Consider the following 72,089-nt stretch of genomic DNA (forward strand, 5'->3'; position numbering starts at 1 on the left):
ATCAAATTAATAATCTGTGTTTGATATTAGGTAAGACAATCTCTATTTTTTCCATGTGGATATACAATTGCTATGCCACCATTATTAATAAGATTGTGCTTTTGCCATTGTGTTTTTATCACACACAGAGTAACTGTGTGTATGTAGGCATATTGTTGGACTCCATGGTTTATTTTGTTGGCTTATTTGCCTATCCTCAGGCCAGTGTCACTCTCTCCAAATCACTGCAGCTTTATGGCAAATCTTCAAATTTGACAGTGTGAACCTGTCAACTTTTGAGCTTTTTCTTGAAGATTGCCTTGGCTGTACTAGGCCATTTGTATTTCCATATGAATATTATAAATTAGTTAATTTCTACAAAAATATTAACTGGAATTTTGAGTGAGATTGCATTGACTCTATAGATCAGTTTGGGGATAATTGATAATTTAACAATATTGAATGGTCTAACCTAAAACAAGATTGCTGGATAATTCTATATAGAATTATCATCTATGAATAACAAGTGTTACATCTTCATTTCCAGCCTTTATATCTTTTAATTTTTTTCTTACTTAATCCACTTGCTAGATCCTTCAACATAAAGTTTACTAGAAGTGGTGATAGTGGACATTCTTGCCTTATTTCTGGCCTCAAGGGTAAGGAGTTCAGTATTTTATCATTTATTTTAATGTTCACTATAGATATTTCATAGGTATTTTTATAAGATTAAAGAGGTTCCCTCCTAACCCTAGTTTGATAACAGATTTTATCATGACTGATTGTTGAATTATGTACATGAATTTTTGCATGCACTGAGTTGATCCTATGATTTTTGTCCTTTATATGTTAATATGGTGAATTACATTGATTATTGGGTAGTAAACCACTTTTGTAACTTTATAAAACCTTAACTTTGTCATAATGTATAAAACTTCTTATTTGTCATTGGATCCAGTTTACTAATATTTTTTTTGCTTAAGATTTTAGAATCTATACTCTTAGACATAATGGCCTATAACATTTTTTTCTTAAAATATCCTCGGCAGTTTGGGTGTCAGGGTTATTCTGTCCTTATACAACTAGTGTAGAATGGTTTCTCCTTTTGTATTCCTTCTCCCTTGAATGTTCAAAGAAAATTTACCAACAAAGCCACCTGGGAGTGCAGGGGTAGATATATGCATATCTATATCTATATCAATATTGATATCAATATCTGTATTTTTTTGGCAGGGAGGAGGAGTTGGGGAGAAGGAGGTTTTCAATTACAGAGTCAGCTTCTCCAATCCATAATCAATGGAGAACTATTTTGTTTCCTATTTCTTTCATGTAAGTTTAAATATTTTGTGTTTCTCAAGGAATTTGTTCATTGCAACTATTCTGTGAATTTTTTAGCATGAAGTTGTTATATGGCCCTCTTAAATTAAAAACAATATATATATATATTTAGGCTCTATAGTTATGTCCTTTTTATTCCCCTAACATTGGTAATTTGTGCCATTTTTTCTCCTTGATCCTGTGCTTGGGGTTTATCAATTTTATTGATCTTTTCAATGAATCAATTTCTGATTTTATTTCTGTTTTGTTTCTACAACTGTTTTGATCATTTCTGCTCTTGTCTGTGTTTCCTGTTTTTTGTTTTTTGTTTTTTTGTCCTTCATTTGTTTTTCTTTTTCTGGCTTTTTGGGATGGAAGTTTTGATGAATAATTTTCAAAATTTCTTTGTTTTAAAGCTAAAAATTTCCCTTTAGGCACTGCTTTCCCACAATTTTTGATGTGTCATACTGTTACTTTTTATTTTTTTATTTTTAATAGATAACTCTAGCACATGGAAACACATGTACAATGTATGTGCAGTGAAAAGTAAGCCTCACATCTGATTTACAATGCCATAGGAAAGAAAAATTTCTCCAACTTAGATTCGGGGGTGTCCCACATTTTGGCATCTCTGGGCCACACTAGAAGAAGGAGAGTCATCTTTGGCCACACATTAAATACACAAACACAAATAAAAACAGATGAGCAAAAAATGGTTTTAAGTAAATTTATGATGCTGTGGTGGGCCACATTCATAGCCATCCTGGGCCACATGCAGTTAGTTCACAGGCTGTGAGTTGGACACCCCTGGTGCCACCTTAAGTGAAGATACTTTAATTAAAAAAATTATTACTGGAGTGTCAACAGGACTAGGGAATCAACAAAAGAATGTTAAATCACTATTGATTCATTATCAAGAGGACATCAGCATCACCTCTAGGCATGAAGGAGCAAAGTAAGGAAATAGTGTTGCTAGAAGCTGGTAAAAGCTAGAATGGTGGGGACAGGGCCCTTGGCAGGTGCCATGGTTGTGGAGGAGCAAAGATACTGCCAAACAACTTCACTGAGCAGGAAGGAATTGGGGCGAGAAATATCCTGGGCACTCTCCTGTGCTTCCTTTCATCTTCTTCTGCTGCTTCTTTTTAGCTGAATCCAAGCCAGTCTTTAGGTGGCATCCCCAGGACAGAGAATAGGTCAACAAAAAGGGGTGGAGAATGAGAGGATAGGGGAAACAATTAGTGGAACCATCAGGGGTGTTCAGGGGTTAAAGAATGAGGGTGAAACTGTAATATAGCTCTGCCCTGAATTGCTAGGCCTGTTGCAGGATGGAAGCTGTAAGGAAAGTCACTCTGGTCATGGGAAGACCAGGAGTCAAATGGCCCTTGACTCCACCGCAGAGAAAAGTAGGATCTGGAGGATCACAGAAGATGTAACCAGGACAGAGTATTGTCCTGCTAAACTGCCCCAGAGTGGAATGTGTGCCACAGCGGTACACACAGTTGTACAAGGACTAGGTTTTATAGAACACTGAATCACATGCTGAGAAATTTATTTCTTTTTAAATTATCCTTCAATCCATCTGATTAAATCAATAAGAAAGTTTCCCGACTGCCGTGGCATGGATCTTACCTGTGAGAAAATGTGCTTCGTAAAATTCCAATCATGTACGGTCAAAAACTGGCAGACCATGATTGAAGTTCAAATTGATGTCAAGACTTCTGGTGGTTATTCACTTCATCTGTTCTGTTGGTTTTACTAAAAAACACATCAGATTCGGAAGATTTCTTATGCTCAGCATCAACAGGTCCACCAAATCTGGAGGAAGATGATAGAAATCATGACCCAAGAGGTACAAATGACTTGAAAGAAGTAGTTGACAAAGTGATCCAGATAGCATTGGAAATGACATAGAAAAGGCTTGCCGATCTGATGATGTATTTGTTAGAAAAGTCATAATGCTGAAGAAGCCCAAGTTTGAACTGGGAACACTCTTCATGGTGAGGATCGCAGTTCAGGAAAAGTTACTGGGGGTGAGACAGGCAGTCAAGTTGAATGAACTGGTAGATATGAGCCCTTAATCCAAGAATCTGTTTGAAATTCAGACATTTAATGGTGACAAATAAAAAATCCTATTTGTGGTAAAAGAAGAGGAAGAATAAAGTTTTTACTTGAAAGTAAAACAACTCTAACAAAAACAGGCCCTGGTTCAGAGCTTTTGTTAAGCAACAGGATCAAGCTGAAGTTAATAACATTGTTTGGTTTTCATGGCACTTATTTTTGAAGTTACTTCCAGTTTATGGAAAATTATATGGGTTTTCCATTTATGGGAATAATATAAGGTTTCCTTTGAAAAACTCAAGTCAGTTGGAAGAAAATTTCTAGTAAGTAAGAGCACAGAAGGTAATCAGCTGTGGCAAACACAGTGAAAGGATATTTGAAAGACCAAGTTTGGGAAACACAGCTCAATATTACTGTGAGGTATTTGTCACCATCTACTCAAAGACTTCTGTTCCAGATCACAGTGCTCCAGAGCCCTCTCTGTCTTTGCTGCGGAAACCACTGGCCTCCCTGGGAGACAAACCTGTACTTGGTTTTAAGATCGTAGCTTTTCCTCATGCAGTTCTTTAGGTGTGCACACAGTTTAAATCAATATCCAGGGCTGTTTAAATATTTTGGTGGGGTTTTTTGTTTTGTGTTGTTTTGAGACTAACAGGCAAGTCTTTCTCTTTTCTTTTCCTTTCTTTGTTTATAAAAAGACACATCTTCCCTCTTTGTTCATATCAATTATGTTTGAAACAAAGACAAAATCCTCATGTTTCCTCCCTTTGTTTTCTTGCCTAAGTGAAACTCTGCATGGTTTATCTAGAATGGGCAACATGGACCATTAAAATATTACTGGTTTTACCAAATATATTTCTTCTGTATCTTTTTTAAGGAGTGAAAGGAGTAGGCACTTGGCAGAAGAAGTGGGGTTCTTGTGGTGTCTCAGGGAAAGCATTCCAGGAGACTCACAAGTGGGGATGAGGTTTGGCAAGATTTATTTGGGTGGAAGTAGAAGACTGCCCCTGTGTCCCATCTCCCTCCATCCCACCATGAAAAAGTCCAACCATGTCTTCTGCAAGGCCAAAACAAAGGTCATGTCCAGAGTCACTGCTTCATATTAAAGCTTGGTCCTTTGGAGCCTGCGGGCATCTGCCGAGTGGTCTCAGGCCCCATCCAGGTGGCAACACTCTAACATGCCCACAGGCAGTTAACTGAGGCCTGAAAGGCTTATGCCACAGAGAAATTGTGCCTTGTAGGTGGCCACCAGGACTGGACCAGTCTAGTGAATGATGTTGCTTTCCTTTCTTTCTTTTTTCTTCCACAACTATTATCCTTCTGTAAAAAACCTTAAGGTATCTTATCTTGGGTCCAGACCACTGGGTCAAAAGATTCATTCTCTTTTACCTAATAAGGAAACATGTCTTTGCTTCCTTAACTTAAATTCTCAGAGAACATTCAGAGTGGCAGAGAGCTTGGAGACCATCTAGGTTATTATCCAAATGTCATCAAACCAGATAGCTCCGGCACTGGGCTACTTCCACAGCACAGTCATTGCACACTTGGACGATGGAAAAGCGCTGATGTCATTTATGATGCTAGCAGTTGGCTGTCATGTGGTCATGATAAGGGTGTCAGGGGCAGGTTAACTGAAAGCATGGGGGAAGGTGGACAGGAGAGCACAATGTGACAAATGCAAGAGAGGTTTGGGGTAATGGAAACAGTGCTAGGCTGGTATTAGCTGTGTGGCCCTGGACAAGCCATTCATCTCCCCAAATTGTCCTTATCTGAAATAAATAATCAAAATAGTTAAAGCTTACAGGATTCTTAGTACTTTAAAGGAACTAGTCATGCCAAATCCTAACAACAATCCATAAGAAAGATCTTGCTATTTCCGCCACTTTACAGATGAGGAAACTGGGGTGCAGAGAAGGTTACTTGCCCAAGGCCACTCACTTGGACCCCGACAGTCTGACTCTCGAGTCTGTGCTCTGACAACTGAGGGGGTCAGATCAGATGGATGCTAAAGACCTTTGCCATCTCTGCTATTAATTTTCTTTCCTGCTACATTGGGATGATAGAGTTGGGAAGATTATGAGACAACACACACAAAGTGCTCAGCACAGTGCCCGAGTCAGAAGTGCTCAGTGAATGTCAACTGTTACTATTGTTCATACTTTACTATCACCATTGCCGTTTTGTGAAACAAATCACTTCTGTCGTCTCGCAACAGCTGCCTGAGTGCACAGTTAGCCCAACAGAACTGATTAATAAATTCAAACAATGGTCAATTCAGTCATAAAATCAAGAAAGCCTAAATTGATCTGCAGCGACTTGTCTAGTTAAATAGTCTTAAACAGCGCTGTCCAACAGAACTTGCTGTGGTGATGGATGTGCTCTACAGCTGTGCTGTCTGGTGTGGCAGCCACTATTGGCATGTGCCTGCTGAGCACTTCAACTGTGTCTAATGTGACTGAGGGACGGGATATTTCATTTATTTAATTTTACTCGCTTTAACCATTTTATCTCAATAGCCACATATGGTGAGGGGTCACCACATTGGGCACCTCAGAAGAAAGCCTATCCCTTGGTGAGAGGGCAGCCAAGAACCCTTGGTGAGAGGATACTAGAGTATCAGGCACGAGAAAGAAAGTCAAGACCCCATCTGGCCACAACTCCATTGTGTTACAGGTACTTTAGAGAATCATGGGTGTTAGAATGTTCAGGCTTCAGAGGGTCCTCTCTACCTGGAATGTGAAGTTATGTCTTTTAGGGGTGGTGAGCAGAGTAGTGGGAGAAAAGAAGATCATTCCACTTTCCTCACTGGGATGCCCCCAATTGATTCTTTGTGAAATTGAGTTCTTCATTGTTGATAAAAATTGTCTGGGACTGTGGACAGTTCACACCTGTGCTGTGACAGCACTGTGGCACTCCGTTTTTCAGTTGTTCTGCTTTACTTTGTACATGAACTAAAGAGTGACTTCAAGTCATGGCTTGAATATGTAATTAGGAAAAAGATGATCAAAATGGATGACTAAAGAATCATAGACTTAGAGAGGGACATCTCATAAACCTGTCCTTTACAAGCTGACATCTTAGAAAAACCACGCATCCATTTCCAGGACATGATGTGACATTGTGCCTTATTGTTTGGATTGACTGGCTTTGGATCGAGAGGAGAGGGGCAATCCGCCAGGTGGTGCTGGTGCCACCCTGATCCTCTGAGGATCCTGCCCATGGTTTTCATTGTTGTTGTTGTTGTTTTTAATGAGTTTCTTGATGATATGAGGATATTAGTGAACTCACTTCAGTAGAGGTGTGTAAGCATGTGACTGCCACCCTAGTATAAATTAGTAGGCCTTATATCATGTTCTGACTCTAAATAATTTGAGCAATAAAGAAGCCCCTCCCAAATAAGTATTGACTGGGTGAATAATTCAATGGCTGCCAAAATTTTCAGAAAATGAAACTGAAATCTAAGGAGGCTTGCTTGTGTTAAGCCAATTTTAAATGACAGTAATTAAGAGAGTTTTCATGTAGGAATGGCTTTGTGTCAATTGAAGTATTAAAAGCCACCAGCAGAGACACAACAGTCTTATGCATAAAGAATTCTTTTTTGCTGCCTGTAAATCATGCTGGCCAGTGTTTGAGCAGTGAATGCTAGCACGGCAGCCCGCCCTGGCATTTGCCCTTACTCCACCACTGTCCTGTTGAGTTCACCTCCAAGAGTGCCTTGCACCAGGGCTGCGGCTTCTCCGGCTGTCTGCAAACAGACACCAGGCCATCTGCCCTCTCGCCTTCCACCCAAACACAGCTGCTGGGCCCCATCCCAGCTCTAGCCATCTGGAGGAGGAACAAAGGCCCCCCTCTCCTCAACCTCCTCCTGGATGCTCAGGGAGATCGAGGAGTCTTGGCACTTTCTAGGCTTCTGCAAGGAAGGGAAAATAGAAGCAGCAGCCAGATCCTCTACTCGTGGCAGGCAGCTCCTCCCTTCTGATCGTCCCAGTCAGTGAAAACCTTCATTTACGCCTCAAACATGTCTTGAGCTTCAACAAGTGTCACATCCTGGACCAAGCTCTGGGGACTCAAAGATGAGACCCAGCACTGGCCTCTACGAGTTCAGGCTCTGGTGAGGATGATGGACATGTGCACAGCCAAGTTTACTGCTGGAAGAGTGAAGGGGTTGTAGGAACCCAGCAGAGGGATCCTTGACTCAGGTGGAGGGGATCAGAGAAGTCTTCCCCTGAGGGGTGACATCCATTCTGACATCTGGAAATGAGTCCACAGTGGGTGCCAGCAAATCCAAGTGGGAAAGGTTGGCCCCAGTGGGAAATCTGTACAGTCCTGCATGATGTGAGAAGGACTGTGAAGAAGAAGGTGATGAAGGGAGAGGCAGGACAGGGAGAGCCAGGTTCTGGAGGGCTTCCGTGCCCATCAGAGAACAAGGTGTAGGCAGCAAAGGGCTGTGAGTGTGGGAGGGTCACAGTCAGCTTTGGGATTTGGGAAGATTTTTCAGATGGTAGGGGAGAGCAGGGATTTGAGGCAAAAAGACAGAGGAATCAGAGTAATCTAGAGGAGAAATAATAGTGGCTGCATGAAGTGATAGTGGAAATGAAGAAATTTGAGGGAGAAATCCTTTCTAAAAATGTTAGCTCTAAACCCTCCAAACCAGTTCCCAAGTAATTCTTAAGTTCCTAGCAATCTCAGCAAAATAGAACTCAAAACTATTCTATCTGGACCTCTTCTCAGATAGGAAAGAACTTGACCTTACAGGGGCAGCTGTTGCCTAAATGGTCCTAACAACCACCCAGCAGCAATAAATGGTAGAAATGGCATTTCAGGCTACTCTCAAAAAGGATATTTACCAAGAGATACCTGACTTGCTGAAATGGCTGAAATCCCAACTACAGCATTTACCTATAAGTCCCATTCCATTAGATCCTCAAAGGCAGCCGGAGATACCTCCTTTCTGAAAGCAATGTGTTCAGCTGGCTGCAGTCAGCTCTAGCTGCCTTTGGCATGATAGGGAGCAAACCAGGGCAGTGGAGGACAAGCTCATGGAAGAATTGTATGTGGGCCCTGCCTCTTCTCCCTCCTGCCCTCTCCATAGGTGCAGATGCTGTACATCGGAGGCCAATAGGCTCTCAATTTTTTTTCTTCTCTTCTCTTCTTGTTTCCCTCTCTTTTTAATTAAAGGGAAGGAAGGCAAAGGCCCTTTCTGTTACAATGCCCTTCATTCCTGGCCTCCTTAAAATACACAGAGTAGAATTTTAAGAGCATGCACAGAGAATCAGAAATGAAAAAGAAAGGATTGAAATTGGCTGTGTTTAGAAAGGCAGGGACCAGACATTAGTGACAGTGTGAATTATGATAAAAAAGGAAAGACGAAGGCCCTGGCTCCATCCCTTAGACCTATGCGATGGACTCAGCACTGGCTCCAAGAGTGAGAACCTGAGGCCTGGCTCACTGCATAAAACCTCAGTTTCTAGCAATAAAAAATACTTCCAAACATTTTATTATTGGCAAATAACACCATTTTAAAAAATGTGAGGCATGGAGAATTATAGTAGGTCATCGATCTGGTAGCTCGAATAAAATTCTCTTTAAGAAAGTTAAATCTGTTTAAGTCACTGAAAGCTCACACCATCATTTTTCTTTCTCAGTGAGGAATCTTAATTTTCATTTTGAGGAGTTCTTTTTTACTTTTAACACATAAAAATTTTAAAATTGCAAATGCTAAAAATAACCATGGGTAGATTTTCTATTTCTCTTATTCAGTTTCTCAGCCCCTGTAACACTGCCACTTTGCTCTAAGGAGAGTTGTTTGGGTTTGCTTGGTAGGTTTTAAAAAATATTTTTTTCTTTTCTTTTAACTCTTGAATTTTAGGACATCTTTTGTTATAAATGTTACCTTAAATTAGACATTATATAAACAGTAGATAAGCTTGTTAGTTCAGCTGATTTATGATTTCTTATGTAAAAATCTTATCAGCAGTTTTAGAAGACATGATAAGTTAATATTATAACCTTCCAAACAGATTGCTGAAGGGCCCAAGAATTACTACCACTTAATACCTTAATTGGGAAACTTTTTTTTTCTGGTGTTATTCTCTTATTTTAAGGAAGCAAAGGACTATTTTTTGAATGTCAATCTTGTTTTTAAAATTCATGCTGTTTTCAACCTTCTATGTGTTGATTCCAAGAGCACTGATCTTTGTAAGGTCCCCTCACTTCCCTGGGTCTTAGTGTATGTATTGTGAGAGGAAGAAGTAAACAAGAAGTTCTCAAGAGTTTTAGCCCTATAGTTTCCTCAGTTAAGTGCTCCTTCCTCATTCTGGTTAAGAAAATCCATACTCTTTGCTCCAATGCAGTTTCGAAAGTCCCAATGCCTGTATTCCTTACATCTACCTCCCTCCTGCTGGGGGCTGACTGTAACTGCGGTCCTTGATCCACATTTCTTTAGCCAGAGAAACCTCCACACAATTTGCCCTCTGAGAACCCACATGCTTTTGTTGTCCCAGCAGTGCAAGTCACATGACTTCCCTCTGCTTATCTGGAAATTGCTCAGTCAAAAGATTTTTCAGCATTTCTTTCACTTCATTTATTCCAGATCCCTTAAATCCCACTTTGTTCTCATGCTCAGAAGCTCAGCAGATGGTTTTCTAAAAGGAAAAACATGTTGTGGTGTTCAGTTCCCCTTTCTTATATCCCTCACTTAACCTGTTCTTGAAGTCTGTTTACCTCCTACCCGCTTCTAAGCCTGTATATACATTTATTTTAAAGTAGTGACCCTCTCAGCCACAATTTCTTTTTCTTTTTTGCTTGAAATATAAACTCCCAAAACAAATTCTGCAGGCAACACAGTTCTGCACCTTCAGACAATGCTGAAGTTTTCATTATAATAGCCATACTTGCTTTCTATAAAAACCAAGAGAAAAAGAAAATGCTTTAGGAATCCCCAAATCCAGTTTTCTAGGAACAAAACATAGATGCACAAAATCAAGGTATTTTAGAGAAAGAAGAGTCCTTTGAGATGAAGTTTTGGAGTGTCCCCATTTTACAGATGAGAAACTGCCAGTCTGCAGCTGGGAGGCTGAAGATCCTGTTATCAGTTGTAGCAGTGTCAAAACCAGAGGCAGAGATGACAGCTGCCTCCCAGACCAGAGTCATCTCTACTTCAGTTTCTTCAGCTGCAAAGTGCAAAGTGTGACATGACTGTAAATGAAGTACTGGTATGCCAGAGGATGTTGAATGGTAAATGACTTAATATATGTAAGTACTTCAAACCGTGCCTAGCACAGAGTTAATGCCCCATAAATGTTCATCCTTATTAGCAGTATGAAAGATCGATGTTGTAGGGAAAGAATGCCCTATAGTCTCATTGTGTGAATTTTGTCAAAACCATTGCAATTTTTTTATCTTATGGAGATTCTATTAAAATAATGAAGGATAGGATTTGGCCCCAAATGATGATACTGATAAATAAATCCACCAACATAAAATAAAATAATGATAATTTAAAAAAAAATATCTAGTATTACAATGTGTTTTATAAGGTAGATGCCCTTACCAAGGGCATAAGGAAATCCTTCATAATCTGGTTTTTTAACATATTTATCAACTTTGGATTTTGTGGCAGTGTTTATATATATATACATATCTATATATCTATATATCTATCTTCCTCTACTAATATTCCTTAGTATTTTCCCCCTTTTTCTTTCCCATCTTGATTATTTTCTACTGAGAAACAAATCTAGTGACTTCTAGACTCACAAAATGTTCGTGTATTTGAAGTAGCAATCTGCCCTGTCTACAACCCAATAATGCTATCTGTTGATCAAACATGCAACTCTGCTTTTAGTTATATTATCTGCTCCCTTATCCCTCTGATATTTTTATTCTTAAGCAAGAGTAGATAGGATGATGGTGATAAATCTTCAAAGAGGAATGTCTTGAAATGAAAAGTTCTAAAATGTCAGTATGTCAATACACTTACAACATAACATTCATGGGATATAAATAGAAGGAGAGTAGAGAAATGAAAATAACTAAGTTATTTGCAAAGTGGTAGAAAACATAGTATACATTTAGAATTCCCTTTCAAATGTCAAGTTTGTAAGAATATGTTAAAATGTATGGTTATTTTACATATGCATAATAATTTATATAGGTCCTTAAGAACATCAGAATAATTCTGGGTGAGTTTGGCCATGATTAAAGTGCTGAACTGTGTATTTGTGTTTATTTTCCACTTGGTAAAATAACCCTGTTGTTTCTTCTGAATTAAAAAAAAATCCATATACACCCAAGGACACTCACATACAGCTTTTATTTTAGGTCTTATTCAAGACTGGGTTCTCTTTGAAACACTCTCTGAGATGAAGTTTAGTGTGCAAGATGTTTATTCAGTAATGCTCTTGGGATCAACATGTCTACAAAGGGAAAGAAAGCCTAGGAAGAAAGCAGGTCCACTGACTACGCGACAGCCTCAGCCAATGCTACGTGCAGCTCTGGAGCTAACATGGCCATTCAGCCGTGTCCCACGTGAAGTCACAGGGCTGGGCTTTTCTGCTTCCACCTTGATCAGTCAGTGGATATGGGCTGCCCCCAAAAGGGCCTGTTCCTGGGTGAGAATATTCTTTGATGCTGAGGGAATCCTAAAGAAGCTGACAGCTAAAGGCTCTTTGCCAAGCCAACTGCCCTCCTAGCAGCAAAGGCAAAGTAATCTTTCTGTTAGGAGACATCAGGAGGGCCCGTCACTGAGACCGCCATGGGTCTGGTCCTATCTAACTGCATGCACTTTGGGCAGGTCACTTTGCCTCTCTGGTTTTAACTTTGTCTCCTACAAAGGGCCTGGTTGGATTAGATAATCTCCAGGATTTTTTTTTAGGTATAAAATTCTAAATTTTAAATAATCAAAATATTCAATGCCTGTCTTCTGTCTTGTGTTTAGCAAATGTAGAAAAATAATCCTGTTACACACACACACACACACACACACACACACACAAGGTCTGTCCAGAAAGTATCTGGACAAGTAATATGAAAAATAGAGACATTTATTAAAGAAGATACAAGATACAAGAAACATGTATCGACAATGACAATGACTCCTCAGTCCTTTTCAAAGTAGGCACCTAGGGACCTCACACAGTCCTCCCAATCACCATCATCTGCCCCATTATATTTTCCTGAATCTCATTGAAGGTCTGAAATCTCTTACCTTTCAAAGGTGATTTTAGTTTTGGGAAAAGTCAGAAGTCATGGGATGCCAAAGCTGGGCTGTAGGGAGGCTGAGTCACCTGCACGATTTGATATGTTGCCAAAAAATTCTTTAGGAGACGCGATACATGAGTGGGCATGCTGTCATGATGAAGCTGCCAATCACCAGTTGTCCATAGCGGTGGCCTTCTGAATCATGCGAATAGTTTCTGCAGAGGAATGTTCAAGTTTAACGTCAAAGTTGACGCAGATTCATTGCTTTACTGGCTCAGTCATTTTGAATGCGATGGCCACACAGTACACATGCTCACTCAATGGTATCTACCACCCACTGACTAGTACAGAGAAGTCGTCATTGTTCATACATGCACATTCCAGTCTACTCTTGTTGGCTGCCAGGTTACATTGATGTTGCACGAACCATTCTTGTTATATTAACAAAGGTTGGCCTTTTTCCAGACAAATCTCATATACATATATAATAAAAAGATATTCATGTGCATACATATGTATGAAAAATCTTCTTGTTCCTTTAGTCACGACAAGAGTTTGGACAGAAAGTAAAAGCAAGAGGAAAAGTGGGAGTGATTAGAAAAAAACTCTATTCTTGGGCAACACTGAATAGCTATCAAGGTGGTCATATAATGTGTGTCTCAAATATAGAAAACAAAGATAAGGTTGTTTTCTTAAGGCTTTTGATCTCTCTACCTAACAGTGATGAGTTTCCTCTCTTTCTTTCAGATTATGGTGATTAGGCCCAATTGTAGGAACATTAAGGGGATAAGAAGTACCCTTCTTATTTCTTCCTTTATCAACCAGCCCACAGGATCTTCCACCTCCTCCCCAGCTAGATTTTTCAAGGCTCGTGTGGGCATCTGCAATGTGGAAACCAGATGGCAGTTTTCTTGAATCTGCGTGTTCTGTTTAAAAGCTTCTCTGTAAAAAGCTCCCCAAAGGAGTATGCTCCAGGTAGGGACAGCATGAGAAAACAGTGGATTCAGGTCATCTGAGAAGATGGGACCCCTAACTACCAGGTAGACGTGAAGACTGTTTAAAGACAAAACTCAGTGCGGAGACTTTCAAGGGTCTATCACTGGGTAAATCATGCAACATGGTGAAACACATCCAAGAAATAGATCTCTGGTTTTCTTCTTTGACTATAAAAAGATCACTCACTTGTAGATAGGGGCTGATTGGTAGGGGAAAGTTTTGATGTCTAGTAGAGCTTACCATTTCCTAGTCTTTGGGGCATATCTTTGTCTCATGCTGAGAATCTCAGGATAGATCAATTTGGTTGTTAATTTTTGGTTGCTAAGAGAAAATGGTTAGGGAAGCATGTATGGTAAAGGGAAGGGGAAATACTACAGGGTTCTGGGGTAAAGAAAGAGTGCTCTGTGGGTTTTCAAATGCTAGTCTGCAGTCTGGGATCAAGCTGGCTGCTTCAGAATCTCTTGGGGAGCTTGTTAAAAATAGAGATTTCTGAAATCCATTCTCAAAAATTTTGATATAGTAACATTCTGTTTGATTCTGATATGCAGTTAATTTTAGGAACTATAGGAGTATTTATAATGTAACAATCACATTAGTTATTGGAATTTGTCTATTATTCCTATATATGGTTGTTAAGCATCTTTCATGGAAAAGTTGCTCAGTTAAGTTCTGTGGGGTCTATAAACATGTATAAGACTGGCTGCCTCAAATATGGAATGAAAGCAGAGGACTAGCTAGGCAGGCAGGTAGGTGACAGTGTTGTTCTCAGACATCAACTTACAGTCCGGGAGGATGGAGGGAGTAGAATTGAACTCTGATGTTGGGGGCAAATAAGCTGATGTTTTAAACCAAGTAAGAGCCCTGGCTGGTATAGCTCAGTGGATTGAGCGTGGGCCTGAGAAGCAAAGGGTTGCCAGTTCCATTCCCAGTCAGGGCACGTGCCTCAATTGCAGGCCAGGTCCCCAGTAGGGGGTGCGGGAGAGATAACCACAGTGATGTTTCTCTTCCTCTCCTTCTCCTTCCCTTCCCCTCTCTGTAAAAATAAATAAATAAAATTAAAAAATAAATGAATAAATAAACCAAGTAAGGAAAGAAGAGTCAGCTTGAATTTCCCAAGAGTGGTCCCTAGTTCAGATGATCAAAGGTTAGAGAACACAAATATTAATATCAACTTCATAAGTCTGTAGAAAAATTCAATAAAAGCATGTATGTAGAACTTAGCACAGTATGTGGTTATTAATGAATGGAAGATATTTATTAATAATTGCAGAAGATTTAAAGGGCTATGGGCAAGCACCTTTTTTCAAAAATATCTCTCCCTCTCTGCTTGTCACAGTGTCTATACTTCTTTTACTGAGTTTATTGGGAAAGACTTTGATTAAAGAAATTATTTGAAAGTCTCATATTTTAAACTTTTAATAGTCTTGGAAAAAGAAGAAAAACAGGGGGCACATGAGAAGACAAAAGTCAGAAAGGAGTTGAGGTGATGTCAGAGGCAAAATTTCATATACTTAATGTTATTATTGTAGAAACTACCCTCCTGAAAGTGAATGAGCAGCCCAAGGCAGGTTGTATGCCCTTGTAATCATTCAGAGCCTGGGGCCCTCCACTTGATAGCTCGCTCTTTCTCTCAGCAGCTAGCAGTTAGGGGAAGAAACTATGGAGAAGATTCTTCTGTTTCTTGACTCCTTGAGTCTTTACAAAGGTCTTGTGCTTACATTCCTTTGGTGAGAATCTCCACTTGGCCCATCTAGACATAAGTGGGCTGGTGAATGGGGGAGGCTGAGAAATGTAGCCCCTGGCTGGGCACGGGGACTCAGGACTGAGTTCTGAGGGCTCCTGAGCATGTTACAACACATTCACGAAGAGGAGTCAAAAACAGAGACCCACAGACTTGACCAGCAAGAGAACAGCTAAAGTCAAAAAACAGGTCAATTTATAGATGCCTCTCAACTAAACAAACTTTTTCAGAGAGAAGAAAGCTGTTAAGCTATAGACAGAAGAGGAAAAGGGGAAGCATTTGGGGAGCTTATAAGGCATTGAAGGAGAGCAGAAACCTTGGTTGAACAGGTGAGAAATTATGCCAAAAGAAAGTAGGGAGGCCAAGTACAGAAGACAATATCCTAATGGAAATTTTATCCTCAGAGTTATGACAAACATGGCTAGTTGAGCACCAGAGATTCATTCTTCCCCTGGCTAGCCGAGGCCATATTTCACAGCCTCCACACCCCTTACATGCAAATGAGCTGTGCAATTGATTCTTACCAATAGAATCAATTCTATTTGGTGAACAGAAGACTTTTGTAAAATCTCTAGCGAGCCAAAGGGCCAAGAATCACATGTATCTCCACAGATTCTGGCTTACCAGCTGCCAGCTACTAAGAGGATAAAGCAGAAGAAGGAGCCACAGGGTGAAAGTGGTCTGGCCTCTGAATAGTCACATGGAAAGCCATACAACCGACAGTAAATCTCAATGTGGGTGGGAAAGAAATTTTGTTTTAAGTCTCAGATATTTCAAATTTCATCTGCATCAGCAACAGGCTTCATTTGACGCACAGTAAAGGTCAGAGCCAATTGAAGAATCAAGGTGATGAGACCTTGAATTTCTGTCTTCCACAAATAAAAGATTGAAGGCTGAAAAATACAGCTACTCCACATGACTCTTAGCAATCACTAAGACCAAGTAAAGGGAAACCCCCCTACTCTATACCCACCCCTGCAACTTCTACAATAGACTTCAGACTCTGCTTTGGGGGGATTTATTTCTCTTCCTTAAGATCTTCATCTGTCACCTTCTAAGCCACTTTCATTCTAGGAAAAAATGTTGTAGGATAGAAAGAGCACTGGATGTTTAGCCTCACTTTTGTGGGAGAGATGGGTGAAGTAACAGGGTCAAATAAACAGATGAAAATCTTAGTTGTAAAGAGGAAGGCGGTACTGGCTGGTGTGGCTCAGTGGACTGAGTGCCAGCCTGAGAACCAAAGGGTCATAAGTTCGATTCCCAGTCAGGGCACATGCCTGGGTTGTGAGCCAGGTCCCCAGATGGGGGTGTGCGAGAGACAACCACACATTGATGTTTCTCTCCCTCTCTTTCTCCTTCCCTTCCCCCTTTTCTAAAAGATAAATAAATAAGCTCTTTTTTAAAAAAATTTAAAAAAAGAAGGTACAGTATGACCATAATAGAATATTATTGTTATCTCTGATCTTTGGGTGTACTAAGGGAGGTGGTTCTTTAGTTGGACTAATTGTTGATGGGCTATAAGTGGGTAAAGCTGGGCTTAAAGTTCAATTTGGAAGGAGGAACTAGAGAAGAGTTAGGATGCTCTGCATGAAAGTGTGAGGAAGAGAGTTGACAAAAGAAAGAAAGGTGAAGAGGAATGACTGCAAAATTCTGAGATGCCAAAAAGGTTTGTGGATGGGAGTGTTAAGGATGTTTTCAGTTATGGGGAAGGAGATGCCATTGCTATATCCACAAAACACTATCATTCAATGTGACACTATCTAGTTTCTATGTAAGTTTGTTTTTCTCCCAAATCAGTAGTGAAGGCTTTCCCACCAAAGACAACTTCTGTGGGAGATCTTTCAGGGACACCCAAGGAGAGCTAGAGTCCAAAAGAAGTTAACAAATTATGGAACAGGGACAACATTGTGCAGGTGGAGAAGACCTAAAAACAAAACTAACATAGATGGCCCTTGAAATCAGAGGTGATCTTCCACTCCACAATTATTGAGCACCTAAGATATGCCAAGTACATATTCTAGGACATAAGGACAATGCCTTGAACAAAATGGACAAGGTCTCTGGGAACTCAACCTAAGGGAGTGAAAAACAATAAGTAACTGAACCGATAAATGAGAAAAAACAGGATATGGTGGTGAATGGAGGCTCCGGGTTTGAGAACAGGTGGTCACCTTGCAGAGGCAGTACTGAGGCTGAGACTGTTCCCATCAGGAATCTGTGAGTATCTCAGAGGGTGGAGGTCTACTGTCTCCCAGGAGCAAAGTGCCTGCAGCACATGCAGGTTACAGACCAACACTTTACTCATTGCCCTGCTAACTCTCTCCTTCTGCAATGATGTAATGTTATGTTTCAATGGACAATATACATGTTTCGAGCCCTTTTTTATATGCTATGGAGAAATATTTGCTACTCAGAAGGATAAAATCAAGGTTGTCGCTGAAGAAGGAGTTCATGGATTCTGCTTCCCTTAGGAAAAGGAAGTGAACTGCCGGATTTAAATTGTTTGATCTCACACTTGCCTAGAGGCAGAGAATAAAGCTGACTAGAAGACCCCTTAAGCTCCTTAGCTCTCTTGAAGGAAAAATGCACTCCAACCTCCCCCAGAGTGAAGACAACTGGGTTTTCTTCCCAGTGGGCAGGAGGTGACGTTTCTGTGAAGCTGGCAGTGCAGAGATTCTGAGAAACTGCTGAGCCCCGCTGGCTGCTGGCTGCTGGCTGCTGACTGGCTGCCTGGAGACTCGAGAGGGAAGGAAAAGAAGGAGCTCCATCTAGTGTTGTTATAAAATCAGACCTAAGAACAAACACACCTTACTCATAGATAACAGACAACAGAATAGTGGTTATCCAAGAGGAAGGGGTGGGGAGAGCAAAATGGGTAAAGGGAGATAACTATATTGGAAAAGAAGCAAACTAGACTTTTGATGGTGAGCACATAATAAAGTATATAAGCACTGAATGGCAGTGTTGTACATCTGAAATTTATATAATTTTACTAACCAGTGTTACTTCAAATATATATATATTTTATATATATATATATATATATATATATATATATATATATATATATATATATATATATATATATATATATATATATCACACACACACATACAAAGCCAGAGCTGCTGGGTTGTGGGAATTGAGCACAAAGTAAAAGATGGACTTCACATTTGGCTGGGAATGGACAGAGGAATGAAAAGACTAAGTTGTTTTAAATCTTGCTTATCAGTGACTACACAAAATGTTTCCTCCTAGAAGGGCAAACCCCACTACTACACACAGGCTCAGTTGTTGTGAAATCAGGATCTGAGGACTTCACAGCATCCAGAGAAGTTTCAGGAGACACATAAACTGGGCCCTGAACATATCTGATTTTGGAGCATTTGTACTTGATGGGTTATAGGTTTGCATATCTTCAACTTTAGTAAATAATGACAAACTATTTTCCAAAGTGGGATACAACAATTTACTATTTCACAACACATTTGAGGGTTCCTTTTGCTCCTATAGTCTCAAAATCTTGGCATTGTCAGCCATTTTCATTTTTGTCATTTAGATGGGTGCGGTTGTGATATCTTATAGTGTTTTAATTTATACTTTTCTTGTTAGTAGTGTGGAAGAAAAAGGGCCACACATTAACCTGATAAGCTCAGAGGAAGCCTGCATGGCAGTCTTACAAACTCAGAGACCTAAAGTAACCACAAAGGATGGTCTGAAACTAAAACTTACTAACTAAAAGCAGTTCCTAGCAGGTAGTCATGTCCTAGGCCAGTGTCTTTCCCTAACAAAGGTTGATCTTTACCATAACTGAGTCTGTCTGTAGTCTTTTTGCATCTGTGATAACATGCCTTTGGAATGTCAAAGTAACTTCCCTTTTTCCCCAGACCCCTTGGGCACGAACTGAGACCACAAATCCCCTCATTGTTATTATTATCATGATTGTATTGAGTGTTAACTATCCCTTACTCGCCAATGTAAAAGAAGTATGTGTCTATCACTTTACTTTTTTATCCAATCCCAGAGGTTTCACCCCACTTTGCTTTCTCCTGCCTCCCTAATCTCTCACCAATGGACTTCATGTAACCCCCTTATGGTTCTTCCTCTGATTCTGATGTATAAAATAAGATGCTAAACTGACATTCTCTGGAGATTTCTCAATCTGTGTAGATGTTGCTTCCCAGCAACTGTCATCAGTTTGGCTCAAAAAACTCACCAAAAATTCTCTATGGGTTTGAATGTTTCTTACGTTGATGTAAGAGGGTGCAACCAGGGGGCCCCCAAAAGAAGGATTTGTAATGGGGTCCAGAACTCAGGATGTCCAGGAAATATTAAAAATAAGGAATGTCCTCACCCCCACAAGTCTGAACTGGGGGATGAGACACATGGAGCAGGGCCATTGAGTTGTTTTGCTTAGCAACAGTTTTGCAGATAACCTCTAGTTTAACATATCTATAACCTTTAACTGGTTTCATGGATATGTTAAATAGCTGTGGCCAGGCTTTGAGCCAGGGGGATGGGAATGACTTCCACCCAGGATGTAAATGGGAGACAATGGCCCCTGGTCAAGAGCTTGCAGATGATTGGTTCCACACCACAGGGCCAAGCCTGCCCAGACTTACTATGGCAGCCCAGAAAAGCTGGAAAAATATGGGAATGCTGGCAGATGTAACTGATTGTGGGAGGAGTTGGAAATGGGGCTACAGAGGAAGATTGGCGCAGGCATTTAAACCCAGGTGTGGCAGCTATGACGAGATGAACCACGTGACTTTAGCAGAGAGAAACTGTGCAGCTTTTGTAGGGGAGAACCATGTGGCTTTTGGTCTCCCTTTGCCTCGAAGCTTAGGAAGCTGGAAAGCAAGATGTAGCAGCAATACAGAGCTCTCTTTTAGCAGTTCGGAAGAATGCAGGAGAGACACTACGGGAAGGAAACGGGTGAAAGGACTCTTGCTGGTGGGCCATGAGGAGGTGCCATGTGGTTTTGGATTAAGAACTGGAGATCCTGGTGACCCAGCTGGTGGTGCTGGGAACCGAGTGAGGCCTGCCAGCCGAGCATGGATTACTGGGAAGAGCTGGGGGGTACCTGAGCCATGGACTTCTATTTCTTTTCCTGAGATACGGTACCCTAGACTAGGCAATGGGGGGAAGGAAGGACTGTGTTTGTGGGTGTTTTAAGGTACTTTGGGATTTTAATGAAGACATTAAGTCATTAGTCTTAAGTCTGTGTAACTTTTGAATAAATAACTCCTTTTCAACAATCTCTGACATGGAGACCTATACAGGGGAACCTCAGAAGAAGGAGGGGTCCATTCAGGAACATTGTGTGACCCCTTCTCCAGTGGCCAATCAAGGAAAATCATGGGAGACCACATGTGCAGTAGCTTTAAAGCAAAACAACTATTGTACATGAGAAATAAAAGCTTGCCAAAACTAGCCAGGAAGGATCCACCGTATAAGAATAGAATCCCTCCCGCCCGAGAGGTCAATCTCTGCTTGGAGTTGACCTGCTCCATGTTCTCTGCTATAAACTCGGTGTTTGGTTCAATTCTTGTCCTGATCACCAAGAACCTGGTTGCCTGTGCCCACCTGTGACACTGACAGTTGTGAAGTCATGTACTTTCCCTGTATTATTTAGCTATTTGGATAGCCTCCTTTGTAAATTAATTGTTCAAAACTGTTGGCCATTTTTCCATGACATTTTTTTAATTATTTGTACTAGTTAGGAGGCCTTTATTATTTACATATGTTGAGATATATCTCCTTATCATGGCTTACTTTTTCATTCTCTTAATGGTATCTCTGGATTTATAGAGATTCTTAATTTTGATGGAATCCAATTTATTTTTTTTTATGATTTATGTTTGTCTTCCTTACTTTAAAAATACTTCCCTACCCTGCCTTGGCCAAGCAGCTCTTGGTTGGACCATTGTCCCACTCACCAAAAGGTTGTGGGTTCAATTCCCAGTCAGGGAACATACCTGGGTGTCAGGTTTGATTCCCGGTCAGGGCACATACAGGAGGCAACTAATTGATGTTTCTCTTTTGCATTGATGTTTCTCTCCTATCTCTTTCTCCCTCTCTCTCTCTTTTCCTCTCCCTCCCTCCCTTATGAAACCAGAAAAGCCAGGGTTCATGCTGCCTATCACCTACCAGACCCAATAAGCAAAGACAGGGATTGAATCTTTTGGGGTGCTTTATTCAGATGGCAGAGGATCTGAGAAGACTGTGGATTTGTACCCTAACAGACTATCTTAAATTCCATTTTATTTTTTCTTTTATTATTTTTTTAAGATTTTATTTCCAGAGAGAGGAGAAGGGAGGGAGAAAGAGAGTGAGAGAGAGAAACAGCAGTTCACTGCTCCGGCATGCCCCAACCAGGGACCTGGCCTGCAACCCAGGCAGGTGCCCTGACTGGGAATTCAACCAGTGACCTTACGGTTGATAGGTCAGTGCTCAATCCACTGAGCTACACCAGCCAGGGCCTTAAATTCCATTTGAAACTGAGCCTTTCTATAAGGAGAAGAAAAACGTCGTTAAGTGGTTTGGAATTCAGGGGAAAAGTTAATAAGATAAAAATCTGCAGCATTCTTTCATCCGAGGCCTGGGCAGTGGTCTTTATCTGCACTCTGGGCATTGGACGTCTCACACTGGAGTACAGTGGCTCAGATACCACTTTGATTGCTGGAGTCCTCCTGAGGCACAAAGTGGAACTGCTTATGATCTCCTGGAGTCAAGGGAGGTCACACCTTCTGTTCCTGAAACAATAGCTTTTTACATACATTGATTACTAAGCTTATTAGCTTTTACCTGAAAGTAAAAATTTTCCAACATTTGAATTCCCCATGACTTTGTCTAAAATCAATGACCCTATCCTCTGGTAAGAATAATAAAAAAAAAACTTTCCTATCCTGATGATAAGGAGATACTGTCCTATGTTATCTTTCAAAGCTTTACTGTTTTCTCTTTGCATTTAAGTCTGCTGTCGCCTGAACTGAAATTCTGTTGTTGGAGACAGCAGCCAGTTTTGTTTTCTTCCATGTAGATTTCTACTTGTTCCAGTTCTGTTTACTGGGAAGGACATCCCCTTCCCACTGTTCTGCGGTATCATCCTTGTCAAAAATCAAGTGTTATTTATGGATGTTTGGAATGACCGTTTTGTTCCATTGTTCTACCTTAGCTTAATACCAAACTGTCCTAACAATTAGAACTTTATATTTTTATATCCAGGAGAGCTGTCCTCTCACCTTGTTCTTCAGCTGTCTTGGCCACTGTTAAGCCTTTGTGTTTCCACATGAAATTTAGAACTATGGGATTACTTTAAATATATAGGGTACTGGTATGCAATCAATGAACATGGCTTATCTTTCTATTTATATAGGTTTTCTTTAATTTCTCTCAATAATATTTATATTTTTCCATAAGAGGCCTTAGACATATTTTGTTAGATTTACTTCTTATTTTTCTGATTCCTTATGCTTTTGTAAATGTTCTTTTTTAAAAAAAAGTTTTGATTGGTTATGCTATTAGTTTTCCCAATATTTCCCCCTCTATCCCCCCTCTGTCCTGCCCCCCAACCCTCCAGCATCCCCCCCCCAGTTCATGTCCCTGGGTTGTACATATAAGTTCTTTGAGTCCTCTGTTTCCCATACCATTTTTTATCTCTTCCCCATCTACCTTATGCCTACTAACCATGCTTCTTCTCTGTATGTTTTCCCCCATTATTCCTCCTTTCCCCCTCCCCATGGAACTCCCTCTGTGTGATGTCCATTTCTCTGATTCTGTTCCTGTTCTGGTTGTTTGCTTAGTTTTTGCTTCCATTTTTCTTTTCTTTTTTTAGGTTCATTTATTAATAGTTGTGAGTTTGTTGTCATTTTACTGTTTATAGTTTTTATCTTTTTCTTAGGTAAGTCCCTTTAACATTTTATATAATAATGGCTTGGTGATGATGAATTCCTTTAACTTGACCTTATCTGAGAAGCACTTTATCTGCCCTTCCATTCTAAATGACAGCTTTGCTGGATAGAGCAATCTGGTATGTAGGTCCTTGCCTTTCATGACTTGGAATACTTCTTTCCAGCTCCTTCTTGCCTTCAAGATTTCTTTTGAGTAATCAGCTGATAGTCTAATGGGAACTCCTTTGTAGGTAACTCTCTTCCTTTTCTCTTGCATCTTTTAGGATTCTCTCTTTATATTTAATCTTGGGTAGCTTAATGATGATGTGTCTTGGTGTGTTCCTCTTTGATTCTAGCTTCTTTGGGACTCTCTGGGCTTCCTGGATTTCCTGGAAGTCTATTTCCTTTGCCAGATTGGGGAAGTTTTCCTTCATTATTTATTCAAATAAGTTTTCAATTTCTTGCTCTTGTTCTTCTCCTTCTGGCATCCCTATAATTCGGATATTGGAACATTTCAGGTTGTCCCAATGGGTTTGTAAAAGTCTCTTCATTTTTTTCAATTCTTGTTTCTTCATTTTGTTCTGGATTGATGTTTATTTTCTCCTTTTGTTCCAAATAGTTGATTTGAGCCCTGGTTTCCTCCCTGTCACTGTTGGTTCCCTGAACATTCTGCTTTATTTCACTTCGGGTATCCTTCATTTGTTTTTTCATTTTTTGACCAAGGTCAATCAGATCTATGAGCATTTTGATTACCAGGGCTTTAAATTCTCCATCAGATAGGATGATGATCTCCTCCTTGCTTAGCTCTCTTTCTGGGACCTTACTCTGTTCTTTCATTTGGTCCATATTTCTTTGTCTTGGTGCAGCTGATAAGTTGTAAGAGGGCAGGGCCTTAGGTATTCACCAGGGCAAGGCAACCATCTTTGCTGCACTGTGGTGCTGCCTGTGGAGGAGGGGCCAGAGAGGGAACCGTGTGGCTTGCCTACTCATCTTTAACGACCCTTTCAACAGACTCTCATGTGAGACTGGGAGCTTCTCCCACTGCCACAACTGCCTTAGCCCACATCCACATCTGAGGCCCCTTAGGTCAGCCCCTCCCATGGAGCTAGGCAGCCAGCTCCGCCCCCAAGGTCTGCCACATCTCCACAGATTTTCTGAGTTGGCCCTTGAGGTCTGCCATCTTACCGGTCTGGTTGTTCTGGTTGATATTTTCTTAAATTCCTTGGTTGTCAGAGTTCCATGCAGTTTCATTTTCTGGTGTTTTTGGTTGTTTATTGATCTTAGACTGGTTGTTATCCACCTTTTGGTTGTGCAAGGAAGTGAAGGGTCTCTACCTATGCCTCCATCTCGGCCGGAACCTGTAAATGTTCTTTTTTTAAAAATGCACTTTTTGTTAGAGCAGTTTCCACTTCACAGCAAAATTGAGCAGAAGGTGCAGAGAGTTCTCATATACCCTCTCCCTACACACATGCATAGCCTCCCCCACCAGAAAATACATTGGTTATAATCATAAACACACATTGACACATCATTATTACCCAAAGTCCATAATTTACAGTACATTGGGTGCATTTTGACTAACCTATAATGACATGCATCTGTATCCACCATTGTAGCATTATACAGAGTAGTTTCACTGCCCTAAAAATCCTCTGTGTTCCACTCTAATCCCTGGCAACCACTAATCCTTTTTCTGTCTCTATGGTTTTCCCTTTTGCAGAATGCCATATAGTTTGAATCATGCAACAGGTAGCCTTTTCAGATTGGCATTTTTCAATCAACAGCATTCATTTAAAGTTGCTCTATATCTTTTATGTTTGATAGCTCATCTCCTTTTAGCTATGAATAATATTCCATTCTCTGAATATACCACATTCTACTTATCCACTGGCCTACTGAAGGACCTTTTGGTTGCTTCCAAGTTTTGGCAACTTTGCATAAAGCTGGTATAAACATCCATATGTAGGTTTTTGTGTGAACAAAAGTTTTCAACTCCTTTGAGTAAGTACTGAGGAATACAGTGAGTTCTATGGTAATGTTATGTTTAGTTTTGTAAGAAAACGCAAAATTGTTCTTGAAAGTGGCTGTACCATTTTGCAATCCTATCAGCAATAAATGAGAGTTCCTGTTGCTCCACATCCTTGTCATCATTTGGTATTGTCAGTGTTCCAGATTTTGGCCATTCTAATAGATGTGTAGTAGTATCTCATTGTTCTTTGAGTTTGCAATTCCCTAATGACATATGGTGGTGTTGAGCACATTTTCATATGCTTATTTGCTATCTTATGTCTTTTTTTGGTGAGGCATCTATTCAGGTCTTTTCTCATTGTATATTTTCTTAATGTTGAATTTTAAAAGTACTCTGTGTATCTTAGATAACACTCCTTTATCAGCTGTGTTTTTTGCAATATTTTCTCCCAGTCTGTGATTTTTCTTCTCATTCTTTTCATAGTGTCTTTAGAAGAGGAGAAATTTTCTATTTTAATGAAGCAGAGATATCAATTATTTCTTTTATGGATCATGCCTTTGGTGTTACATCTAAAAAGTTATCATCAAATCCAAAGTCATCTAGATTTCCTCCTATGCTGTCTTTTAGGAGTTTTATAGTTTCGCATTTTACATTTGGATCTACACTTCATTTTGAGTTAATTTTTGTAAAGGGTATAAAGCCCATGTCTAGATTTATTATTTTTTTGTGGGTTTTTGATTTTTGTTTTTTTCCCACATGGATATCCAGTTATTCCAGCACCATTTGTTGAAAGGACTAAAACATTGCTCTATTATATTGCCTTAGCTGCTTTGTCAAAAACCACTTGGCTATATTTATGAGGGTCTATTTCTGGGCTTTTTGTTCTGTTCTATTCAGAACAAAGTGACCAGAGCCACACTGTCTTCATTACTATTGTTTTTATGGTAAGTATTCATTCATGTTGGGTAATGTTAGTTCTCCACTTTGTTGTTCTTCTTAATGTTATATTGGCTTTTTTGGGTCTTTTACGTTTCCATGTGAACTTTAGAATCAGTTTGTCAATATCCACAAAATAACTTGCTAGGATTTTGTGTGGAATTGTGTTGAATCTTTGCACTAAGTTGAAAAGAAATGACATCTTGACAATATTGAGTCTTCTATTTACGAACATAAAATATCTCTATTTGGGTTTTCTTTGGTTTTATTCATCACCTTTGTAGCTTTCCTCATGTAGATCTTCTACACATTTTGTTGATTTATATGTATTTCATTTTGGGAGTAATAATATAAATAGTATTGCCATTTTAATTTCAAATTCTACTTGTTTATTATTGGTATACAGGAAAGCAATTGCTTTTTATATATTAATCTTCTGTCCCACAATCAGTTCTTAATTGCTTATTTTTTTCCAGGAGGTTTTTGGTCAATTCTTTCAGATATTTTACATAAACAATCATGTCAGCTGTGAACAAAGACAGTTTTATTTATTCCTTCCCAATTTGTATATGTTTTTCCTGCTTTTTCTTGTTGTATTACATTAGCTGGGATTTCCAGTACAATTTTGAAAAGGAATGGTAACACAGGAAATCCTCACCTTGTATCTAACATTACTGGAAGAACTTCAAGTTTTCCTCCATTAAGTGTGATGTTAGCTGTATATTTCTAAATAAATATCCTTTATCAAATTGAGGGAGATCTCTTTTGTTCCTAATTTACTGAGAATTTCTTAGTCCTAGTTTACTAAGAATTTTTATCATGAATGGATGTTAGATTTTTTGTCAAATGCATTTTCTACATCTATTGATATAATCATGTAATTTTTCTTTTTTAGCCTGTTAATGAGAAGGATTACATTGAATTGATTTTCTTTTTTCTTTTTCAAAAATATATTTTATTGATTATGTTATTACAGTTATCCCATTTCACCCCCCTTTATTCCCCTCTGCCCTGCACACCCCCTCCCACCCACATTCCCCTGCTTTAGTTCATGTCCATGGATCATACATGTAAGTTCTTTGGCTTCTACATTTCCTACACTATTCTCAACATTTCCCTGTCTATATTCTACCTACCATTTATGCCACTTATTCTATACCTGTTCCTCTTCTCTCCCCCTTTCATTCCCCTGTTGATAACCCTCCATGTGATCTCTATTTCTGTGATTCTGTTCCTGTTCTAGTTGTTTGCTTAGTTTGCTTTTGTTTTTGTTTTAGGTATGGTTGTTAATAACTGTGAGTTTGCTGTCATTTTACTGGTCATATTTTTTATTTTTTTCTTTGATAAATCCCTTTAACATTTCATAAAATAAGGGCTTGGTGATGATGAACTCCTTTAGCTTGACCTTATCTGGGAAGCACTTTATCTGCCCTTCCATTCTAAATGACAGCTTTGCTGGATAGAGTAATCTTGGATGTAGGTCCTTGTCTTTCATGACTTGGAATACTTCTTTCCAGCCTCTTCTTGCCTGTAAGGTCTCTTTTGAGAAATCAGCTGACAGTCTGATGGGAACTCCTTTGAAGGTAACTGTCACCTTATCTCATGCTGTTCTAGGATTTTCTTCTTCATTTTAATCTTGGCTAATGTAATTATGATGTGCCTTGGTGTGTTCCTCCTTGGGTCCAACTTCTTTGGGACTCTCTGAGCTTCCTGGACTTCCTGGAAGTCTATTTCCTTTGCCAAATTGGGGAAGTTCTCTTTTATTATTTGCAAGTGGAAAATAACTTTTGCACTTGTTGTTCTTCCTCTTCTCCTTCTGGTACCCCTATAATTTGGATGTTGGAACATTTAAAGCTGTCCTGGAGGTTCCTAAGCCTCTCCTCATTTTTTTGAATTCTTATTTCTTTGTTCTTTTATGGTTGGGTGTTTCTTTCTTCCTTCTGGTGCACACTGTTGATTAGAGTCCCAGTTTCCTTCCCATCACTATTGGTTCCCTGTACATTTTCCTTTATTTCACTTAGCATTGCCTTCATTTTTTCATCTAATTTGTGACCAAATTCAACCAATCCTGTGAGCATCCTGATTACCAGTGTTTTGAACTGTGCATCTGATAGGTTGGCTACCTGTTCATCGCTTAGTTGTATTTTTTCTGGAGTTTTGGTCTGTTCTTTCATTTGGGCCACTTTTTTTTTTTTTTTTGGTCTGGGTGCACCAGCTCCATATAAGGGGCAGAGACTTAGGTATTCACCAGGGTGGGGCAAATCACGTTGCTGTGTTATGACTCTGTATGTGGGGAAGGGGTCAAGAGGGAACAGTGGCACTTGCTCTGCTCTCTGCCAGATTTCAGTCACTTTCCCTGCTACCCACAAGCAAAGTGGGCCCTTCTGGTGCTGATTCCTAGGTGGGTGGGCTTATGTATATTCTAACACCCTGTGGATCTCTCCAACAAACTCTCCTGTGAGGCTGGGAGTTTTTCCCGCTGCCACCTCAACCCATACAGGTGTTTTCAATTGGTGGTTTGAGGCTTTATTTCACAGCACTGGGACCCCAGGTTGCAAGTTCTGCCTTGTTCCCCAGCTGTTCCTCCTGGTATATCTGCACACGAATGTGGGACCGCCCTGCTCTAGCAGCCACAGCATCACTGGGTCCGCCAGCTGCTGCCTTGTTGACCACCTGCAGCCTTGCCCACCCTGCTCCACAATCCTCTGTTTCACTGGGTTTGCCAGCCACTGCCTTGCCTGCCTGAGTCCTCACCTCAGCTTTGCCACAAGTCCTCTCTTCCCGGCTGCCTGTCTGTGCCCCTCTTACTGGTCCCGATCGATGGTTCTTCTGTAACTCATTGGTTGTCAAACTTCCATAAAATTCAATTTTCTGGCAGATCTGGTTGTTTTTTGTTTTTAAATTGTTGTTGTCCTTCTTTAGGTTGTGTGAGGAGGCACAGTGTGTCTACCTATGCCTCCATCTTGGCCAGAAGTCCTAGTTGACTTCCAAATGGTGAACCAGTCCCAGGCTTGCACACCTGGAAAAAATCCTACTTGGTTATACTGTATAATTACTTTTATATGTAGTTAGATTAAATTTGCTAATATTTTGTTGAGGGTTTTTTTTTTACCTATATTCATGAGACATACTGATCTAGTCTTTTTCTTGTAGTGTCTTTGTCTGGTTTTCTGTTCTTTTCTTTCCTTTTTAAATAATTCTGGCCTCATAGAATTAGGAAGTATTCCCTCTGCTTCTATCCTCTGAAAAAGATGGTAAATAATTGGTATAGTATCTTCCTTAAATATTTGTTAGAATTTGTGAGGGAATCTATGCCTGGTGCTTTCTCTTTTGGAAGATTATTAATTATTGATTCAACTTATTTAAGATACAGGCTTACTCAGGTTATCTATTTATTCTTGTGTGTTTTGACAGATTATATTTTAAGAATGAGTACAGTTCAGCTAGGTTATTAAAACGTAGCTGTTCATAGTATTTCTTCATATCCTTTAGCTAACTAATGTGATTTGTAGTGATGTTCTCTCTTTCAGTTCTAATGTTAAGTCATTTGTATCCATTTTTTCTCTCTCTCTCTATTTTATTTTTTCATTATTTATATTTTTACTTTTAAATTATATTTTATTGATTATGCTATTACAGTTGTCCCAATTTTTCCACCTCTGCTCCCCTCCACCCAGCATCCCCCGACTACCTCAAGCAATTCCCACACCATTGTTCATGGCTGTGGGCCCTTTGTATAAGTTCCTTGGCTACTCCATTTCCTATTCTGTACTTTACATCCCCATGGCCATTCAGTAACTACCTATTTGTACTTCTCCATCCCCTCATCTCTTCATTCAGTCCCTCACATTCACTCCCATCTGGAAATCATCAAAATGCTCTCTATGTCCATGACTCTGTCATTCTTCTTGTTTGCTTAGTTTGTTTCTTAGATTCAATTGTTAATAGATATGTATTTATTGCTATTTTATGGTTCCTACTTTTGATATTTTCCTTAAATAAGTCCCTTTAATATTTCACATAATAATGGCTTGGTGATGATGAACTGCTTTAGTTTTTTCTTGTCTGGGAAGCTCTTTATCTGCCCTTCAGTTCTGAATGATGTCTTTGCTGGGTGAGCAATCTTGCCTGTAGGTCCCTACTTTCATGACTCTGAATATTTCTTGTCAAGGCCTTCCAGCCTGCAAAGTTTCTTTTGAGAAATCAGCTGACAGTTTCATGGGAAGTCCCCTGTCGGTAACTAACTGCTTTTCTCTTGTTGCTTTTAAGATTCTCTCTTTGTCTTTAACCTTTAGCATTTTAATGATGGTGTGTCTTGGGGTGGGCCTCTTTGCCTCCATTATAATTGGGACTCTCTGTGCTTCCTGGACTTGCATGTCTATTTCCTTCACTGAATTAGGGAAGTTTTCTTTCATTATTTTCCAAATAAGTTTCCAACTTCTTGCTGTTTTTCTTCTCCTTCTGGCACCCCTGCAATGCAAATGTTATCTCAGAGGCTGCTTACACTATCCTTGTTTTTGTGGGCTCCTTTTTCTTGCTCTGATTGGCTGTTTTCTGGTTCCTTATATTCCAAGTCATTGATTTGATTCTCGGCTTCATCCGCCCTACTATTGTTTCCCTGTGAATTGGTCTTCATTTCAATTAGTGTAGCCTTTGTCTCTGACTGGATCTTTTTTACCCTTTTGAAGTCCTTGCTAACTTCCTTGAGCATCCCCATAGCCAGTGTTTTAAACTCTGCCTCTGATAGATTGTTTATTTCCATTTTGTTTAGTTCTGTTTCTGGAGTTTTGATCTGTTCTTTCATTTGGGTCATGTATCTTTGTGTCCTCATTTTGGCAGCCTCCCTGTGTTTGCTTCTATGTATTAGGTAGAGCTGCTATGACCCCCCTGTCTTGGTAGCATGGCCTAATGTACCATGCTACATTAGGTGTCCTCTAGGGTCCAGTGGCACAGTGTCCCCCTACCATTGAGGCTGGGTACTCGAGGTGTCCCCTTCATGTAGGCTGAGTATACCCTCCTCTTGTAGTTGATCCTTGGTTGCTGTTGGCAGGTTAATGAGAGGAATTTACCCAGGCCAGTCAGCTACAAGGATTGGTTCTGTAACTCTGCAGGGAAGATTCAGAAAAGGGACAATGGCCTCTCCCTAACTTTCTGTCTAGGAGAAAGCTGTCCCCCAGCTCTTGCCTTGTTGCCAGACACTTCAATTCCTTTTTGTATGCCACTGTATGCCAGCTTATACCCTGGTGCTGGGGCTCAGAGGAAGTGAGTCTGAGTAAGTCTGTGTGTGGATTCTTTAAGAGGAACTGCTTGAGACTCCAGAAATTTCTTCTACCAACTGAATCCTTGTTTGTTTTTGCAACCAGAAGTTAATGGTGACTTATTTTCTTGTCACTGAGACCCTGGGTTGAGGTGCCTGGTGTGGGTCTGGGATTCCTTGCTACTGAGATATCCTCCCCCAAATTTTATCTACCATTCATGGATATAAGACCAGACTGTTCTGCCTCTCCACCCCTGCTACCAGTCTGGATGGATGGGTTTTCTTTTATTCCATAGTTGTCAGACTTCCATTCAACTTGATTTCTGACAGTTCTGTGTGATGGTAATTCTATAATTTAGTTGTCATTTTATGGTTTTATGTTAAAATCTAAGATCTAGTTTTAGATAATTTTAGTACAAGGTGTGAAGTTTAGGTTAAGATTAACTATATTTGCCTATACATGTTTGATTGTTCCACCATCATTTATTGAAAAGAATATCCTTTCTCCTTTCCATTGCCTTTGCATCTTTATGAAAAATCAGCCGACCATACCTGTGTACAGGGTCTATTTATGAGTTATCTATTCTGTACCCTTGATATATATGTGTATCCCTTTGTCATTTCCAGTCGTGACAGCTGTAGGTATATACTAAGTCTGAAAATCAAGTAAAAGGATAATTCCTTATTCTTCTTTTTCAAAATTGTGTTAGATATTCTAGTTGTTTTGGCTCTTATATAAATTTTAGAATAAGCTTGCCCACATCTACAAAAATTCCTGACATTTTGATAGGCATTGGACTAAAATATAGTTAAATTTGGGGAGAATTGACATCTATACTATGTTGAGTCTTCCAATTCATGAACATGATACATACAGTCCTCCATTTTTTAAAGGTCTTTACTTTCTTTCATCAGCATTTTGCATTTTCAGCATACAAGTCCAGTACATGGTTTATTAGATTTATACCTAAGAATTTTATTTTTTCAGTGATTATAAATGGTACTGTATTTTTTATTTTGATTTTCATGTATTCATTGGCATATGTAGAAATTGATTTTTGCCTGTTGGTCTTGAATCCAGAGTTCCTCAACTCATTTATTCTGTAAGTTGTTTTGCAGATTTCCAAAATACAGATTTTATTAAATCTAAATTTAAATTGTGTGTACTCTTTCATTTTTACTATTATTGGTGTTGATTTAAATCCATAGAGCATACTAAATAAGAACACGGATGGTCCCTGGTGTTACCAGAAGGTACTTTTCCTTTTAAAAATATTTTAAAATATCCCTTATTTTCATTTGAATACAGAACCCCAAGTTGTCATCAGTGAACATAATGAAGACTTGCCTTATATTATAATGTGTTGTTAAAATCTGAAGCAGAACCTTCAAGTATGTGGACTTAAAGCCAACTCTCTTTACTCTATTAGTCATTGTTTGTTTCCTTCCATGTGTTTTAGCTATACTACCTACAAAGGAAAAGCATGAAAATCCACTTTTATGTCTAATAAAGGATTAGTGGTCCCATATCAAATGAAATTGTTGATAATGAGCTATGTTTTGCTCATTGGAATGACAAATACTATACATTATATGATCTGTGGATTAATCCATGGGTGGGGAAAATTAGTAGGTAAAATGGAACTTCTAGTTATCTCATGATACATCACCTGTAAGCACTCCTCTAGCTAAGTGCATTTTACATAAGATAAAAATAATCTGAATACTTTTGCTCTAACACGTGAATTGTGAGGATAAGGTAGATAATGGCAGAGAACATATTACATCTACCTATTGTTCCTGAGACCTTAAAACCTTGGCCAGACAAAAGTTAGTCTAGTTTAACCGAAACTCATCTCCTGGTATTCCATGATGTCTGAAAAATTTAAAATGTTTCTATTGAATATACTATGCCTAAAGCTAATTATTTGCCTTCGTGAATTTAATCAAACATAATTTCTACAGATATTCTAATTTTTATGCTTAAATAAAGTTTAGGTATTTCATCCTTTTTCCAAGCTCTTCCCCCCAACTCCCCTTAAGACTAGCTCAAAACAATTAGTTGTTTAGTTGTTGTTGTTGTTATTGTTGTTGTTGTTTTAATTCAGCCCTGGCTGGGTAGCTCAGTTGGTTAGAGCATCATACTAATATGCCAAGGTTGCGATTTTATTCCCCAGTCAGGGCACATACAAGAATCAAGCAATGAATGCATCACTAAGTAAAACAACAAATATCATTCTCTCTCTCCCCCTCTAATCAATTTAAAAATTTCATAACTGAACTTTTACCACTTGATGTTGGGGAACTACTTAAATAAGAACTCATGAAGAAAAATGAGTAAAAGTTGAATGAATTATATATAGATATGTTTGAAAACATGAAAGAGCTTATACGGCCAAAAGTAGGGAAATGAAAACCCATAAAGTGGTGCTTGTGCTCTGGGATTTTTGTTGGTTTCAACCAGACAGCTGAAATGTCAAGAGGCTAAAGTAATACTTTTTGTTAGCTTTGAGGAGTCAGAGAGATAAAGGTTGGAGGAAGTGATCTGCTCATACAGAGCCTTGGTGAGTTCCCACATTTCGATTCGGGACACAAAGAGCACTATCCTGGAACTAAGGAAGCACCTAAAAAAAAGTATCCCTCACAGACCTCTTGGAGCAGACCTCACACAAGGGGTCCAACATTGCTAGGGACTGCAGATATTTAACTGAAGCAAGCCAGAAGGAATGTAGTATCATCTTGGCCTCAAATAATTTCAACAATTTTTCAAGTACAATGAAAGCACGAAGATAGCAAAGCACACAGAAGACAGGACAACATAAATAATAATTGGTAGAAATGACAGAGGTTTATAAAAGCTCTAGATATTAAAGTTATCAGAAGTAGACATTAAAGTAACTATGTTTCTATGATCAAGAAATATGCAATTGAAAATATGGCTAATAAAATAAAATAAAAACTTAATATGTAGCCAATTTAAAAAAAACAAATAAAAATTCTAGTACTGAAAAATACAACAACGAAATTTAGGATGCAATGGATGTATTTAACAGCTGTTTCACACATAAAGGAAAATTAGTGAACTAGAAATAGATCAGAAAAAACTAAGCAGAATGAAGCACAAAGGTACAAAATGATGCAGTAAAGATAAAAGAATGTAAGATACATAAAGAACACAGTGAGAAGATCTAACTTCTGTAAACTAGAGTTAGAAAGAAAGAGAAAATGGGGTAAAAGCAGTATTTGAAAAGAAAATAGCAAAGAATTTTCCAATACTGATGAAAGATATCAGCCCACAGAATCAAGGATCCAAATTAATGCCAAGCAGGATAAATATATAAAAATAATATATAGACACCTAGTAAAACATCAAAAACAGATATAAAAACTTAGGTAAGAGACTGAGGATGCTCAGTCATTCTGAATAAAGTCAAGGAGAGGGCCTACATGAGAAAATCAGTGCAAGGAGTAATGAAGATAATGTGACTAGAATAAATCTTCAATTAAAAAAAAAACAAAGATTGTTAGATGTCGGGAGCCAACCAACAGCTGATCTTTGACACAGGTCGGGTGAGACTCGTCCGCACAGCAGAAGCGGCTGTGGCTGGGTCTCCTGTCTATCTCTTCCCATATGCCTGTCCCTATTAGCATCAGGTGGTGAGATTTTTGGACACCTGTGCTTTAAAACAAAAAACCTTGCATGATGCCTCTGATTCTGCGTGAAATGACTTGCTGACCACTAACTGAGGGCCCCTGGTAGCCCTGGTGCTGCCCGCTCCCCCCACCTGGAAAGTTAAGGGCAGATTTAAACTATGAGCACACTAGCTGGCAGAACGCTGCGGGGGGCCGTTGCTAGGGATGTCTAGGGAGTCACCATTCAAAAGCTCAAGATTTATTAGAACCACTGCCTTTCCCATGCCCTGGGCAGGAGCGGTTATTGATGGGACTAGGTAAATAGAAGAGGAAGGAGTTTTAATTTAAATATAATAATCTTAGTACATAGAAATATAATATGCCCCCCCATATGTAGTTAATAGATCTAGGCAAAAAATCACTTATCTAATTTAGATAATTTAATTTCTATAAACAATAATTAATTTTTAAATCACTCCTTGTACTCCTTTGATTTGCACCACTCTTTAGAAACTTAGCAGATATTTAATTATAATCAGCATTTGAAAGTTTGTGCTCATATAGCTTCGTTGGCTATCTGATTAATGACCCTCTTGGTCAAAATAACCTTTGTTTAATATGGTTGATCTGTGGGACTTCCTGATACTTTTTGGTTATTTCTTTGTTTAACATGATTGATCTGTAAAATCTTCTGTATTTTTTGAAATTACTTTTATGGTAACTGTTTTTGTTTTAATAATCACATTATGCATTCAATGTTGTATAACCTTCCCTATAAAAATAAAGATTGATTTTTCTCGGTGAGTCAGTCAGGTCTAGAGAGCCTGGCTGTCCTCCGGCACCTCACCCAGTGTCTTGTTTTGCCTGAGCCGTTCCTCCCTTGGGGACCCGGAGACCCGCCGAGGCTGGACCTCGGCAGTTAGATTGCTTTTAAAAATAACTGGACTGCAAGTGTCTGGCAAGTTTCAGGTATATAAGGAGCATGGAAATCACACTGTGATAATAATAAGTAAAAACCTGAACAAATTGAAAAATCAACTTCTAGATCTAGAATTAAAGTTGCAGGGAAAATCACTGCCCCCAAAAATTAAGAGACAGACCGACAGATAGAGAATCATAACTTACTCAAGCAGAAACTCCTGAGCAGAAACCTCCCAAGGAACCAGTAGAAAAACTTAACCTGTAATTGACAAATTGCTGTAAGCCCAGTATAAACAAGTCTGAGTTAAAAACTCCAGGAGTACTCAGTCTAGGGGGCTGTCACATTTTTGTGAGTTTTGCCTGGAAACAGAGCAGACTTCAGAGCAATGAAAGTCACTAGGAATAAAGAGGGATATAACATAATGATAAAGAAGTGAGTTCTGAGCTTGAGGATATCTCCATAGAAACTTCCAAAACTGAAAAGCAAAGAGAAAAAAGACTGATGAAGAACAGAACAGAATATCCAAAAACTGTACAACACATGCATAATGAGAACACTAGAAGGAAAGAGAACAGAACAGAAGCAATATTTGAAGCAATAATGCCTGAGAATTCCCCACATTGTCAGACACCAAACCCCAAAAGCAGGAAGCTCAGAAAAAACCAAGCAAGATAATGGACAAACAAAACAAAACAAAACACACACACACACACACACACACAAAACAAATAAAAACTACACGTATGCATGTATTTAAACTGCAGAAAATCAAAGATAAATTTTTTTAGTCTTGAAAGAAGCCAGAGGAGAGGAAAAAAAAATTACTATAGAGGAAAAAAGAAGAAATCCATCCAATTTCTTGCAAGCAAGAGGAGAATGGAGTAAAACTAATTTAAAGTGTTGAGAGGAAAAAGAAAACCCACTTCCTGAATTCTGAATCCTGTAAATTATGTGAGAAATAAAGATTTTCTGAAAGAAACAAAAATTGAGGGAATGTGTTCCTAGTAGATCTGCCTTACAAGAAATATTTTTAAAAGTTCTTCAGAGAGAAGAAAAATGATGTACGTCAGACAGTCAGACCTACACAAAGAAAGGAAGAGCATCAAAGAAGGAATAAGTGAAGGTAAAAGAAAATTTTACTTTCTTATTCTTAACTGATAAGTTTCTTCAAATTAATAATAGCAACAATACATTTGATTATGTATGCTTATATATGTATATATGTTATATATGGGTATATGTATATGCTTATGTATAAGTGAAATGAATGACAGCAATAATACAAAAAACAGGAGGAAGAAATCAGGATTATTTTGTTACTATAAGGTACTTGCACCACCTGTGATGATGTGTAATGTTATTTAAAAGTGGACTTGAATTAGTTGTTAATGTATATTTCAAACTCTGGAGATCATTAAAACAAGGTTGTCTTTTTTAAAACTATAATTGACTAAGAAAAGAGAGAAAATGGAATTATATAAAATTATATAAAGTGCTCAATAAAACCACAAAAGACAGAAAAAGAGTGGAAGACAGAAGTAGAAACAAAGAACAAAGGCAATGAATAGAAAATAGTAAAACATGTGGTAGGTATTAATCCAACTATATAAATAATCACTTTAAACATCAGTGATGTAAATACATCAGTTAAAAAAGAGACCATCACAATGGATCAGAAAATAAGACCTAACTATATTTTGTCTATAAGAAACCCAGTTTAAATATAAGGACATTAGATTTAAAGTAAATGGGTGCAAGAAGATATATCATGCTAACACTAATCAAAAGAAAGTGGAAATAGCTATAGTAATTTCAGACAAAGTTGATTTCAGATCAAGGAAAGGGATCAGGAATAAAGAGCATTATATAATGATAAAGAGATCCATTCCCCAAGAAGACATAATAATCCTTCATGTATATACACCTAACAACAGGACATCAAAATACATGAGGTGAAAATGGATAGAAATGCAAGGAGAAATAGACAATTACAATTACAATTAGAAACTTTAACATCCTATCAGAAATGGGCAGATACACAGACACAAAGTCAGAAAAGACATAGTTGAACTCAACAACACCATCAATCAACTGGATGTAACTGGTATTTATAGATCATGTAGCAGAATACACATTATTCTCAGGCTCACATGGAATATTCACCAAAATAGACCACATTCTGGGCCATAAAACTAACATTAACACATTTAAAAGAATAGAAATTATACAATGTCTGCTCTCAGACTATAATGGAACTAAACTATAAATCAATAACAGGTAGCTAGAAAATCCTGAAGTGCTTGGAAATTAAACAATATACTTATAGATAATATGAAGATCAAAGAATAAACCCCAAGATAAATTTTTAATTTTTTTACTAAGTGAAAATATAAATAAAACTTATCAAAATTTGTGGGATGCAGAGAAAAGCAGTGCTTAGAGGGAAATTTGTAGCATTGGCTGCATACATTAGCAGAGAATAAAGACCAAGAATCAATAGCCCAAGTTTACACCTTTGAAAACTAGAAAAAGAAGAACAAGTTAAATCCAAAGCAAGCAGAATAAAGAAATAATAAAAGTAGAGAGGAAATCAATGAAATTGAAAACAAAAATCAATAGAGAAAATTAAAGAAACCAAAAGCTGCTTCTCTGAAAAGATAATAAAATCAATGAGGCTCTAGCCAGGCTAAGATTTAAAAAAGAGAGAAAAAGAGGACTTTCAGTCAAGTTGGCAGCATAGGTAAACATGGCTCAACTCCTCGCACAACCACATGAAAATTGAAACTAAAATATATAACAACCATCACTCAGGACCATCAGAAAATGAGTTGAATGGAAGTCTTACAACTATGGAATTAAACTACATTCACCCAGACTGGTAGAAGGGACAAAGATGTGGAATGGGCTGGTCCCACATACACGTGCAGTGGATAAAAGTTTGGGAGAGATATCTTGGAAGCAAAGAGACCCAGTCCCACACCAGGGCCCCCAGCCCAGTGTTCTAATGCCAAGAAGATAAGCCCTTATAACTTCTGGCTGCAAAAACCAGCAGGGATCGAATCAGTGAAAGAAACTTCTTGAGTCCCAAGGAATTCTTGAAGAACTCACACACGAACTTATTCAGACTCACTCCCTCTGAGCTACAGCACTGAGGTAATAGCTTGAAAGGCACCAGTAGAATACAGGGGAGAAATGAAGGTCTGGCATCAAGGTGAGAGCTGGGGGCCAGTTTTCTCCCAGACAGAAAGGCAGGGTGAGGCCATTGTCCCTTTTGGAACACTTTCCCTCCAAAACCATAGAGCCAACAGGCAGGTGTCATATCTGAGACACCATCAACTGGCTGACACTGTTTGCCCTACCCTGGAGATCCCCTGAGGCTCTGTCCCACCTAAGTTACAGGCATGCTCCAGTGACTTTTCCATATGAATGGCTAGCCCTGATTCATGCTTCACTACTTCCTAAATCCTCTCAAACAGCCACAGCTGGCCTCATTGAACACCCAGCTACCCCACCTCTGCTAAGTTGCTCCAGGTCTGGCACTAGCAGTAGATAGCCTGGATTCACCCCTTGATTTCATCTGGGTATCTCCAAGCCCAGCACAAGTAGCAGCCATCTCAGATTGCTTTATAGCTCAGGCAGGTAGTGGGGAAGGGCCTGGAAAAAACACAAATGGTGACTGACCTTGGCCTGTACCAGCTGGGAAATCCCAGAGCTTGTGTACTCAGTGGTCTGTACAGCTACAGACCACACTGAAGAACCACCACCCTGCCTGATCCTCCACAGATGGCAGAAGTTGGTGATCCATGGTCAGAACCATCCTTGCAGCTGACTGGCCTGGGTAAATTCCTCTCATTAACCTGCCAACAGCAACCAAGGATCAACTACAAGAGGAGGGTATACTCAGCCTACATGAAGGGGACACCTCGAGTACCCAGCCTCAATGGTAGGGGACACTGTGCCACTGGACCCTAGAGGACACCTAATGTAGCATGGTACATTAGGCCATGCTACCAAGACAGGGGGTCATAGCAGCTCTACCTAATACATAGAAGCAAACACAGGGAGGCTGCCAAAATGAGGACACAAAGATACATGACCCAAATGAAAGAACAGATCAAAACTCCAGAAACAGAACTAAACAAAATGGAAATAAACAATCTATCAGAGGCAGAGTTTAAAACACTGGCTATGGGGATGCTCAAGGAAGTTAGCAAGGACTTCAAAAGGGTAAAAAAGATCCAGTCAGAGACAAAGGCTACACTAATTGAAATGAAGACCAATTCACAGGGAAACAATAGTAGGGCGGATGAAGCCGAGAATCAAATCAATGACTTGGAATATAAGGAACCAGAAAACAGCCAATCAGAGCAAGAAAAAGGAGCCCACAAAAACAAGGATAGTGTAAGCAGCCTCTGAGATAACATTTGCATTGCAGGGGTGCCAGAAGGAGAAGAAAAACAGCAAGAAGTTGGAAACTTATTTGGAAAATAATGAAAGAAAACTTCCCTAATTCAGTGAAGGAAATAGACATGCAAGTCCAGGAAGCACAGAGAGTCCCAATTATAATGGAGGCAAAGAGGCCCACCCCAAGACACACCATCATTAAAATGCTAAAGGTTAAAGACAAAGAGAGAATCTTAAAAGCAACAAGAGAAAAGCAGTTAGTTACCGACAGAGACTTCCCATGAAACTGTCAGCTGATTTCTCAAAAGAAACTTTGCAGGCTGGAAGGCCTTGACAAGAAATATTCAGAGTCATGAAAGTAGGGACCTACAGGCAAGATTGCTCACCCAGCAAAGACATCATTCAGAACTGAAGGGCAGATAAAGAGCTTCCCAGACAAGAAAAAACTAAAGCAGTTCATCATCACCAAGCCATTATTATGTGAAATATTAAAGGGACTTATTTAAGGAAAATATCAAAAGTAGGAACCATAAAATAGCAATAAATACATATCTATTAACAATTGAATCTAAGAAACAAACTAAGCAAACAAGAAGAATGACAGAGTCATGGACATAGAGAGCATTTTGATGATTTCCAGATGGGAGTGAATGTGAGGGACTGAATGAAGAGATGAGGGGATGGAGAAGTACAAATAGGTAGTTACTGAATGGCCATGGGGATGTAAAGTACAGAATAGGAAATGGAGTAGCCAAGGAACTTATACAAAGGGCCCACAGCCATGAACAATGGTGTGGGAATTGCTTGAGGTAGTCGGGGGATGCTGGGTGGAGGGGAGCAGAGGTGGAAAAATTGGGACAACTGTAATAGCATAATCAATAAAATATAATTTTAAATAACCATAGAACTTTTAGAAGAAAACAAAGGAAAAAACCTTCAGGATCTAGAGCTAGGTGAAGAGTTTTCAGACATGATCCCAAATCATGATCCATTAAAGAAGAAAAGTGACCATTTGAACTTCATGAAAACTAAGAAGTTTGCTCCGTAAATGACTCTGCTATGAAAGAGAATAGACTAGATACAGACTGAGAAGATATTTGCAAACCACATATCTGACATAATTGGAATATACACATATTTAAGAATTCAACATTAACAAAACAAATTATGTAACTAGAAAATGGGCAAAGCAACAGACTTTTCACTAGAAAGGGTCTCAATGGAATTATACTGAGTGAAAAAAGTGAACCTCAAAGGCACTATATAAGCATTAATGCAACATTCTCAAAATGAGAAAATTATATGAAGAGGCAAGAGAACTGGAATAGTTAAACCAGTTTTGAGGCGGAGAACATGTGGGTGGTTGACCCACATGTTCCTTTGTTCCTTTAACCTTGACACAGGTTAGAAGATATGTGAGAGGAGGTGGGTGTGGCTACAAAGGGGTAACACGGGAGTCTTGTGATAACAAGGTAGTTCCATACCTTGATTGTCGTACGTGATAGAATTATGTGGAGTATTCCCCCCGCCACACACACACACACACACACACAAATCATGCATGTAAAACCTGAAAAACCTGAATACAGCCTGTGGGTGTCCCAAAGTCAGCTTCCTAGTTTTGGTAGTATGTAATATTTATGATAGCTGTTACCATAGGGGAAAACTGGGTAAAGCTTACAAAGGACCTCTCTGTACTACTTTTGCAACTTCCTGAGGATCTGTAATTATTTCTAAATAAAAAGTTTTTTAAAAAACCCTAAACTTTTGCTAATAGTTTTACTATCCTTTGTTCAGAATCTTTTCAGAAAATGCCAATAAGTGGTCAGTGAGGGTGATTTATGTTGGTGTCACCTATTCTTTACAACTTGATGACAAGGGACCTGAGTGAAATGAATCTCTGCAAAGTCACCTAGCAGGGAAAAATGAAAAAAATCAAGAATTTGGATGAGGACTGGGAAGTAGCATGTGCAGTCATTCCTGAAAGTGATGTTTTTCTCAAGGTGTTTAGTTTTAATCATCTTGGGTAACAGGAGTCAAGGCAGCCACACAGTCTTGCATGGTGGTAATGGCGGGGGCATTTAAAAGTGAATGGGCAGAAGGGGCCACCCTGGGAACATAAAGAAGAGTGGAGGTAATGAAGAGGAGATTTAGAAGAGAAGAATTTGCTCAAAAGACAAGATGAGTTGGAGAGGTTGTAAATTCAAAAACAAAAATGATCTAACAGTACTACTTGATAGAATTATGTGTCATTTTAACCTCTCACCCACCAGACAGACAAAACTAGTCTCTGTGGTGGTTTCTAGCAACCTCTAAATAACATTTCTTGAGGTGAAAGAGAGCTCCAACAAATCCAGAGCCATTTGACAAAGGGTAATTACCATATAAATCTTAAAGGGAAAATACCCAGTCTCAACAATGTAATCACTGCCTTATTGTCTTTTGTTACGAAGTGAAAAAATACAAATTGCTTGATTACAACTGTTCTAGGTGTTCTAACAGACTCGCATCATCCCCCAAAGGGATAATCCAATAAAGACAAAATTGGAAAAGGCCTGGGCTTTGGCAGCACACATGGCTGGGTTGGAATTCCAGACCAGCCACTCACCAATGTGAAGACTCAACTTCAGTCTTTTCAGGTGGAGACTATAAGATCTTCCAGGCTGTTGTGAGGATTATAAACAATGTGTGGGAAAACCTCCAGCACTGTGTCTGACATTGTTGATGTAATCATTGATAAATATCCTGATCATTACATTACTATTATTGAGTGAATCTTCAGTATAGCATTGTTCAGTATAAAGTGTCACTTTTTGTGCATTGAATCTTTCTTGGGGCAACCCATAGGAGACTGGTTACTGATGAGCCACAGAGACCTCTATATGAAGAAGTCTCACTTTATAAGTCTGTCTCCTGGAACTGATCCAGGATAGAGTCACAGGAAGGTCTTATACCTTATTTATTTCCCAAAATGAATTACAAAACTTACATAGTAGTATACTGTATTAATGTAATAGTGGAAAACATGTACTACAGATAGTATTTTTCTAACTGTAGAAACACAAATAACATATCCATAACATAATCATAAAATAATTAATAGATTTATCCAGAATACTGCAGGAATTCCAAGCAAAAGTTATACATATTTTTGTTCCTCAGAAACCCAGGTTTTTCTGCCTCTTGACAAAGATTCTGTGCTTGACCAAGCTTTATTCAGGCTCTTGAACCTTCTCCTAGGCCCATCTGTGCACTTCCTTAAAATATCCAGTTTTAGCAAGAACACTGCTAAGTCATTTTACCAAAACCCCCACATCTTCCATGTCTGATCACTCTGAATATCTAATCAGGTTCCTCATCCTCCATTATTCCCCAGGTGATATTTAATCACTATGGTCTGTTTTCAGCAAGAATTTTTTTAGGTCCCTTTTACCAGAACCCCTTTAACCCCTGCTGCTTTCTCTTAGTAATTTTCCATCCACTGACTCCTACTCTGTTTCTTAGCTACACATTCCCACTTGCCCATGATGTATTCTACACTGAGGTCTCTTTTCCACTATTGCAATAGCACTGAATAAAATGTTTTGACTACTATCCAGCTCTGGTTTTTCTTGGACACTCTCAAATCCCTGAGACTCATCATCGAGTTCTGTGTCATTTAGGTGTTCCATAAGCTCACTAGACATCCCCAAATTTCTGTGAGCTTAAATTACATATTATTACTACCAATTTTAGGGTGAAAAGAAAAAAAGAAATTCCCTGAAAAAAGTAACTAGAGTGGTTCCCTACCACTAAGTTCGAAGTTACACATTTATCTGTCAGTCCTGTAGGGCTCCCTATCCTTAACTGAACTTCAAGTTACTCCTTCTGAGGCTCTTGCTCATTCACTTTGTTATTAACACCTCTCAGATTCCCTGTAGTTCAGGAATCCAGTGAACCCTGGAACATTTGGCCACATTGACTCAGTTGTCATATTCCAATGGTAATGGAAACATTTTATATTATAATTTTAAAAAGAACAGGGAAATTTTTGAAAGGACAAGTTCTCAAGGAAAGTTGGGAAAAAATCAAATTAGCTGGGGAGAGTTAATTTTCACAAACATATTGCCTTTACACCAAGTTTTCTCTAAGGTTTGCTCTATAAATGAATGAAATCGGTGGAAGAGAAAGTGCAGTGGTCTTAGCACAGGTAGCTAGTTATAAATAAAGGAAGTGCTTAAAGCCTTTTTAGGCCTCATCTGCTAGGGAGCTGAATCAGATATTAAGCCTGGTTTACTAAGAAGCTGTAACATGCACAGCCTCCCCAGGGAACCCCCGCATCCTCTGCCCTCGGGACCTGATCCCTGAAGCAGGCAGGAAGAATTGGTTACTGGTCATTAGTCACAATTACAGACCAGGAGGTATAAAGCAGCAAGAGAAAGTCCTCCACTGGGCACATGCCCAGTAGGAGCCAAGATGGCGGCCATAAGGGGGAGGAATCCAGTCTAGGAAAAGGATTCTGATCGGGTATGGGGAGGACCCAACTCAAGCCTTTGAAGGATAGGGAAAGAGACTGGTTAGTTTGAAAGCCAGCTGATTCCTTCCCAAGCCTGAGGTAATATAATCAAAGCTTAACAAAGGCCTCTCTCAGAAGCATGTGTTTGCCTGTCTGTTAGCACATTCTTTCTCTCTGTAGCAGCCCTGTGGGCCTAGCAGCCGTGCAGCTCCAGTGTGGGCTCCAAGCATGGCTCCAAGCTCGCGCCCAAGTGCAAGCCTGGGTAAGGCAACAAAGCATCAGTGGGAATGCTGCCAGGAACAGAGACTAAGCTAGCCAGGGGTGGGGACAGAGACTGAACTGGATTAAGCTTTGGCATGGACTGAAATGATGGCACAGAATTTCTGAATCCTGGCCCTTCTTTTGGGCTTGATGAAGACAAGGCTGGACTTCTTCCACAGTGGGACAGAGCTGAACCACCTGCCTGTGCATGAGACACAGACTCTGGGCACCTGGCGACAGTCCTGTGTGTTTGCTTCAGCTTTAATAACCCTTACCACTACACCTCGTCCTCCCATATGTGGATCCCTGAAATGCTTTTCTTGAGACTCCTTGGAATGACCCCATTTCCACCAGTGACAGTGGAATTTGATAAAAGAAAAAGCATGTTATTTTTAAAAATTAAGAAAAGAAGTCATGACTCCAGCTCTTTTCATAACCATAAATAGTGATTGGCTGGGTCCATAAAACTTTACAAGGGAGAGACCTTGGAGATTATAAAATTCCAGTCCCTTCATTTCACTGATGGTAAAACTGAAATCAGAAGGCATTACTGGACTTTCTCATAGTTATACAAATTTTTACACCAAGCTGAAGAAAACTTCAGACATCTCATCTATGGGCCAGGATTTTTACATTATCATAGTAGCTGATTGAAGTCACTTGTATTAGTCAGGATTCTCCAAAAAAAAAAAAAAACCAATAGGAGATATAAAAATATACAGAAAGTTGTTATGAGGAATTGGCTCATGTGATTTTGGAGGCTGAGAAGTTCCACTATCTGCTGTCTGCAAGCTGGAGACCCAGGAAAGCTGGCAGTGTAGTTCCAGGTCACGTCAGAAGGCCCAGGAATGGAAGGACTGAGAGTGTAAGTGCTGGTCCAAGCCCAAAAGCCCAAGAACCAGGAGTGCCGATGCCTAAGGGCAGATGTCCTAGCTGAAGCAGAGAGAACAAATTCATGCTTCCTTTGTTCTTTTTGTTCTGTGTAGACCCTCAGCAGATTGGACACGTCCACCTGCATTGTGGAGGGCCATCCTCTGTATGCAGTCTACCAATTCAAATGCTGATTTCTTCTGAAAACATTCTCACAGACATACCCAGAAAAATGTTTTACCAGCTATCTGGGCATCCCTTTGCCCAGTCAAACTGACTCATAAAATTTACCATCACAGTCCCCATATATTTTCAAATATGTCTTAATAGTAATCTCATATGTCCAATGAGAACCTCAAAGTTGACAGACAGTGACCTTGTTGATTGTGTTTATCAATATATTCTAGAGCCTAGACTAGTTTCTGACACCTAGTAGACAATCAGGGTAGCTGACAAATATCTCAGGGAGTGAGGTTTTATGCTTATTCACAGAGGTATACCTATTTATTCTAGGCCCGTAGATCAAACTTTGTCAAAGTAATGTAGCTCTTGCCTCTGTGGTGGATTAAAGATGGTCACAAATTCTTCACTCCAAATGAGAGGAACACCTAAGTCCCCTTGGTCCAGAATCTACATAACTCTGGAACTGCTTTGATCAATATAATATATTAGAAGTAATACACTACCTATTTCCAGGCCCAGGTTTGAGAAATTGAAAACTTCTATCTTTTTGGAACAATTTCTGGGTGTCATGAACCACCATAGAATGTTTGACCAGCCTGAAACATTCATGCTGGAGAAGTCATGTATAAGAGCTCCTGTCCAGAGACCCCACTGAGTCCTGATTTATGGGCTTCTCTGCTGAGGCACAAGACATGTGAGTGAAGCTGTCTTGGACCCTCCAAACCAGCCCATCCCCCAGCTGAGTACTACCCAGTGACCTCAGTCAATGCCACATGGAGCACAAAAATTGCTCAGCTGCCACTGCCTGAATTTCTGACCCACAAAACCAAGATGGATAATAAAACAGTTGTTGCTTCAAGCATAAGCATTGGAGTAATTTGTTATGCAGTAGATGATGAGACTAAGCCTCAACCAAAAAAAATTTTAAAAATAAAAAAAACCCCACAAACAAACAAAAAACCCCAGAAAATCATCTCTATGCCTTAATAGGGATTATTTCAATTAAGGATGGTCTCAATTAAGAATATGTTTGGCTATAAATAACAGGAAACTTTATTTAGTAGCTTAAACAGATAACAGAAGTCCAAAGCTGAGCAGCCTGGAACAATGCAGCTTCTCCAGGCTGCCATCAGAGTACCAGGCTCCCCCTGTCTTCCTTCTTCATACCCACATGGGATGACTCCTCTCCCCACAGCCATTGCAGAAGTGTTCAAGACAGTGAAAGAGGCTAGGACAAAGTGGTGAAGGGGAAAATGCCTATGAGATTGCTGGGCCAACCTGCTTCTTTTGAAAAATTTTTCTGGGGGTTTCATTCGGTGACTTTCCCTTATATTTCATGGACAAAATTTAGGTCACATGGAGCACCTCTAGCTGCAAAGGAAATCTGAGTAGGCAAGTACTTTTGGCACAGCACATTGTCACCCTCATACTAAGTGGAGTTTGGAAGCAAGGAAGAATGGGTTTTGGATAAGCAATGAATACTGAATGTATGCCACGGGGTATCCTTCCTGCCCTGGGGCTGCAAGCTGAAAAGGGACTGCTTGCAGCTGTAGCTCCTGAATCCCTTCAGAGAAGTGATTTAGGGTATAAATCTCTTTAGCAGAGTAGGTGAGGGAACTTTTCTTGAAACTAAACTTTCATGACAAGTTCACTGTTTTTTTGCTTAGACAGTACACTCATTTGGGATGGCTTGGGGAAGCCTATAATTTTTGTACACCTCCCCTCCCCCGCAGCAAGCACCCACTGGAACTGACACAGTCTTCTTAGGCCATGAAGCACCAGTAGACATAGCTACTCTAAGGAATGATTTGAAATTTGCTCTTCACAAATATAAAAGGCCCTAATAACTAGGTCAACCCATAACAATCATTTCTGTATATCTTTGCATAACAAATGAACAACGATGCAAATCCACTTTCAACAGCACCCATACACACAAAAACTCATTACAAAAATGGAGGCTTGTCATGCATGGAACAATATTTTTTTAAAAAAACAACTTCATCTGAAAACCAAATACCTCACAAACACTTCAACATGTAACATGGCCTAAATGTTAATGAAGCAATTCAGCTCACTCAGCAGGATGAGTAACAAAAAGAAGCCCTTTTCAAGACACAGCTGTCAACAATTACACTTAGTGGGGTGGAGCTGGCTGATATTCAACATCTTAAAACTCATGGAAATGTGGAGCCTGTTGGACCGAAACCATTCCAGACTCCAGGAAAGACAGTAAACCCCCAATTATTTGGCAGAACAGAGAATGGGATATTTTGGTTAGCTGGGTATCCCCACACAACTCAGAAATAAATGACAATTTTTTGTAAAGGCTTCAGGATGATACATAAAGCACTTAATTTAAGAATAATATTTGATCTAATCTACCCTTCACTTGATGTGGTGATTCAGATGGCATTTCAGGGCCTGCCAGGATGTTGGTGATTTCATATTGTCAGGGAGATGTTTTTAAATTTGAATTTCTGATTATCTGTATTTTTATAAACAAGTTCATTTTACTATATTATGGTTACTACAGGGGACAGCCTCCATTCTGGCTGAGGAGTGCTCATTTGAGAATCACTCCTTTTTCCCCCAATACACACACACACACACACACACCTAGCAGACAGGTTTGTAGTGTCTGGCCCTTTGACCACAGATAATTGGACCAGGAGTAACCCCTAACCAAAGGGAGATTACTTGGATTCTCTTTCCTGGCAAGTTGAAAGTCAGAATTCAAAGAAAGCCCTGCACTCTCCTCAAGGACAGGACATGAGAACTTAGGAGGTAGGAGTAATCATTTTCTGCCTTGTTCATAGAGACACAAAGAGCGGGATGAGAGAGAAACAAAAGTAGGAGATAATAATGCTGAGGGAAGAACAGACTAGAAACCACACAGCCCCAGAAAGAGACCCCAGACTTGCCTCCTGGGTTCCCAATACCTTACAGTTCCTGATTCCTGCCCTCCACCCCCATTAGGCCTGACTACACTTCCTGCCCTCAGTTTCCCTGGGGCTTCCCCATATTGTTCCTTTTTGACATAGGCTGAAGACCAGGTACTTTGGTTGAGGTTCTCAGTTGCCTCTGCAATATTTATTCTCCCCTTCTTCCTCATTAACTGAAACAAGTTTTACTCAGAGCAACTAAAATACCACAATTCTCAGCCTCTCTTACAACTGGGGTTGTTAGTGAGAGGTAATTGAAAGCCACTGGATGGGACTTTCAGGAAGCTTCTTAACCCTTTTGCTGTTCCCCTTTTCTTCTTGATACATGGAAAGCAGGTGTGATCACTGAAGTTCCAGCAGCCACCTGTGATCACATCCAAGTGTAAAGATGGAAGCCAGTGCTAAGAGTAGTGTAGCAGAGAAAGAGAAGGAGGTAGGTCCCTGGTGACAAGGTGAAGCCTTTGTACAAACCCAAGACTGTGGTCCTTTAGGTTTTATGTTAAGTGCAAAAAACAAATTTCTAAATTGCTTTGGCCACTGTCATTTTGGTTTTCAATCAGTAGCAGCAAATGAAATTCTAAGTGACACAAGTGGATGTTACCATGCAGCTGGTCTTGAAAGAATTTCACATATCTTGCTACAAATTTTACTCAAGGTTCCTGTAGATGTTATGAGCATTGGCTGCATTATTTACTGTGTGCACGAAACACTCTAGAAAGTACCAGAGGAAGATAATGCAGGAAACACAGTTCTTGTAGCACCTGTTCAGAGCTGGTGGATGGGACCTAGAAAGCTTATGAAAGGGTTAGACCTCCTTTTCTCTCTTCCATCTTGGACAGTCAAGAGAAGTATTTTATTTCTCTCTGGAAGAACTGAGATCCTAGGACTAGTGGTAGCTAGGCCTGAGTTAACTTCTTGGTTAACTTCAATATGTAGAAAAACAAAACTTTTATCTCAAAGTTTCTGATCATAACATTTATATGGGATGTATAGATCACAAATTAATTTTGTTTGTATAGCATACGGGCATCATTTTGTCTGCTCCCCTTTGGCCTGCTCTCTCCTCTCCTCTTCCACTCCTGTCACATGCATAATCAGGACAATCATAATTGTACCTAGTGACCCTGCCCTGGCCACAGCTTACTGGCCCAGGTGGGACAGTAGCAGTTCCTCCTCTTCCTAAGCAGCCCTCCTCTTCAGATGTCAGGTTTGTTTGCAACTTGGAATTTATACTAAGAATTCACAGCTTCAGTGTGATGACTTATTGGTCAATTCCTATCCAGAGATAATTTTAAGGATGATGCTTTGAAAATCTACTCAAGAAATGTGAAAGTTGTGTTCAAGTAGGATTAATCTTGAGAGCTTACATCAGTTCCCTTCAATTCACTAATTATTTGGGCAACAGAAGCCACATTATTATTCTAACTTTCCATTTTTAAAAATTTGAGATATAATTAATATATAGGGTATATATAGGGTATATATAGGGTATATATAGGGTAAAGCAAAAGTAGGTTTAGAGTTGTGAGTACATGAAACACAATTTATTTTTGTTTTATTATTTATTAATTATTGTATTATTTTCTACACAAACACCTGTAAACCTACTTTTGCTCCACCCTGTACTATGACATTCACCATTTAAAGTGTATATTTCAGTGGTTTTTAGTATATTCATAGCACTGTGGAGCCATCACTGTTACCTATCTCTAGAACATTGGTACTTGATGCCATTGGTACTCACTCCCATTCCTCCCTCCTCTGAGGCTCTGGCAACCACTAATCTATTTTTCTTTTCTATGAATTTTCCAATTCTCTACATTTTGTATAAAAAGAATTATGCAGTACATGGCCTCTTGTGTCTGGCTTCTTTCACTTGCTATATTTTCAAGATTCATCTACATTGTAGCATGAATCAACACTTCATTTTTTTGTATTGCCAGATAATATTCCATTGTATTGTATGTCACATTTTGTTTATCTGTCAATGTTTATCCATATTTTAGCTACTGTGAATGATGTATTAGGAACACTTGCATACAAATATCTGTTAGAGTTCCTGCTTTTAATTTTTTGGGTATATACCCAGGAGTGAATTGCTATACTTCTATGTTTAATTATTCTGAGGAATAGTAATATAATTTTTGTTATTATTTTTGAAACTGTTCTTTAAATTTTTTTTAACATTTTATTTATTTATTTTTAGAGAGAGGGGAAAGGAGGGAGGAGAGAGGGAGAGAAACATCAGTGTGTGGTGGCCTCTTGCACACCCCCATCTGGTGACCTCGCCCATAACCCAGGCCAGTGCCCTGACTGGGAATAGAACCAGCAACCCTTTGGTTTGCAGGTCAGCACTCAGCCACTGAGCCACACCAGCCAGGGCAAAACTATTCTTAATATAATGGTTTTTAAAATTTTATTTTCAGATTGTTCATTGCTTGTGCATAGACATATAGTTGGTTTTTATACTGATTTTGTTACAAATTCCTTTTTAAATATTGAAGTTCCAGTTTGGGGTGTAGGACTTGCAAGGTCATCTCTTTCCTTCTTTGTCTGAATGTGGCCTGGAGCGGCATTCCCTCTGTAACTGCCCGCTTCCTTTATCCCTCCCATACTGAAACCTAAGATTTATGGGCTGAAAGGAGAAGCTGAATATATTCAAAATCCCCAGCAGAAGTCCCAGTGTTCCAGGAGGCAGGAATCAAGACCTAAACACTGAGTTAAACCCCTTTGCTGGTATCACCAACAGATGCCAGAGACTGTAGATTTTGGGGGGAACTCAGGGGGTTGGTGGGCTTTTCAGCCCCCTCAGATTCAGGGCTGGCCCAGAAGACTTTGCTTTGTGATTTGGGATCAGAAAATATGACACAATGACTCAGAGTCTTAGACCCTGGAGACCTTCTGGAGTCATGACTCTTAAACTATTTTTGTTACCCAGTCTTACCCCAGGCCCTATCCTTTAATCCTCCACCTCCCATTGAAAGACCCACCTTAAACCAGACTTCAAAGCCTCAGCAAGATCCCAACACCTTCCTCCTCTCTGACACCATCAGACTCTATCAAGGTATTGTTCACCCTTAGCACAATAAGCAATCAACTGAGCTTTGTCTCATCAGCACTTCATTTTGGTGATGTTATGGTGAAGAACATGCAACAAGGTAAAGACTGAAAGGAAACAGACAAAAATTAAATTAATTATTGAGTGTCAATGCAACTTTTCTACAAAAAGCATGAACTTAGGTACAGCAGGGAAAATTAATATTAAATAATTTTATGGAATTTTAATTTTCAAGTATAGTTACGGTATTTGGAGATATGTGATGAAGCATTCAGGGCTGAAGTGTCATGATTATCTCTAACTTTCAAATCAAGGAGAATAAAATACATAAATATATTTTCATGTATAAACATAGACAAAGAAGTTAAATATGGCACATGTGTAAACAGAAAGAGAGGAAGAGGGAATATATGGCAATATGTTAACAATTGTGAAAAACTAGGTGGGATGCATATGATTGTTTATTGTACCAGTTCACTTTTTCCATATGTGTGAAAATGTTGAGGCAATAAAATAGCTCAGAGAAGTAATGGTTGAGGGGGAAAATTTGGCCTCATTCTTCAAATGGAGACCAAGTAATTTTGTTATTTATTTTTAGAGCCAAAACAGTTTGACCTTTTCTCCAAATAACTTTGTTTTTTATTTCTCTACTTCTTTCTCATTTGTAGAGGCATTTGGTTTTAACCACTGAGAATACAGTTTGTCTACAATGATTTTAATTTTAACCAGAAAGATTTTTGAGACTGTGCCTAGCACAAGGGGGCGCCATCCGCACAAGCAACTTTGTAAAGATCACCCTGGAACTGTGGCAGCAGTGCAACCAGTTGCCCCTGTTTGCCCTGGATGGTCTCAGTTTTAGCCCTGAGAGCCTCACCTCTGAGGTTGGTTACTCTCTGAGCATTGCAGTAAGCCTGGCTGTGCTTCACAATGTTGAACAATGACGAGGGGACAGTATTCATCCTCGACACTTCAGTAGCCTGAATTAAGGTGTTCTGTTATTAGATGGTTTTAGCTCCATGCGTAATTGCACTAGGCCACCACTTCACCCGTCAGCAGGGGTTTTCCACCCACACAGTCTAGCCCCAAGCAGCAGCATCAGTAGCAGGGACACACTTCAGAAACTAGCACATAGACTTTGGGTGCATGCACTGAAGGCTCCTCACAGCTCCCAATACAGGCAGAAAAAAAGGCAAACACTATTACCTTACCATGTGAAACTTATTTTTTTTTGTATTGCTTTAAAGAACAGGAGTGGGGGGAGAAAGAAAGAAGGTGTGAAGAAAGACACACAAACAGACAGGTATCAATGGGTTACCTCCTGTACACACCTCGGCCAGGATTGACCCTGCAACCCAGGTATGTACACTGACCAGGGGTCAAACCTGCAACTTTTTGGCATACGGGATGGTGCTCCAACCAAGCCACACTGGTTGGGGAGTGAAACTTATTTCTGACACTTTGCTGTTCCATGTTATTTCCCCTTTTAGTGCTTATAAACCATTCTACACTGCCCTCATTCCTTGCCCTTCTCCAACCCTCGTAAGCATGTAATAAATGTTACTTTGCCAAGGAAGAAAATGAGACCTGGAGAAGTCAAACAATTTGTCCAATGTCTCAGAGCTGGTAACGGAGGGGCGGGATTTGAGACCAGAGTTCCTGCTTCTAATCATTTCATTCCTACTAAGGACTGTCTGTGTCATCCCTAAATTTTTATGTTGAAATCCCAACTTTCAATATTAGAATATTAAGAGGTGGAGCCTTTGGGGGTGGTTAGGTCACAATAGCAGAGCCCTCATGAATGGTGTTGATGTTCTTCTAAAAGGCTCAGAGAGCCAGCTTGCTCTCTCTGCCATGTAGCACACCGCAAGAAGTCTGTTGTCTGCAATCCTGAATAGGGCCCTCGCCAAATCCGACTATGGTGGCACCCTGATCTTGGACTTTCAGCCTCCAGGACCATGAGAAATAAATTTTTGTTGTTTATAAGCTACCAGTCTATGGTAATTTGTGATAGCAGCCTGAACAAACCAAGACCATTTCCTTCCAGCTCATCACATCCATGACCAGTGAATTTACCTTTCTGGTTCTGCCCTTTCAGGAAGAATTTGCATTTCTACAGGAATGAATAAAGACAGAAACCCCTGTGGGAACCCAAGAAAGGAGTGTACACACATAGGGGTGGCATTTCCAATAGCACAGAGCCGCAGAAGCCTCTATGCCACTATCATTGGGCATCCCACCCCAGTCGGGGGTTCACAGCCTCCTAGCACAGTTTGGATGAGGAGTTCAGAGACCCCTATGGAATGAAATAGACTAGGGTTCAAGACCTGGTTCTGTCCCCAAAAGCAGTGACCTTAGATTTCTTTGAAAAACTCAAATAAAAACTAGATTTGAAAACCTAGGGTTTTTTCATATTTAAATGTTAAAAAATATGACTATTCTCAGTTTGAACCATGTGGGACTTGGCTCCACCAAGGATATTAAATGTGTTTGTTTATCTTATAAGGAAAGTAGAGCACATGATTTTCACTCATATGTAAGGCGTCTTAGAAAGTGTGTTTTTCTTTAGATTCCCTTACAATGGGTCAGGCACTGCTCTCAGGACTTCACATGAACTGTCTTGTTTAAAGTCCCAATAACTTTATGACATGCGAGACATTACCATCCCCATGTTACAGGTGAAACTCAGAGTCTCCCAGCCTCCCAGCCAGCTCACTCCAACCCTCCTCCTCATCCCTCATCCAGCAGCTCTTGCTTATGAGACTTTGACAAAGCCTTCCCTTCTCCTCCTCTGCCCTTCCTCCCATTGCCCGTCCCCTCCTCCAGCTGTTCTTTTTAGCTCCATCCTTCACTGTCCATCCTCTGATTTTACATATATATTGAGGAATACTTTAAAGTATGTGGGACCCAAATAACATGATGTTTAAGATCTGTTTTAAAATACTTCAGAAAAGAAAAAAAATACATGAAATAACATGGCAAAATCTTGACAATCAGTATTCTGGGCTTTGGGAATATGGGTGTTTTTGTTTTTAATTTTTCTCTTTTATTCTATAAAAGTTAGAAATTTTTCACAGTTAAAAGAAATTAAGTCTTGGAGCAGTGTGGCAGAAAAACTTTACAAAGTGGGAGGGAGAACAGGAGAGAAGCAGGAGGGAAGAATGTGACTTCTCCAGTTCAAGATCTCTTTAAGCAGCCAGCAGAGGGAGGACATTAGTGACCATTCTGACATTAATCCATTTCACCTGAAGAGGTCTGGGAACTCTCCCAAACTATTACCTGTGGTTACTTCTGGGGAGTGAATTGGGGTAAAGAAGAGAAGCTCTGACTTTTTACTTTGTATCCTAATGCAGTCTTTGAATTTTAAAAAAAGAGCAACTGAAAGAAAGGCTTTCATTGTAGCCTGAAATCTACTTCCCTGTGACTTTCACGCCCTTGCTCTATACCATCTTCAATCAAGAGCTCTTCAAATAATTGAAAGTTATTAAGGAACATGGCGTTGAATGAGGAGCATTTAATGGAAACTTGAGATCTAAGGATTCTGCTTTTGAATGCTCCTCATCAGCATGCTGTGCATGTGCAATAAATGCTTTAATGTAACCATTGCCCTTCTGAGGGACTATTTTTCTAGACTAGCTATTATCTTCTTAAATTGTGATTCTAAATTTTGAATATAACTCTTTATATCAGTGGTTCTCACGTGGGGATGATTTTTCTTTCCCCGAGGACATTTGGCAATGTCTGAACCCATTTTTTATGGTCATGACTTGGGGGCCATTTAGGAGGTAGGTGGCTGCTCCTGGTATCTATTGGGTAGAGGCATGGAATGCTGCTAAATATCCTACAATGTACACAACAGCCCTTACAACAAAGAATTACCTGGCCCAGAGTGTCAATGATGCCAAGGTTGAGAAACTCTGCTTTACGTGAATGTTTCCAGAGTTCATGGAACCATGATATTTTAAGGTCAGGAGACGCTCTAAAATTCAGTTCATTTTACTACCCATTTTAATGATGTTCCTTCCACATCAAAGTTGATATTTCTTTAATTTAGTTTTTTAAAGACTTTAGTGTATTTATTTTTAGAAACACAGGAAGGGATGGAGGAAGAGAGAGAGAGAGAAACATCGATGTATGAGACAAACATTGTTTGGTTGCCTCTTGCATGCCCCTAACTGGGCATCTGGCCCACAACTCAGGAATGTACCCTGACCGGGAATGGAACTGGCAATGTTTCTGTTTGCATGCTGGTGCTCAAATCACTGAGCCACACCAGCCAGGGCTCAAACTTGGTATTAAATAAAACCTCCCTTCACAAGAAATGGTCTTATCCCATTCTCCTCATCTTACACATAAGCTGTTGATTCTTTGAACCCAAATGAAATCTTCTTTGCTTTGTTAAATTTCACTGTGCTGTACTTGAGCAACAGTAAAAAAAAGTTTTAAAAATAATTTCACTTTGCTGATTTCATTCAGCAAGAATTGTTCTCCACATGGGATATAAGTTCTCCTTCCTTGCCTGGAATCAGCTATAAACAATTACATAGCAACCTTATGATGTCTTCACTAAAATTACTGATAGATTATTGACCAGAAAAGGGCCAAGGTTGTGTGCTTTGTGACATGTCAAAAATAACCCTCAGCTGGTCACAGACATGAATCACTACATCATGTGTGCTATGCTGAACCAGAAATGATTTAGGAAAACTGTCATCCAAATAATCACACCAACTCACTGGCTATAGTATTGGCTATGAACCAGATTGTATCTCCTCCCATCTCCAATTTGCATGTTAAAACTGTAGCCCCAATGTGATGATATTTGGAGATGAAACTTTTGGAAAATGCTATGTCTTGAATGTTTGTGTCCCCCAAAATTCACACATTGAAATCCTGATCTCCAAGGTTAGGAATATTAGAAGGTGATACCTTTGGGAGGGGGCTAGGTCATGAGGGTGGAGCCCTAATGAATGGGATTAGTGCGGTTATAAAAGAGGCTCCAGAGAGCTCCCTTTCCCTTTCCACCATGTGGGAACACAGCAAGAAATCAGCAGTCTGTAGCCTAGAAGAACACTCTCACCATACCCTGCACATGTGGGCACCCTGATCTTGGCCTTCCAGCCTCCAGAACTGTGAGCTGTTACCCACTTGATGGTATTTTTGTTATAGTACCGGAAACAGATTAAGACAGAAGGTAATTAGGTTCAGATAAGGCCTTGAGGCTGGGGTCCTCATCATGGAATTCATTCCCTTATAAGAACAGACCAGAGCTTCCTCTCTTTGTTTTCTCTCTCCCTCCTGTGAGGACACAGTGAGAAGAAGGTGGCCATCTGTAAGCCAGAGAAAGAGCCCTCACCAAGAACCAAGTCTGCTGGCACTTTGGTCTTGGGTTTCCTAGGCTCCAGGACTGTGAGAAATAAATGTCTGTCATTTAAGCTAACCAGTTGATGGTATTCTGTCATAGCAGCCCGAGTTGACTAAGGCAGTATAATTTGACATGCTAGAAATAGTTTAGTATTTCTGTTATTTGTAATCTGATAATCGCATCAAAAGTTACAGCCCAAGAATTCGTCACAGTGCACTTCCCACTGAGCTGAATTTTAGGAAAGGTTCTCTCCACAGCTGCCTTGTCTTTTTTGTTGTACTTCATAGAATCCATGATACTATTCATTATAAGACACATCATTATTTTATGTAATGTGAAAGAAAAAAAATATATTCTCAATGTCATAATGTTAACAGATATACAAGACACATCCCAATTTGAAAGATAAAATGTTAAGAAATGGGTATTTTGAATTGGAGGCCCAGAGTGGTCCTGAATACAAGGTGTGTCTCCAGGAGGGAGATGAACCGTGTTTTCAGACCATGGTGCTGCATTTAAGCTGAAAGCTCCAGTCTTCCTCTGTGCCCCTTTCCTGAGATCCATGTTTAGAATGCTTCTTTCCTTAGCGGTGATAATAGGAGCAGAGATCACTTTGGTATCCCCACCTGCTAGGGAGAAGATCGTTGCCCAGCAATGAAAGTATTGTTCAAAAAAGTTTCAACAAGGTGCTATTTTTGCTATCTGAGCAAAAAGATATAATGAGCTCTGTCTGTGTCTGACCAGAGAATTGAAATGAAATAGGGCCCTTGCCATTCCTAGCTTGAAGCAGAAATGATTCGTTGCAGGTAGATGACAAAAGGACAGGTCTGGAAATGAGGGAGAGAGGTGATTCCTGTTGAATGGAGCCAGCACTGGACTTGAATATGCCGCGCACTCTTTCCAGAGCAGGTCACACCAGAACCGAGCTCCGAAGCAGCACGACCCCCAGATTCTCTGAGGCAGCCTCGCACACTAACATCCAGATCAACAGAAGGTTGCAAGCACTCGTCCTGGGGGGAAGCACATCCACAGAGTGGACTTGCTCTGGTGGTACTGGGAAGCAGTGAGGCTTCCTGCGCTGCGTTCCTTCAACACCTCATTAAAAACCACTCAGGATTCTGAGGTCCCCAGGCACCCAGGGAGCCTCTAGGTTTGCTGGCGAGCAGTTCTATTCTCAGTTTCCCTGCGGAGGCCTCTGCAGCTGGGATTCCCAGGAGGAAACCCTCCTGCGGCCGCGCTAGTGTCGTTGGTCTCAGAGGCTCGAGGCAAGTGACCTCTAAGTGTTTCTCCTTCCAGAGTCTCTCACAGAAGGATCCAGGTTTACAGTGCTGTTTTGCTGTGCCCAGGCTGAACCAGGGACCTTCGTCCCCCATGCTCAGGACCTGTCAGGGGGTTTGAGGAAGGTCCTCTTGCCTGCAGCAGATCTCGTCAGTCACCTTCTGGCGGGGGCGGGGAGGAGGATGGGGGGGTGCTCAGTTCCAGTTGGAGGTGAAACAAGCTGCATTTCACCGTTTCATCCTGGAGGGCAGCAGAAATGAGCATCAGTGGCCCCTTTCGAGCAGAGTCTCCAATCCTGTGAACTAACCGGGGCAACCTGTCACCAACAATTGGCAGGTACAGAACCCTCCGGGGGACTCCCCCTGCTTCCTCTCGCTCCCAGAGCGCCTGCACCCAGTCCAACGCGTCTCACAGCTTCGCCTGCAAGCACGTCTCTGCTGCAAAGCTGCCCCTGGTGCAAGGTGAGAGGACACTCTACAGTGGCTTGTTTCTTGGTCATTGCCACTTGGGGGATTTTTATTTTTAATTTCAATATTGTTATCTTGCCAAGCAAGTAAAAAACGAGACAAAGAAACAAACATACAAAACCCATTTATACCCAAAGTGTTTTAAAGGTTTATCAATGTCCCTTTCCTCAGCATGACAACCTCAGGAGATAAATCCTGAAGATCCTGTCGGGGTGGGGTGGCGTGGGAGGGTGCCCACAGAGTAGCAATGGCCCTTGAATGTTAATACCTCAGCAGCAGCAGCAGCAGCCTCCTGGGGGGCATTTTAAAATTTGTGGGGGAGTTTTGGACTATACTGTGATGGGGGAAGGGGGTCGCCTGGCCTTCAGTGAATGAGTTCTTGTCCCAACCAAGAATTTTTCTGCATCCTAGAATGACTTACAAATGTCTCACTGGACAGCCGTGTGAATGAGAGATGTGTCTACCTACTCATATGTGCATGAAAACTAACTTGATCACAAGGTATTTTTTATGAGGTTTTAATATACACTGACATATTGGGAAATGTAACTAGCATACAAATGGACAGAAGATTGTACTTTGTTTTGTACAGAATTGTACCAGGTATTGTTCACTATTTTTTAAAAAACTCATATATAGTGTTTGAGACACTGGGTCAGTCTGCATTGTTGGTTCTAGGTACAGGTGTAAACACCTGGCTCCTCTTTCATATATCTTCTAGTGTGATTGCAGCTGGGAAACATATATATATATATATATATATATATATATATATATATATGTGTGTGTGTGTGTGTGTGTGTGTGTGTGTACTCCTACAGAAGTAAGGCCTGTTTGAGTGTGGTTGTTAGGGTAAAAATATGTGTGTAATATTCATAGTTTTAATTTGAACATTTCACCTAAAATGTCATACGGTGTGCTCGGGTGTGATATTGTCATGTTACAGAATTACATGCTTATGATTTTGTAATAAAAGGTTTTGTCATAAAAAAGAGGTGTTATGTGTGCTGAACCCTGTATATATAATTCTCCTTTATAAATTGCCTTCCTTTTACTTCTTATAATATTGTTATGACATTACTAGGATGTTACATTCAATATACATAAATTTTTAAGTTATATGTATAAATAGACTACATTTCTGTGAATTTTATTAAAGGTGGAAAAGGGGTAAGTGTTACTTTTCCATTATCATGTAACAATTTACCACCAACCTAGTGGCTTAAAACCACACCAATTTCTTCTCTCCAGTCTTGTGGACAAGGGTCTAGGACAGCTTCAGCTGGGTCTTCTGCTCAGGGCCCCACAGGGCTGACATCAAAGTAGGCACCCTCATCTGAAGGGTCAGCTAGCAGAAAATCTGTTCCAAGCTCACTTGGTTTGTTGATAAAATTCAGTTCCCTGTGCTTGTAGCACAAGGTCCCTGTTCCCTGGTTGGCTATCAGCCAAGATTGCTCTTAGCATCCAGAAGCCATCCTCAGAGCCACGTTAGGTGGCTCCTTCTGCAGACACTCTCAGCACGTGGCAGTTTGTTCCAGCCAGAAGGATAGCATCTGATAGTTCACCTTCTTCTAAAGGTTAAACCCATTTGGGGCCATCTTTTTTTTTATGCACTCACACTCAGTTGCTTAGTAACCTAATCATAGGAGCGACATCCCATCATATTCACAGGTCCTACCTACAGCCCAGGTGAGGGGCTTAGAGATGATGTGTACCTCAGGGGGGAGGACTCTGCCTGCTACTGTCTGTAAACAAATACCTGTTTTCAAGAGGGCGTTGGAGGTCCTGCGACTGAAGAACACCAGGTGTCGGGGATGGGACTTTTCAAATGCATTTATCTTACATAAGCCTCAGAGCCACTTCTTGAGGTAGATACCATTTTTCTGGCAGTTCTTCCCACAGCCAGTGTGAATGACCACATAGGCTGACTGAAAAATGCTTAGGGTACCAGCCCTGCAGAATCAAAACAGATAGAGAAGAAAAAGTTAAGCTTCAATAAACTTTTCTGAAATTTGCCAAATCTAAACACTTGGGGGAATAAAGCTTTCATAATGCCAGTGCATATAAATTTTTGTTTTAGTATTTTACTCTTTATTTTTAATTTTGAAGTCATGTCATTGCTTAGACCTCTAAATTAATCAAACTCCACTCCACCTCACTTGCTCTTAATAGATAATATTTATTAATTGTTTCTCACGTACCAAGCACTATTTTAAGAACTTCACACAACTGACTCATCCAATCGTAACAGAACCCCCAAGGTGTAAATAGTATTGCCTCCATTTCACAGACAGAGTAAACAGACTGAGGGGAGTTGGAGCCAGGCAGGTGTCGCTGGTGAGAAGACCCAGACTCGGGAGGATTTGCTCAGGGTGCCGGGGCTTGCCGGTGGTCACACTCTCAGTACACGGCCAGTACAGTCCACCTCCAGCTCCTCCGCCTCCAGAGCCTTCGTTCATATGCCTGCCCACTGGAGTGCTCTTTCTCTTCTTTTTGTTTTGAATTTTTTTATTGTGATAAAACATATATGACAAAATTTGCCATTTTTAAGCATATAACCTAGTGACATTAGCCATATTTATAAGTTGTGAAATTGTTACCACCATTTCCAAAACTGTTGCATTAACCCAGGCAGAAACACTGTACACATTAAGCAATAACTCCCCATCTTACCTTTCCCCAGCCACTGGTAACTTCTAACCTGCCTTCTGTCTCTATGAATTTGCCTATTTTAGACATTTCACATACATAGAATCATAAGCCATTTGTCCTTTTATGACTGACCTATTTCATGTTACATAATGTTTTCAAGGTTCATTCATATTATAGCATAATATCAGAACTTCATTCCTTTGTATAGTTGAATAGTATTCTATTGTATTGTGTTTACCATATTTTGTTTATCCTTTCATCTGTTGATAAACTCTTGGGTTGTTTTCACCTTTTGGCTGTTGTAAATAATGCTGCAATTAACATTGGCATACAAGGATCCATTTAAGTCCCTGTTTTCAGTTCTTTGAGGTATATACCTAGAAGTGGAGTTGCTGGACTGTATGGTAATTTTACCTTTTTGAGGAATTGCCAAACTGTTTTCTACAGCATCTGTTCAATTTTACATTCCCACCAGCAATGTACTGGGGTTCTAATTTCTCCACACCCTTGCCCACATTTGCTTTTCATTGTTTCAATTTTAGCCATCCTAGCAGACATAAAGTGCTCATTGTAGTTTGGCTTTGCATTTCCTTAATGAGTAATGTTATTGAGCATGGTCATACATGCCTATTGGCCATTTGTATATCCTCTTTGGGGAAATGTCTACTCAAGTCATTTTTCCATTTTTAATTGAGTTCTTTGCCTTTTTGTTGTTGAGTTGTAGGAATTCTTTATATATTCTGAAGATTGTCTGGCTGATAATTGCTAATCCTCAATCACTCACCTGTCAGATAGTATTAGAGATCCAGGTGGAGACACACATGCCTTAATGGGAAACATGTACTTGGATGTAGGAGAGAGTGGGCAATGAGGAGGAAACTGGGGAGTCACTTGCGACTCCATACCCACCTCCCCTGCTCTCATGCTAGTCACCCTCTACCACTAAGAGGGGGAAAAACCCAGTGCATTCTGCTTCTCGGTGCTTGTTACTCTCATCCACAGGAGCTCTGTCAGCCTGCCTGGCACAAGGATGGAGGGACACTCCATCCACGTTCTCTGCCCTCCACCCCCAACCACAGCTGCAGCAGAGGTTCTGGGATTGGAAGGAGGAATGGTATATGGGTGGGAGAAGGGAGACCAGAGGACCTGTGATATGGGATAGTGCATCCTCTTTCAGATGGAAGATCTAAGACTGAAAACGTGGAACCTTCCAGGAGGAGATGAGCTCCCAGGAGAAATGATGGGAGGGGAGTGAGGGGGTGAGAAGACAAGAAAAAAGAATCATGAGAGGATGACGTGCACATATCAGAAAGGAAGGCAGCTGTAGCCAGATCAGGGGAGAAAGTCTTCCCTGAAGCCCTCCCTTGAGGAAAGAGCTGTAGAACTCTGTTTCAAAGACAACGCTTCTAATTCACCCCAGGCCATCTCTCATAAGCTCCCCCTCTCTGCCTATGGTAATCTTAGCTTGTGGTAAGCAACAGACATTCCTACTTCCTTAATTGTTTATTCATCAGCCCACAGATGGGAGGCTAAGATGAGAAGGCAAACACTTGTTTCTACCACAAGAAGTGAGCCAGGCCTCCAGAACCCAATTCTTGGCAGCCAGGGACATGGGCAGTTCAACATGACGGAAACGGCGAATTCAGTCTATTCAAGCCACACCTGCTCCGTGGATGGGAAGCAGCCCTGACTGACCATGGAGCCATCCGAGTTGAGATACTTGTGCCATCCAAGCCAAGACTCAGGGAATGTGGGGTGAGGCGTGGCTCACCAATTCCTTCAAGGACTGTTCCCTTCCTAAAGCTCAATAACTCAAGGAGGGGAACCCCAACTTCAATACTGTTGCTGGCTTTTGTGTTACTTTTTCCAAATAGCTGGTGTGCAATTTGCCATGTGGCTTATATAGACAGCACACCCCAGTGAGCTGGAAAACAAAATCCTGGCAGCTTGCTTCTGCCTGCAGCACCCTGCAGCCCCAGGGTGCCAGGCCGCAGGGGGCAGGGGGAGCAGAGGGTGAGGCAGCTGACCACCATTAGTTACCCAACAGCCTTTGCACTGAGCCCATGAATGGAGGCAGTTCAGGAACCTCTGAGAAAAAAACAAAACAGTGTTGGTGAGAAGTCCAGGTTTCCATAATGAAATCAAATGTGCTTTTAAGAAAAGAGATTCAAAGTGATGATTGAGTTGGAGAAAACAATATAGCCCACATTGGGAAGGACATAGTTTAGATGTTTACTGTTGCCTGCCACCGTTCTCAGTGCTTCCTATGTTATCTCGGTTTACTATAGCGGTCATCACCCTGTGAGGAGACTGAGGCCTGGAGAGGTTCCATCACTCAGAATACAGTATGATGAACTGAACTTGAAAGGGTCAGGACAGAGAAACAAATTCTGGCTGCTGGAAAAAGGGGGAAGTGCTAGGCTGGTGCCCCAGTGCCCCATATTTTGGCAGCATCAGGAGAAGGCCCTGTCAGCAGACAGGTGGCAGAGCATCTCTGACCTGGACAGTCCATGTGGGTCATCTAGGCACCTGCTTGCCTCTGAGAGGACTGCATGGGACACAGGGTTTTAGGCAAGAGATCTGAAGAAAAGAAACTCTGTGCATATAGATGGTGCCTCTTTCCCCCTGGCCCTCCAGTACCCAGCATGGAATACGTACGGCCCAGAGTAGGCCTTAACGTATACTCGTTGAATGAAGGGGTGAATCAATGAATATAAAAGAGATGCTAAAAAGAATCATGCAATGCTCCTGTTCCAAAAGGATGAAGAAAGCCATGCATAATCCCGACAGAGCCTCAAAGAAGGGAACAAGTGTAGGGATTTGAGGGAGTGTGGTAAGTGGCTTCCATGATGACCAACACTGACTTCTGCCAACTGTTATTCATGCTCTGTGTAATGTCTTCCCTTTGACTGTGGGCTGGACTAACAGAAACAGATTATGGCTGAAGTAATGGGATATCCCTCCAAAGATTAGGTTACAAATCTAGTGACTTCTATCCTGGGGGCTTTTTTGCTCTCTTGCTTGCTAAGTCTAAGGGAAGCCAGCTGCCACGTTGTAAAGGCTGCCCTATGGAAAGACTCAAGTGGCAAGGAGCTGGGGGAAGGCTCTAGCCAAAAGCCAGCCAGGAATTGAGGTCCTCAGTCCAACATCTCACAAGGAACTAAATCCCGCTAACAGCCGTGTAATGAACTTAGAAGCTGATCTGCCCCATCTAGTCTTCAGATGAGACTACAGCCCCAGCTGAAAGATGACTGCAGCCCCATAAGGAGCCTTAAACCAGAGGCACCAGCCAGGCTCACGAGGTTCCTGACACACAGTACTATGAGGGAGTACGTGTTTGTTGTTTCAAGCTGCTAAGTGGGGGAGTAATTTGTTACTTAGTAAGGGACTATAACAGATGAGAGGTACAAAGCTACCACAGAGTAAAATGAGAAGAAGCCCACTCACGAATCTAGTTTCGTTCTGACTCATCTGAGCATGAAACAAGTACCTCTGTAAAGCAGTCAAATTCTTGATCTGTACATAAAAAGGAACTACGTATATAAGATAGGAAGAAGAAGGTTGTTCCAACACAAGAAGCTTAATATCCAAATGGGTGCTGTTTCTTTAAAATTAGTCACTTTGGGTGATTGTACACTTACTTGAATAACACCCTTGTTCCAACCACATCTGCAACAACTTTTAGATACTCCACCTTGAAAAGCAAAGACATTTTCAGTCAATCTCAAAAGTAACAGACACCCAAACATGGGAACCCTAAAACATCTTCATGTGCCTGTGGCTAACCCCTGTGAGCTCCAAGGGAGCTCGTCCCTGGGTGCAAAATCACTGAGGGTACAGATCCCCTTCTGCTCCCCTCCCTGAGGAGCTGGCTGATCAGGATGTGAGCAGAGAAGACCTCCTGAGTCCACTGTGGAAGAGTGCTCCCCCACAGTGGCTTGTAGTGAGGTCACCAGTGTGTCCAAGACCCCAAATTGCTGAGGCTTCCAGGCTGGAGAGCCTGGGGCATCATTAGTGACATCTGCATAGGCTGTGCAGGGTGAGCTGTAAAGGAGGAGCCCCCCACCCGGATAGCTACAGCCTCTATAGAGGGCAGTGGCGCCTGTCTGGATGAGGGGCCTCTTTAGCTCAAGGGACCCAAGAAGCAAGAATGAAGCCCAAGGTGTGGCCAATAGAGAATGAGGAGGCAGGAATCCCCAGTAGGAATTCTAGGCTTCAAATCTCCCTGATCTGTCTTCCTGTCCCAGGGATAATTCTGGCTACTCACTGCAAGGTAAGCATTCTGATGATGCAGGCAGAGTCCTTTATTGTGAAATACAGATCTGAAAACATTCCACTGAATTCAAAATCTTATCACCTTATCACAGGAAATGGACAACATTCCTTTTGCCAATGAAAAGGGGAAGGACAGTTAGGTCTCTTTTGCTATAACTTCAACTGTTGTAAATGTTTGAGTGACTTTCAAAACTCTAAAGAGTTTATTTTAAAAAGTCTTAAAAGATTATTTCAAGAAGGCACTTTAAGCATAAACCCTGAGTTTTAAAAATTATGTTGATGGAAGGAAACTCAAGCTTGTCACTAAAAATGTTAAAAGATTTTATTTGGACATTTCATACAAATTCAGTATTTACCATTACCAATCCCCATATGGCTATCTCCAGATACCCTGTAGTTCTAGCATTTTGTTCAGTTTTTTATACAGATATTAGTCCTGTTCTGGGTATTTGTGATATGCAAATGGTGGGGAAGCACTGGGACAATATAAGCCCCAGTTCCCCAGGGCCAGCTCCAGTTTAGACCCACGTCCAGAGGTGTGGACACGGAACGGAGGCTGCCCCAGGCTTCTCTCAGCCGCGTGGGAACCAGGGAGAGGCTCAGAGGGCTTTGCACAAACTAAGCCAGGGCGTTCACCCTCCTCTCCCATCAGGCAAAGAACTTCAGCCGCAACTCACAACTTGAAGGCCAGGTGCCATTTGTTCCTCATTCCTTCTTCTGGTACTGTAGCCTCTAATGGAGGTGATGAGTCTTATCCTCCAAGGATGGATTAATTGCCAGAAAAGCTTTGAGTCCCAAAGCGCCATGACATAAATTAATTTTATTTTATTTTTCCTAAATGGACTCAGAGGTCAATTTCCCAAGCCAAAAGCTTTGATGCCTGTAATAATCATATTGGTTTGCAGGAAAAGTGTCAATTAGATACATAAGGTTTAAGATGTTTAATTAAAATCATTCTCATTGCTTTATAGCAGTGCATCTTAACATGCGCAAAACAAATATTCTAAATGAATGTTTCCAAGAGACAACTAAAATAGCTTTTACTTGTTTCTAATGACATTCTAATAATTAAATTGATGGCTTATTAATAGCATCAGTCATTTATGGATTTATCTTCACAAAGGAAATGATAACAGCTTCAGTTAAGAATCATTGTAAAACATTGTTACTATCTGATTCATTTCGACTAATTCATTTCTACTGAATTTCAGGCGACAGGGAGTGTTCTCAGAAAGCAATTCCAATTTATAGAGAGTGAGTGAAGAAAAAGGAGACAGGGAACATGAGTGTAGGTATGGAGGCATAACGGTGTGTCTCATAACCACCCAAAGAACCAGAAACATTGATATTTTTCCTCAGAATGCCAGAGTAACTTTGGAATTTTGCTCGCTGCTTGTTTTATCTCTCCTATTTGTTTTAAGTATATGTTTATTCACTCCTAATTATAAAAATAATGTATGTTTGTCCCCTCCAAAAAAATTAGAATAGTGCTTAGTAAAAAGATGAAAGTTTCCCACCCATTTATTTTTTTTGTAAGCTACAGTCAATTAAAATTTTACCCTCTTCTCTATGTTTCACTTCACAGTTCTGTTTATTCTCACGTTCTCTCTGTTCTGCTTCCCCTGACCACCTCCTTCCCCCACTTCCGCTGTCTGTCCAGATTCTTTTTGTGGGTTCAGCGGGCCTGTGGGGGCGGGGGGCATTCCTGCTGCAGGCAGCTCCCGCGCCACTGGTTCCCTCTTGTGGCTCTAGAAGGTCATTGCACACCGCTGAACCACGGGCCCCTCCCAGGTGGCCTGACCCAGGAGAGCAAACTCCAGTTAGGGAGCTGAACAATTCTTAACAATGTCAGAATCAGTCAAGAGTCCACCCGCCAACGCTAAAGACAGTCCCAAGAGAGCAGTTTGGTCTCCCAATACATGTGAGGGCTCCTCTGAAGTCCCTCTTGTTTCTTAGATTTCTCAGGATCTAGAGTGTGTGAGCATTTCCAAAAGAGCATAGCTTGCAGGATTGGGGTGCTCACGCGTGCGCATGTGTGTGTCTCTGTGCATGTGTTGTGTGTAAGTCTAGCTGGGAGGAGAGAAAAGAAAGGGAGTTGACAAAGGCTGCTATACCCCTTTATAAGTCTTTGGAGGGATTTAAACATGTACTTGCTGAAGAGAGAGATATGAAACACTCAGAGTATGCCAGCACTGGGATTGCCAAAACAAACTGGACATTTCTGCTACAAAGGCACTCTTCCAAAGCTAATGGGAGAGACATCTATGGGAAGTGCCGGTCTCAGAACAAGGACACAGAATCCAAAGATGTGAGATGACACCTCTGCTCCACCACTACCCAGCTTTGTGATTTTCTCATGTGTAAAATGCAGATAAAAATATCCACCCCCATTTGTCTTCATTAAGTTGTTGTGAGATTCAACTGATTACTCTGTGAAAGTACCTATGCCAATGCAGGCACATGCTCTTAGTATTTTCAGTATGATTGAGGTGCCCTACAAAAACTGCACCTCAAAATAACTTTGCCACAACCTGTGCCTGAAATTCTCACTCGAGCGTCATTCTTGAAGGGGCCTTCTTACCTGGGGTCAGGCAGTGCTACCTGGAAGGCACTGTGCTAACCTGCAGCAGGAGTTTGTCCAGTTAATCCATCCAGTTAGTCTCATCTCCCAGCACCAGTGGGAAGTCTCATGGGGAAAGGCAAGTCCCTACTGCACACAGCAGGGCAGCATTCTAGCTCCCCAGTTGGAAGTGTGGTTCCTGAACACTGTGTCACCCAGTGGCTCCAGCTCCAGATCACCTGGCCTCCCCCATGTTTCTCTTTCCCAAGAGTTTCCAGTGCCATCCCATTTTGATCTGGGCCAACTCCGGATTTTTTATTTTATTTATTATTTTTTTTTTGCATTGCTGCTGCTACCAGGGTAGGGTGACCCTGATACCAGGTAAACAGAAGCTGACATGCCCGGCCCATAGCTCCTTGGCTCTCACCTCTAAATACCATCGGTACTTTGTTGTAAGCACCTGACTTTTCTCTGCTGAGGGCTGTTTTGGGCAGCCAGGGAGTTAACTGCCCAGATGCAGCCCTCAGGCAATGACAATTGATGTGGATGGGTAAACATATCAACTTCCTCAATCCCTCAGGTCAGGTGGGTGACTCTGAGGAATGTTTCAGGGTGTTTCCCATGTCCCTCAGGGTGTTCCTGCTGGATAGCTCACCATTTTTTGGATTCCTGCCCCTCTGCCTCTACTGTTGCTTCCTGGGATCCCCTCACAGATAAACTATGTGCACTGAAACCCCTGTGTCAAGGCCTGATTCTGGAGAACTCAACCTGCAGTGGCTGGTGCTGTTCCTGGGAAGTACACCCTTGAGATGGAACTCTGGAACTGGATCACTTACCAGCCCAATGGTAACAAGACCCAACTGCTGGTGTTAGGTAGAGTTTTAAAGGTTCTGTAAGATTCCATCTCAGTCATCTTGTAGATAAGTTCTATAAGATTCTCACCTGAAATGAGATGGAGTCTGCTGGAAGGAGATGTGTCAGCTTAAGCAATAACTCAGGCACGTTTGAAATGCCATAGCCAAAGATCATAGAGTTGGTTAGTTGTTAACTGCGATTGGAACCCTGAAAGAAGAACATGACAGGCAGGCTCAGATCAGCCAACCATCCGCTTAGAACACAGTGTGAAGCTGAAAGGCCTCTGTGGCAGCATTTAAAAACCTTCATGTCCTGCAGCGGGGGTGCTGCTGGAGAGGAAAACCAGGTCTAGGAGCTAATTGTCCGGGTGTTGGAGTAACAAAGGAAGACAGTCAGCTTCAGCAGGTCTCCTGTGGGGAAGGGAGGGCTCTGGTAAGTAAGGACTGGAACCCTGAAATCTGAGATGAAAACCCCAGGTGGGGGATGTTTCTGAGAACCTTCAACTCTCAGATTCTCTGGAACATATGGACTGGCAGAAATCACCCTCTGCCTCTTCTTAAAGGACAGTCTCCCCCACCTAGAGATTAGACAAAGTCCTCACGTAAGCCAGGCGCCTTGCTAGACAATGTCTGCTGTTCTGAAGATCTGCTTCTGCATCTCCTTGCTAAACCAATAATTATGGTCCAATCTCAATAAGGCTCAGGTGGTGAATAGTGTCCCTGCTGCAAAGGAAAGGGATCATTCGCCAGAACAGCCACAGGACCTGGCCTGAGTTCTAATAGCCTCCCGACGAGTTCTGCCTGGGTTCAATTCATCCATCCTGTTTAAACTTCTTTTCCCAACTACATGTGATGCGGTGCTTGAAATTGGCCAGTGTGGGAGTACATACAACATAAGAATTATCAAATGCCACATATCCAGATCAGGAATTTCTTTTCTTTTCTTCTCCTTTTCTCCCCTCCTCCACCTCCTCTTCCCTCTCTCCTCTAAGTCTTCCCTTTCTCATCCTTCTTCTTTTTCTTTATGGAGAGCTGGTTTACCAGCATACCATTGAAATAGGGCAATGAACCCATTGAGACCCATTTTGAGATTGACATGGGCCATTTATCACATAGTTCTTAGTGCTCCTCTCTAAAGAGGCCATGGTGGTATTTGGGTCTCTTGTTATCAGTACCGATTCACATCCTTGAAAGATCTTGCTATTCTCTGTTCCCCACTGTAGAATTTATGGGGTAAAGGGCTGTGGGAATCCATGGGGGAGAACTCAGGGAAGCTACCAAATATATTTGATGTGGTATATTGCAGGATCCTCCCTCAAAGGAAACTGGCTTCCCTTTCAATCAGTGAGCTCTGGGTCTGAGAACTGACTCACTTCTAGAAACTGAGTGAGGGATTATGATTTTTCATTGTGATGGCCGACTCCAGTCTTTATTCGCTTGTTTTTGACTGTTTTGGTCACATACATCAAGCAGTACCCACATTGGATGCCCGTGACCTCACCCCTTGGCACATCATAATCTATCAGAGAGACTCTTGCAGGTCCATGTCCCTGGGTTGTCTTTCTGCCTCGCTCCCACTTTTCCTCTGCTGGTTAAATGCCTCCATATGGCCTTCGGTATTCCAGAATAGTATCATCCCCACTGACTGTAGAGCCCAATTCTAACATCTCCTACAGTCAGTCTTAGCTTGCAGAAGACAGCCACTGCTCACCTTCTCAGGGATGCTGCTTCCCCGCCCCCCGCCCCCACCACCACCACCAGCACCAACAGATTCTTTATTACTTCAGTGAAGAGAGTGTCCTGTGTGCCCTCCCAGGGTTATGGGTCCTTAATCATGAGAGAGCGCCCCCATATCAATAAGCTCTACCTTATTTTTCCCACACATGTTCTCCCAGTCCCTTGGTATGTAAATAGCATGGATGCATTGACCAGCCGGCAGAACTCACCTGGGAGTTCATTAGAAATGCAGAATCTCAGGCTCATCCCAGACTTACTGGGTCAGAACCTTCATTTTAATGAGATCCCAGATGATTCACACACATTTAAGGATTAGACACACTGCTTCAGAACTATCCTGACACCCCCAGCATAAAGAGCCTTCAGTTTCTCAGGCCTGAATAAAATAACTGACTTTCTCCAACACATCATCACTATCCCTGTCGTTGTCATTGTCCTTTACTGTCATCATTATTGCCATTGAGCATCATCCACTTAATGAGGGACATTTTAATAATAGCACACACTGAGCAGACAATGCTTTGCCCGGGGCCAACCGCATTTCCACAGATACCTTTATAAAGTAATCAGGGTTCCACAACCTGCTTGCTCTCACTCACAGTTTTAAATCACCTTCCTTAACAATACCCACTTTCCCCAACTCCACATTTCACTGTCTCATCTACCCAATGCGGCCAGGTCCTCCCTCCCGCGCCCCTCCACCTTTGTCAACACACTCAAAGGTTTCTGCTATTGTCAGAACTGCCAAAGACAACAATCCTTCAATTGGCAGGAAACAGTCTTCACA

Source organism: Phyllostomus hastatus, unplaced genomic scaffold, assembly GCF_019186645.2.
Source record: "Phyllostomus hastatus isolate PE091 unplaced genomic scaffold, TTU_PhHast_1.1 phas_contig_86, whole genome shotgun sequence".
Classification (NCBI taxonomy): Eukaryota; Metazoa; Chordata; class Mammalia; order Chiroptera; family Phyllostomidae; genus Phyllostomus; species Phyllostomus hastatus.